The 72,089-nt window shown below is 40.5% G+C and overlaps 2 protein-coding genes across 4 annotated transcripts; one reads left to right on the top strand and one right to left on the bottom strand.

The window, feature by feature from the left end:
- Positions 1–36,043: 36,043 nt before the first annotated feature.
- On the top strand, positions 36,044–37,518 carry LOC150029594 (uncharacterized). The gene is made up of 4 exons (XM_090296261.1): positions 36,044–36,251; positions 36,368–36,492; positions 36,587–36,690; positions 36,834–37,518. The coding sequence occupies exons 1-4, from the start codon at positions 36,044–36,046 to the stop codon at positions 37,516–37,518; spliced, it is 1,122 nt and encodes a 373-aa protein (XP_090152387.1).
- Positions 37,519–60,129: 22,611 nt separating this feature from the next.
- Positions 60,130–63,633, bottom strand: LOC137813928 (uncharacterized). 3 transcript variants are annotated; one of them, XM_068616420.2, is made up of 10 exons: positions 63,450–63,633; positions 62,952–63,116; positions 62,671–62,875; positions 62,488–62,578; positions 62,268–62,413; positions 61,652–61,895; positions 61,450–61,554; positions 61,184–61,366; positions 60,859–61,063; positions 60,130–60,756 (listed from the first exon to the last, which is right to left on the bottom strand). In XM_068616420.2, the coding sequence occupies exons 2-10, from the start codon at positions 63,094–63,096 to the stop codon at positions 60,260–60,262; spliced, it is 1,821 nt and encodes a 606-aa protein (XP_068472521.1). In that variant the 5' UTR covers positions 63,097–63,116; positions 63,450–63,633; the 3' UTR covers positions 60,130–60,259. The 3 variants fall into 3 exon arrangements, with proteins under 3 accessions (XP_068472521.1, XP_068472522.1, XP_068472520.1); XM_068616421.2 differs by having other exon boundaries at positions 62,952–63,101; positions 63,450–63,595; XM_068616419.2 differs by lacking the exon at positions 63,450–63,633 and having other exon boundaries at positions 62,952–63,281.
- Between the last annotated feature and the right edge of the window lie 8,456 nt (positions 63,634–72,089).

Genomic DNA, 72,089 nt, shown 5'->3' on the forward strand with positions numbered 1-72,089 from the left:
AGAGCAAGAAGAGGTTGAGGCTCAAATGGAGGACGCCCATGGAGGTCAAAGCCCACCTCAAAGGCTTACAAGAAGCATGTTCAAAGCTTTAGGAGCTAATGGACGTTTATTTTCTCTTTTTGTAATTTCTTTGTTTGAAGGTGCTTAGAGGGAAACATTAGAAACCTCTTTTGTTAAAGCATCTTTAGGTCTTTAGATTAGGAGTCCTAGGGGGGGTGCGTTAGTAAATAGGTGTAGGAGTAATTAGGGAGAGAGAAGGTCACACCTTCCTCATGACTATAGTTGGCGCCACTTTCATTTGTTTTTAGGGGGAATTTTGAATTCATTTAGCTTTGCATTTCAGCACCTCTAGGCTATAAATTAAGGCGCTGCCTTTGTATTTTTCAGATTTGAAATTTGATTAGAGAAACTATACTCAATTTTTGAGAGAGCATTGGAGAGCTTTGTGCCTTCCTCACTAGTCTTATCTGGAGAATTCAATGGTTACCTCAAGTGGCGGCTTGCACACTCATCTTGGAGTCACCATCCTCTAAGTGGCGTGATCATCCAACCATTCCTCCATCTTCATGAGCTTTCTCTTCTCCTTCCTTCCTTCTCTTTGAATTGTTCATGTCTTAGCTTGCTTCTCTTGAATTTCTGTTCGGCATTTTCAGTTCTTATTAGTTTTGCTTCGGTTCATGTGTTTCTTTGCTGTTCTTCATCTTTTTTTCTTCATTTCTAGTCTTTTGTTCGGTGCATTTCTGTTTTTATGTTCTTTAATCGGTGCCTTTGCCTTTTCTTCCAATTCAATCGGTTCAATTTGACAATATGTGGAACTTCCATATGAGTTTGGTTTTTGGTACTAGTTTTGGTGAGTTCTTGATTATAGAACATTGATCCAATTCTATCTTAAAGTGCCTATCTCATATCCAACTCAAGATGATTCCTAAGAATGTCAAGAATCATTCAAAGTGTGCTAGTGGAATCACATCATGTGGTATCAAGAGTTTAGGTGTGTTCTTGTTTAATTTTTGAGTTGTGTTGCACTTTAATTTCAAGAGCTCTTTAATTTCTCGCAATTTACGGTTCTGTTTTTAGGCTTATTTGAGTTTTCTTGTTGTTTTCTTTATGTTGCCTGATCCGATCGGTAATCGGTAGTCGATGACGTCAGCAGCAGAGAACCACGTGGACCACTCGCAGGGTGACACGTGGACCAGGTGACAGAGAGATCAGTGAGGCGATCGCCAAGAGCGGTGATCGGGGGTCAGTAATCAAGTGACCACCGACAGATCAGGCGGCAGAGAGGTCAGGGGACAGATCACCCAGAACGGTGATCAGTGGTCAGTAGCCAAGTGGCCACCAACAGACCAGTTCCCAGACTAACGCCTGGGGGCAGAACGCGAGAAGCAAATAGAGCACTGATCAGTCATCGGGTGCATTGTCATCGGGGTCTCGTGTTACACGCAGTTAAACTGGGACTGAGGTTCCCAGCGAGAGCGTTACACATGGACCTCGCATGAGCACATCTCAGGGAATCACGCACGAGAGTGGCCTGAGGGAGCTAGTAAACCGATCAGTGATTGGTGACTCCCTCAACCCATTACGTGCGTGAAGGGTAAGCCGTCTACGCAGAGAGCAACGCTTGGTGAGTGTGCCTAGACCGGCCACACCTGGCGTTCTCCTGAGAGTATGCGATTTGCCCAGATGAAAGAAATATGCTAAGTTACTTCGCAAGGGAATAACTTAGCACACAAAGAGAAGCGCTAGAGCCCTTCCAGTAAGTGACACGTGTGTGGTTAGATGTGAGTCGCATGCCTCCACGTGTCACCATCTGAGAGGGGTGCGGTCCAGATAAAGGTGCACTCCGTACCGCTAAAGGTACAGACAAGCGCAGCCAAGCGCAGAGACGCGCGGACACGCACAGACACCCACACTCTACTGATTCTGGAGGTACATTGTCTCAGAAAAGCATAACAGGGTTCTGACACATGCCAGAAAAGCATAACAGAATTCTGTCAGGCCCAGAAGCAGAGAGAGAGACATAAAAGAGAATCAGGGAGAGATTGAGGGGGATACGAAAAATAGAGAGCAAGAGTTTTTCACACACACTACTAGTTTTCTCATTTGGTGGTTTTGTGGTCTAACTTGATCGTCGGAGTGCAAACGACCGCTAGAGGCGCCGTCTGTGTGTTTTGCAGATCACGTTTGGAGATTCAAGAGAAGGTTCTGAGGGTGATTTTGCAGAGAACGCAGTCGCGTAGACGGGACAGAGAGTGCTACAAAGCGATTCCTCCACGTTCGAGTTGCCGGCAGGATCATTGCCTATCATATGTTTGAGTATTTTCCTTTTTGAATCCACACAAGTTTTGTCTTAGTCTTGTTTTTCCATAATTGTCATCACTTCTTGTAGTACTTTTATTGATTTTGTTGTTTCTTGCTTTGGTGTCATATAATTTTCTGAGTTTGAAACTTGATCCTTTGTGCATTTTCTGTTTTAGATTGAGTTCATGCTTGTATTCTAGAGCTATAGAAGTTCCTATACATCGTTTTCCATTATGTCTTTGCTAGTTCATAATTTTATTTTTCATTCCTATTAGGATTCCTCTGTTTTCTGAAAACGTGCTTACTGTTTTTTCCTTATTGCAATTGATTTACTCACTGGAAAATTCTGAAATTCTGTATTTGTGTTCTTTAAAGTGTTATAAAAGAGTAGAAAAAAGAAGTACTCAAAAATTCAAAGTACACAAAAAATGATAAATAAAATACAAAAAGTGTACAATTCTGCCGAAAAAAATACGGTAATCTGGCAGCGATTTTGAAAAATTTATCTCAATTAATTGGCTTACTGTTTTTAAGTGATTCCAGTGCCATTTTTGAGCTAAGATCTTGAAGTTTGTGTAAAATTTCATAATCCAGTTCGCTTTATATCATTCCAGTTAAATCAGTGAACATCAAGCACAGTTTGCATAAAAAAATATTTTCCAGTAGCTAATTTTTGTTTTCTTCATCTACTCTAGTGCTTTTCTTTAAGTATTCTTTTGTGTGCCTACTTTCACATTGAGTTCCTTATTTTTCTTGCTTGTCTTTTGTTCATTAATCTTTGAGTTTGTCAAACATCTAGTATTCCTTTTGTTCTAGCCTTTCATTGCTTATACTTTTTCTTGTTTGTCTTTATTGCTTCATTGGTTTTGTTGTGGTTGGCTTTGAGATTGGTGTGCCTTGCTTTGACATCTTTCATTTGAGGATTCCAAGACCTCAAGATCAGATTGGTGCAGGGACATTATTTCTTTGAGAGTGACCTCTTTTCTGGCCAAATTCACTTCAGCAATTTGATTGCCAAACTCATTGTTTTTGCTAACTTTGTTTCTTGACTTGTTTGTTGTTTTTGTGTGTTTGCTGTTTTCATTTGCAAATGGCTGGATTTTCAAGTGATGCATCCTACAAACAACACTCTCCTTCCAAAGCTTCGGTCCATGGTGAAGAAGACCATAGGAGAAGGAGGACTCCACCCCATTTCCTTGGACATAGACATCACAACCGAGTGGAGAGACCTCACCATGGCAATGGCTACTACCAAGATGCAAAGGCTAGGCTACCTTCGGTTAAGCTTCTTTGTTTCAATGGATCTAGTGATCCTAATGTGTATTTAGATTGGGAGGCTAAGTGTGAACAAATATTTGAGATCCATGAGATCCAAGATGAACAACACAAGTATAAGCTAGCCACCTTAGAATTTGTAGATTATGCCATGAAATGGTGGCATGGTGTTGTAAAGGACATTATGTATCACAAGGGTCCTCCCTTGGACTCTTGGAACTCTTTAAGGGATCAAATGCGCGCTAGGTTTGTGCCCCCACATTTTAGGAAAGACCTCATGTTGAGACTCCAACGGTTTCAGCAAGGCACGCTAAATGTGGATGAATATTACAAAGAGTTAGAAACGCTTGTGCTTAAAATTGAATTAGAGGAAAGTGAGGAAGCTATGATTGCTAGGTTTGTGAGTGGTCTAAGGAAGGATATTCAAGATATTGTTGAGTTACAAGAGTATTCATCATTGGGTTCTTTAGTTCATCTTGCAATGAAGGTGGAAGCCCAACTTGCTAAGAAAAATTCTTTCAAAAATACTCCCAATGATGGTTACTACAACAAGTCTTGGAGGAATAAAAAGTCTTTTTCTAAATTTCCTTCCAAAGATTCTTCTTTCAAACCCAAGGAACCTAAGCCATCTACTTCTAGGCCTAAATCACCCACTAGAACGTCTAATACCAAATGTTTTAAATGTATGGGTTATGGTCACATAACTGCTAATTGCCCTTCTAAACGAAGTATGTACATGCATGATGGCATTGTAGTGAGTGAGCATGATTCGGATTCTCCTAAGCATTCTTTGCATTCTAGTGCATCTAGTGGGGATGAGAGTGAGTGTCCACTTGAAGGGGATTTGTTAGTTGTGAGAAGACTTCTTGGTCAAGTTTCACAACCTTTTGATGAAAGTCAAAGGGAAAATATTTTTCATACAAGATGTCGTATTCAAAACAACATTTGCTCTTTGATAGTGGATGGGGGTAGTTGTGCTAACGTGGCTAGTACAAGAGTAGTAGATAAGCTTGGATTGCCTACTATCTCTCATACAAAGCCCTATAAACTGCAATGGCTTAGTGAAGTAGGAGAAATTGTTGTGAATAAACAAGTCCTCATCCATTTCTCAATTGGAAAATACAAAGATGAGGTATTATGTGATGTTGTGCCCATGGAAGCTACTCATGTTCTTTTGGGAAGGCCTTGGAAATTTGATAGAAAAGTTTTTCATGATGGCTTTACCAACAAACTTTCTTTTGATTTCCATGGTCACAAGGTTACTTTAAAATCTCTCTCTCCTAGAGAGGTCCATGAGGACAAAATCATAATGAAGAAAAAGAGGGAGAGTGAAAAAGATAAAAAAGATAAAAAAAGATAAGAGTTCTAAGCCTACACTCCTTGTGTCTAGGCATGAGATTCAAAGGGAAATAGTGGCTCATCATCCTCTTTTCTTAGCCATCCCTAGAACTCTTAAAATAGAACCACTTGTTGATAGTACTCATTGTTTGGAAAATTTGGTAGAAGAGTTTCAAGATGTGTTTCAAGATCCTCCAAAAGGACTTCCACCTTTGAGAGGGATTGAGCACCAAATTGATTTGATACCAGGCTCTTCTTTACCAAACCGTCCAGCATATAGGACCAATCCAAGTGAAACCAAAGAAATTCGCCAACAAGTTGAGGCTTTGATTGAGAAAGGGTGGGTTCAAGATAGCATGAGTCCTTGTGCTATGCCTATCATCTTAGTGCCTAAAAAGGATGGCACATGGCGAATGTGTTCGGATTGTAGGGCCATCAATAACATTACAATTAAGTATAGGCATCCCATACCTAGACTAGATGATTTGTTGGATGAACTACATGGTTCAAAAATCTTTTCAAAGATTGATCTTAAAAGCGGCTACAATCAAATCCCTATCAAACCGGGTGATGAATGGAAGACGGCTTTTAAGACCAACTTTGGTTTATATGAGTGGTTAGTTATGCCCTTTGGTTTAACTAATGCACCAAGTACCTTCATGCGCCTCATGCATCATGTTCTTAGACCTTTCATTGGTAAGTTTGTTGTTGTTTACTTTGATGACATTCTCATTTATAGCTTATCTTTGGATGACCGTAGGTTGCATGTTAGGCAAGTTTTAGAAACCCTTAGAAAGGAACATTTGTATGCTAATCTTGCTAAATGTATGTTTGCTCTTGATCATATAGAATTCCTAGGGTTTGTTGAGAGTTGCAAAAGGGTCCATGTGGACAAAACAAAGGTGATGGCCATTCAAAATTGGCCTACACCGAAATCTTTGAATGAAGTCTGAAGTTTCCATGGACTTGCTTCTTTCTATAGAAGATTTGTACCAAACTTTGGTACCATTGCCGCACCTCTCAATGACATAGTGAAAAAGGATGTGGTTTTTCAATGGGGAGAAGCACAACGAAAAGCTTTTGAAACTTTGAAAGAAAAATTGACTAATGCTCCCATCTTGGCCCTTCCTAATTTCACTAAGACATTTGAGATTGAGTGTGATGCTTCTAGCATAGGCATTGGGGTTGTTCTCCTTCAAGAGGGCCACCCCATAACCTATTTTAGTGAGAAATTGAAGGCAAGTCATCTCAATTATTCCACTTATGATAAAGAATTATATGCACTTGTTAGGGCTTTGTTTACTTGGCAACACTATCTTTTTCCTAAAGAGTTTGTGATACATAGTGATCATGAATCTCTTAAGTATTTGAAAAGCCAAAACAAGCTTAACAAGAGGCATGCTAAGTGGGTGGAATTCATTGAGCAATTTCCTTATGTGATCAAACACAAGCAAGGCAAAGTAAACATTGTGACGAATGCACTTTCTAGAAGATACAGTTAACTAAATCTTTTAAGTTCTCAATATCTTGGCTTTGATCACATTAAGGAACTTTATCATGATGACCTTGATTTTTCTCTCATCTATCAAGAGTGTCTTAAGGGAGGACACAAAGATTTTTTTATACAAGATGGCTTTCTTTTTAAGGGAAAACGTCTTTGTGTTCCTCAATGCTCTATTAGATTATCTCTTGTTAGAGAAGCTCATGAGGGGGGTTTAATGGGTCACTTTGGGGTTGCTAAAACTTTGGATGTGTTGCATGAACATTTCTTTTGGCCTCATATGCATAAACATGTTCATAGTTTGTGTGATAAATGCATAGCTTGCCGCAAAGCTAAGTCTAAAATGCATCCCCATGGTTTATATACTCCTCTTCCTATCCCTTCAATGCCTTGGGTTGACATATCTATGGATTTCATCTTAGGATTACCCAAGACATCAGAGGGAAAGGACTCCATTTTTGTGGTAGTGGATCGTTTTTCAAAGATGGCTCACTTTATTCCTTGCCACAAAGTGGATGATGCATGTCACGTTGCAAACCTCTTCTTTCAAGAAGTGGTTCGCTTGCATGGGATCCCTAGATCTATTGTGTCCGATAGAGATCCCAAGTTCTTGAGTCACTTTTGGAAGACCTTGTGGGGCAAGCTTGGAACTAAGCTTTTATTTTCTACCACTTGCCACCCACAAACTGATGGTCAAACCGAGGTGATGAATAGAACTTTGGGACAACTATTGAGATGTTTTATTTTGGGGAATCCTAGAGTGTGGGAGAATTTACTACCTCATGTTGAGTTTGCATATAACCGTGTAGTAAATTCTACCACCTCACATTTTCCTTTCGAGGTTGTCTATGGGTTTAACCCCTTAACACCTCTTGATCTTCTTCCTATTCCCCTTCTTGGAGATGTCTTGTGCAAAGATGGGGATGAAAAGGCTTCTTTTGTGAAAACTTTGCATAAAGACATCAAGAAGAGAATTGAGAAGAAGGTTGGCAAGTATGCTGAACTTGCCAATAAAAGGAGAAAAGCATTGTTGTTTGATGCGGGTGATTGGGTTTGGCTTCACTTGAGGAAGGATCGTTTTCCTACTCAAAGGAAGTCTAAATTAATGCCTCGTGGAGATGGACCTTTCCAAGTCCTAAAGAGGATTAATGACAATGCTTATGAGTTAGATATGTCTGATACATCCTTAGGTAGTCATACTTTTAATATCAGTGATCTAACTCCTTTTTCTGTCGGTCTCCAGAATTCGTGGTCGAATTCTCTCCAACTCGGGGAGTATGATGGAGATCAAGCTCAAGTGGACATGGAGGCCAATCATCAAGAGCAAGAAGAGGTTGAGGCTCAAATGGAGGACGCCCATGGAGGTCAAAGCCCACCTCAAAGGCTTACAAGAAGCATGTTCAAAGCTTTAAGAGCTAATGGACGTTTATTTTCTCTTTTTGTAATTTCTTTGTTTGAAGGTGCTTAGAGGGAAACATTAGAAACCTCTTTTGTTAAAGCATCTTTAGGTCTTTAGATTAGGAGTCTTAGGGGGGTGCGTTAGTAAATAGGTGTAGGAGTAATTAGGGAGAGAGAAGGTCACACCTTCCTCATGACTATAGTCGGTGCCACTTTCATTTGTTTTTGGGGGGAATTTTGAATTCATTTAGCTTTGCATTTCAACACCTCTAGGCTATAAATTAAAGTGCTGCCTTTGTATTTTTCAGATTTGAAATTTGATTAGAGAAACTATACTCAATTTTTGAGAGAGCATTGGAGAGCTTTATGCCTTCCTCACTAGTCTTAACTTGAGAGTTCAATGTTTACCTCAAGTGGCGGCTTGCACACTCATCTTGGAGTCACCATCCTCTAAGTGGCGTGATCATCCAACCATTCCTCCATCTTCATGAGCTTTCTCTTCTCCTTCCTTCCTTCTCTTTGAATTGTTCATGTCTTAGCTTGCTTCTCTTGAATTTCTGTTCGGCATTTTCAGTTCTTATTAGTTCTGCTTCGGTTCATGTGTTTCTTTGATGTTCTTCATCTTTTCTTCTTCATTTCTAGTCTTTTGTTCGGTGCATTTCTGTTTTTATGTTGTTTAATCGGTGCCTTTGCCTTTTCTTCCAATTCAATCAGTTCAATTTGACAATATGTGGAACTTCCATATGAGTTTGGTGTTTGGTACTAGTTTTGGTGAGTTCTTGATTATAGAACATTGATCCAATTCTATCTTAAAGTGCCTATCTCATATCCAACTCAAGATGATTCATAAGAATGTCAAGAATCATTCAAAGTGTGCTAGTGGAATCACATCAATTAGAGTCTCAACAGGAACTTTGTTGGTGTTCCCGCCGGTTGACCAGGGTCGTCTTTATGCGTGGCTTATACTCACGAGCTAGGGCACCTTCATTTTGCTCCGTCTGTGAGTACCTGAAAAGAAGTGAACAAAGGGACAGTGTCCTTCACACGCCACATGAAGATGAAGTTACCAGACCTTACCGGTAAGGTGATAGTTATCAAGTCAGATCAGGAAGAGGCCCGAAAATGCTATGAAAATAGCCTGAAGACAAAGAGAGGCGTGGTCATGGGGATTGAACGACCACCCGTTTCAGATTCGCAGATGGAGTTAGAACCAGTGCAAGAGGCGACGCCCGCAGAGTCCATGCCTGCCGTGGCCACACCTGCAGGGGCGACGCCTATAGAAGATGCACGCACAGAAGGAAGATACGGTGACGCCTCGCCAATGGAAGAAGTATACGGAGAGGCCTCGCCCATGGAAGAAGAGTCAGAGGAGGCGATGCCCGATGCATCCGATAGGGCGACGCCTATAGAAGAGGACCCCATGAATGAGTCTCGCGCAGAGGACGTGCATAGTGAGCAACCCCAACCAGTAGACAACGTGGTGGGAAGACAGATAGGGGGTAAGGTGTTCAAATTAGGACGCTTCTTGAGCCAGGAAGAACGAGAAGAGGTAGCTGCAGTGATCTCGCGCCACCTAGACGCATTCGCGTGGACTGCGGCGGACATGCCAGGCATCAACCCAATTTTTTGTGCCACCATCTTACCATGGACGTCAAGGTTCACCCTATGCGATAGAGAAGGAGGAAGTTCAACGAGGAACGATGCCTCATCGTGAAGGAAGAGACGCAGAAGCTGCTAAGTGTCGGGCACATCAGGGAGATACAATACCCTGAGTGGCTGGCCAACATAGTTCTAGTGAAGAAGGCGAATGGGAAGTGGAGGACGTGTGTCGACTTCACAGATTTGAACAAGGCATGCCCAAAGGATTCATATCCGCTGCCCAACATCGATGCGTTAGTGGATAGCGCCTCGGGCTGCAAAATGCTGACTTTCTTGGATGCATTCTCAGGTTACAATCAGATCAAGATGCATCCAAGGGATGAGAGTAAAACGGCGTTCATGACGGAGACATGTAGTTACTGTTATAAAGTGATGTCATTTGTGTTGAAGAATGCAGGCGCCACATACCAAAGGCTAATGGACAAGGTCCTCGCACCTATGCTGGGAAGAAACATCCCGACCTACGTAGATGACATGGTGGTGACTTCACAGGAAAGAGGGCAGCACGCAGCGGATCTGGAAGAGCTGTTTGCTACCATATCAAAGTATCGCCTCAAATTAAACCCAGAAAAGTGTGTTTTTTGCATGGAGGCAGGGAAGTTCTTGGGATTTATGCTCACTGCAAGGGGGATAAAGGCGAACCCTGACAAGTGTGCAGCTATCCTCTCCATGAGGAGCCCAACCTCAGTTAAAGAAGTTCAGCAATTGACGGGGAGGATGGCGGCCCTGTCAAGATTCGTATCTGCTGGAGGGGAGAAGGGCCACCACTACTTCCAGTGCCTAAAGAGGAATAGCCGTTTTGCATGGACAAATGAGTGTGAAGCAGAATTCCTCAAGTTGAAGGAATACTTGGCGACGCCACCTATGCTTTGCAAGCCACGGGAAGATGCCCCCCTTCGATTGTACTTTGCAGTAACAGAGTGGGCCATCAGCTCTGTGCTGGTTCAGGAGCAAGACCAAGTGTAGAGGCCCATCTACTTCGTAAGCAAGGCCTTGCAAGACCTAGAATTGAGGTATCAGTCACTAGAGAAAGCGACACTAGCAGTGGTGTTCTCAGCTAGAAGGCTCCGCCACTATTTCCACAGTTTCACAGTGGTGGTGGTGACGAACCTCCCCATTAAGAAAGTACTTCAGAAGCCAGATGTAGCAAGGAGGATGGTTCACTGGGCGGTGGAGCTGTCGGAGTTTGATATCCAGTATGAACCCAAGGGATCCATAAAGGGGCAAGTCTATGCAGATTTTGTGGCAGAGCTCTCACCAGGAGGAGATCCTCAAGAGGTAGAGTTGGGGTCAAAGTGGATGCTCTCAGTGGATGGGTCCTCCAACCAGTAGGGAAGTGGCGCTGGAATAATCTTGGAGGGGCCTAACGGAGTGTTGATCGAGCAAGCTTTACGCTTCGCCTTCAAAGCGAGCAATAACCAAGCGAAGTACAAGGCGTTGATTGCTGGGATGCTTTTGGCTAAAGAAATGGGCGCTCAAAGCCTCTTGGCAAAGAGTGACTCACAATTGGTCACAGGGCAAGTAACAGGGGAGTATGAGGCAAAGGATCCACAGATGGCCGCATACTTGACGTACGTCGAGGTGTTAAAGGGAGCCTTCGCCGCGTTTGAGCTGGTGCTTGTCCCTAGGGAGCAAAATGCCAGAGCTGACCTGCTTGCCAAGCTGGCCAGCTTAGGTAAGGGGGGAAGGCAGAGGACTATCATCCAAGAGACCCTCAAAACGCCGCGAAAGTTTGTGGCGGGCAACAGGGTGGATATCCTTCACATTAGTACAGCAAGAGGAAAGCCAAGAAGCCATCACTCTTTGAGTCAAGATACGGCGAGGGCACCCTGCATCAGTACCTACGCAACCTCGCCGGAAGAAGAGAAGGGCGTACAGGTATGCGTCTTGGAGGAAGGCGACACCTGGATGACCCCTTACAGGCGGTACCTCGCGGATGGGATCCTCCCAGCAGAACCAGAAGAAGGCAAGAAGGTCAAGAGGAATGCCGCAAGGTACACCTTAGTAGATGGGATATTATTCAGACATGGGTTTACACACCCTATCTTGACGTGCGTAAGTGGCGACAAGTGCACCAGGATAATGGCTGAACTCCACGAAGGTATTTGTGGGAGCCACGTGGGAGGAAGATCCTTGGCATCCAAGGTGGTACGTGCAGGTTTTTACTGGCCGACGGTAAGGGAAGACTGTGTTCGATATGCCCAGCGTTGCAAGCAGTGTCAGATGCACGCTGATTGGCACAGGGCGCCGCCAGAGGAACTGAGGTCCATATACAGTCCATGGCCTTTCCATACTTGGGGGATTGATATCCTAGGCCCGTTCCCGCTGGCGATAAGGCAGATGAAGTACTTGATCGTCACCATCGAGTACTTCACCAAGTGGATAGAGGCAGAACCAGTGGCACAGATAACTGCGCACAAGGTACAACACTTTGTTTGGAAGAACATTGTGTGTCGTTTTGGAGATACTTGGCGCCTCATTTCAGATAATGGCACCCAGTTCGCGAGCCAATAGTTGGGGAAGTTGTGTACAAAAGTAGGAATCAAGCAGATGTTTGCATCAGTCGAACACCCCCAGACGAATGGGCAGGTCGAGTCAGCAAATAGAGTTTTGTTGAGAGGTTTGAAACGAAGATTAGAGAAAGCTAAAGGGGCGTGGGCAGAAGAAGTACCGAGGATTGTGTGGGCTTACCACACCACGCCTCAATCTTCCACCATGGAGACGCCTTTCAGCCTAGTGTATGGGTCGGACGCCATGACCCAGTGGAGATCCACGAGAGCTCGCCTCGTTTCCTAGGTTTCGTGGTAGAAGAATCCAACGAAGAAAGGAAAGTGAACCTGGATTTGATAGACGAGGCTAGAGAAGAGGCGAGAATAAAGGTTGAGGCTGTGAAGAGAAGAGTGGAGCGTCAGTACAACTCTAAGGTGAAGCTGCGACAATTCCAGGTTGGTGATCTGGTCATGAGGAAGGCTCACCCTTACGAGTTGGAAAACAAGTTGTCTCCCAAGTGGACTGGACCGTTCAGAGTAATCAAAGCCAAAGGGAATGGTTCATATAAGTTAGAGACTCTAGAAGGAGGCCCCATCCCACGTAGTTGGAATGCGGCGAATTTAAAGTTTTATTTCAGTTGAAATTTTGTAAAGGGGACACTCTTTTTCCCTCCCAGGGGTTTTTTAATGAGGTCACCCAAATAAAGAAAGAGAAGTTTAAGATATTTCTGCCTTATTTTTTTCCCTCTCATGTAAGATCAAAGAAACAAAAGACAAAGACTCAAGGCAACGCCAGGCGTCGCCAAGGTGAGGCGTCGCCAAGATGAGGCGTCGCCAAAATGAGGCGTCGCCAAGGTGAGGCATCGCCAAAATGAGGTGTCGTCAAGATGAAACATCACCAAATTAAGGAGCGAAGGTCAAGTGCAGAACGAGATGACAGGTATGTTGAGTAAAGGTTAAAATCCGGGTGCTTAGTCCTTGAGCAAGGGTTAAGGGATTCCTTCGGGACGCCCCCTCCTCAAGTATGAATAGCTAGCCCCGGTATCAAATGTTAGATATAAGTTCAAAATCTGGGCGTCTAGTCCTTGAGCAGGGGTTAAGGGATTCCTTCGGGATGCCCCCTCCTCAGGTATGAATAGCTAGCCTCGGTATCAGATGTTAGACGTAAGCTAAAAATCTGGGTGCCTAGTCCCTGAGCAGGGATTAAGGGATTCCTTCTGGACACGCCCTCCTCAGGTAGGAACAGCTAGCCCCAGCGTCTGATGTTTAGACACTTCGCCTTGGTGTTTTCAGACACCCTGAGGACGATACGACGCTGATGTAGTAGGCCTCTCCTCAGGCGTGGGCACCAAGCACAAAGAGGTAAGGGCTAAGTTGCCTTGGCGTTTTAGACACCCCATGGATGATACGACACTATGTATAGGCCTCTCCATGGGCATGGGCCCTAGAGCGCGACTTTTGTCCCAAGTGTTCAGACAACGTTGAGGACACCCAGAGCAGGTCTCTCCTCGAGCGTAGACACCCAGTACAGTTAAGATAAGTCCTCCTCGCCCTTGAGCGATGTGGAGGCCAGAAAAGGAGAGACTCCCATTTTTCATCCTAAAGTGATGAAAAAGTCGGCAATGCCTTTGGCTACAAGTGCCTCGGGCTCAAGAAAGGTGAGTAAAAAGCAGGTTGGAGATTTTATAAGTTCAGAGGGAAAAAGAAATTCGAAGAATAAGAGGGAGAAGCATAAAAGCACGAGTCAATGGAGACAACAGAAATACGCGAAGGTAAAATCCTCCTTTGCCTTTGGGCAATGACCAGGCAGGCGACGCCTTCGTGAGGAAGATTCCTCACAGATGCGAAGGCCAAACTAGGTTCTAAGCGAAAGGGCCAAGAGAAGGGTGTGCCTCGCGACTTAAGAAGAAAGAGTAAGAGGGAGAATCACGTGCTACCTAAAGAGTCAAAGGCGAAGCAACGAAGAAATGCATCGAAGGCAAGCACCAGTTGTGCCTTTGATACAGAAAAGAAAGCAAAAGCAGATAAAGCGCAAGAAGAGTTGAAAGCAGATAACATTTAAGCAAATTTAAAGGTTATAATTACAAATAGGGTTCATGACAATTACAAAATAAGCAGAAGGTAACTATATACACGTCAAATGTTTTGTTGAAGCGCAAAGTAAAGACTATTCCTCAGAGGCCTCCAAAGGCACAAGCTTGCCATCAACTACTTCGTTCAAGGGGCTACACCCAGAGACGTCGATGCCAGGGTTTGCATAGGCAGCTTGGACAAGAGCCTCTGCAAACCCATCGGCGAAACCGGTGGCAGCCTCCCCTATCAACTTCTCCTCAACAACCTTGAAGTTGGCAGCTTGAGTGGCCATCTCTTGGTCCTTGGAGGCCAAGGTAGAAATTAGCTCTTGGACTTTGGCTTGGAGGGTGGCGTTCTCGGCGGCTAGTCGGGAGCACTCACTAGTCTTCTCCTTGAGTGCAGCTTCAGTTTTCCCCAGTGTTTGCTCCCGATCAATACACTGGTTCTCAAGTTTTTTCTGCTGCGCCTCAGAGGTCTTGACTGCCTCCTCAAGATCGACGATCTTCACTCGGAGGGGCACCACCTGATTGAGGAGTTCGGCTTGGGCTTACGACACCTCATGCAGCCGTTTGTTAGCCTCCTCTTTTGCTTTTTGGGCCACCCTCAGAGAGGTTTTGTAGGCATCCTCTTGACGCCCTCAGTGAGTGGCTAGCCTCTCCTTCTCCTCTTTCAGAGAGGCAACTTCCTTCTCCAGCGCTTGGAAGGCAGAAGCTTTGACAGCCTTAGCCCTGGCCTGCGCATGCCAGGAGTGGGCGCAGGACATGAAGGCGCCCATATAGTAATAAAGGCTTTCCTTTTGGGGCCCTTTAGCCTGACCAAGTGGAGAGAGCCTACCCAAGAAGCCCCTCAGTGAATCTTGCATGGGGAGAGGGAGTTCTGGGACAGTTGGAGGAGCCATTGTGGGCCCAGCTTCGACCCCACCCTCCAAATTCGTTTGTTGAGGGGGGGAAGTGGCGCTTGGAGGGTCCTCCCTCAAGGATTCAGCCCCATGCGAAGAGGAAGTGGCAGAGGCAACTTGTTGAGGGGCATGGTGAGTTGTCCTTTTTCATTTGAGGACCTGCCACTCAGCAGATTCTTCATCATCAGAAACCACCTCCACAACCCTTTTTCCTTTGTCAAGGGGGGCTGAGGGGGCAGCAGATTCGGCCAGCGCGAGAGGCATGGCCGCGATGGGAGGTGGAGAGTGTGGAGGCTGATTGGGAGAAGGTTGGACTGATGGAGTTGATGGCGTCGTGGAAGGTTGAGGGCGAGAATTGGGAGAAGATGGAGAGGCGTTGGAGGTTGGAAGGGGGGACCCCCCAACTTCCTTCGTCGAAGCCCCATCTTTGGACTTCAGGACATGAGCCAGCCTCAACCTTCGTTGTCTATCCATCTTCGAATCTGCACCAAAAAGATAAATGCAATAGGGGTTAAGCACAGGCCAAACACTATGCAAAGAAAGCAGATAAGCCATACACTAAGTAAAAACAAGAAAGTGCAGTAAAGGAAGAGTTGTAGGGATGACTCTCATACTTATGTACTTCGCTAGAGCCTCAGCATTGTACTCTAGGCTTATCAGGGTGGCAGTGTCGAAGCCCCCCGCACTGGTCAGAATTTGACAAGCCTCTCGATCATTCGAAGGCAACTCGTCAAGGGATTTGGGCTTCATGGTCTACACCTCCTTCACCCAGTACAAGGGGAAGCCGTCAAGGGCGGAGGGGTCAAAGTCGGAGCAACAAACCTTGAAAAATTTGCCCTTCCACCCCTTGAAGGATTGTTGGAATAAGGTCATGAGGACCCTTCCAGGGATGTTGCTGAGGCTCACCCAGAGGCTCTTCCCCTGCTTCTTCACTTCGAAGAAATGAAGGAAGATGTCGACGGAGGGGGCGCGCCCGAAGAACCCGCACAAGATATCAAAGGCCTTGACAAAGGCCCAGCCGTTGGGGTGCAGCTGGGCTGGGGCAATGTTGATTTCAGTTAGTAGTTCCCTCTCGAACCTGGTGAAAGGCAAGCGCATCCCTATGCGCTTGAAAACCACCTGGTAGAAATAGAAGAAGGGGACCCCGTTGTTGGCCCGCTCATCCCCACATACAGGCTCCCCTAAGGTACAATGGAGCACTGCAATGTCGTCATCATGCCTTTTCGCGAAGGCACGATGGTCGTAGGCGCTCGACTCTCCTACGTGATCCCTCCAAGCCTTTGTGGAGACCAAGCTCGAGTACTCGTCGAGCAGTTCGTCTGGAGCCCATGGGTAAAGGGCCCTATGGTTGACTTTGGGGGGTGGAGGGTTGGCCGTTGTTTTAGTACGTGCCATTGATGAAGAAACTGAAGAATGAAGAAGAGAAAAGGTTCAGCAAATAAGGTCAGGAAGAAAAGGGGGAAGAAACCCTAAGAAAACCCCTACCCACGCGAGAAGCTCAGAAGGGGAGAAACAGAGAAATGAGGAAGAGAATACAGAAATACAAGAAAGATAAACAGTCCCAGGCAGTTATATCAGGCACGATAAGCAGAAAGAGGGTCATCGAATGCGAAAGTTCATACCTTTAAGTGTTCTGAGTTGGTGAAGATCGAAAATGCGAAGAGAAAACAGAGAGCGCAGAAGGAGCTTTGAGAAGATGAACAATAAGGAATGTGAAGAGAGCGAATGGAACAGTGCCTTGAGTGCGCGATTTCGAAAGGTTATAACGTTAACTTGGAAGCGCCAACGACACTCATCCTCAGCCGTTGGATCGCGCCACGTGTCGAAAGATTAAAGCGCAACTTAAGGCATCACATCTCTGGCGTAGAGAATGTCGCGTCAGACGCTCAGAGAGCGTCACGTCAACTGATCAAAGGAATGTCACGTCAACAGGAATGCCACGTGGATGCTAAGGTGAGGCCGTAGTATTTTTGTTGAAACAAGTGTCAGCTCAAGACTGGGGGGCTTGTGTACTGTCCCGTCCCCGGGCGTTGACCAAAGTCAAAGCGGGGATGGGATGGTACAGTTGGTAACATTTCTAATCAATAGAGACAATTGCAAAGTCTATCATAGTTTCATTGTCACAGATTCTCCAATTTGTGTTAACTTGATGTTCATCTCCTTTCTACTGTTAGAGTTATGTTTACTTCCTCTGCGGTTTTTGGGCCAATGATGATAATGTTCGCACTGCATTGCATATCTGTCATGTGTAGTTGATATAAATGATAGTAACTTTTTCAAATATAATTGGATATACAACTTAATATAACATAAGGTTGCATGTGCTGCAGGGAAGTATAGGACAATGGTGCCGGTGTTCGTTGGATATACCTCACAAGAGGGATATCCCAAGCAGTTTTGAGTATCATGTAAATCTCAGTAGAATGGGCTATCGATCGCTGATATACAGGTCAATATTCTTTCTCTATGTTAATATGTTGAATAAGGTCACACGGTTGAACTAATTTGAATTTCAGATACCAAATAAATTTTCTATATAACAGTGGTGATCATGATCTTTTGGTTCCTTTCTTGGAAACTCAAGCATGGATAAGATCTTAAACTACTCCATTGTGGATGATTGGAGATAATGACAAAGTTGCAGGGTATTCCACTAACTATAGTTATGTAATCACCAGGCTTAATTTATCTAAAGCTGATTAAATTTTTGTTTCCCTACAAATAGATACACAAGGACTTACTCCAATCGAATGACATTTTCAACTGTGAAGGTAAGTCTTTTGTATTCTCCTTGTTGCTCTTGTGGGTCAAATATAGATTCCATTTGATACTGTAACAAACAATGATGCAATGAGAATGAGGTATGTAGCATATTTGCTAGTTTTAGATTCCATTATTTTGTACTGGTATATTTTCAGGGTGGAGGCCACCCAACTCCAGAGTACAAGCCTGAAGCATGCTTTGCCATGTACAGTAGATGGCTATCTTGTTGAACCAAGTGGTGTTCAAGCTTTGAAGAATCCAAATCCTTTGAAGGATGTTGAAGCCTCTATTGTGCTTGATGTTGTTGTGCTGGTTTAAGCTTTGTTTTGGGGTAGTTTATATGCTGTAATCCACCCTATGATTAAATCTAAAGCATTAGCATTCTCAATCTTTGTGAAAACAAAATGATTTCAAACTAAGTAAAAACAACCGATTGTTTTGTCAAAACAACCGATTGTTTGTACTTAGGTGTTTTGAGAAAAAGATTGAAAACTGTTTTGAATGGTTGAACTGTTAAGTACCAAAACAACCGATTGATTCGAGAAAACAACCGATTGTTTGTTTTGGGACCATAACAGAAAAACTATTTTCTTTGACTGAGCTTTAAATGATTTAACTGTTTACGCTCCAGTCATTAAATGCTTTGACCAATCTTTTAATGCAATTTAAGAGTTTGTTAAGATTTGATAACAAACACATCTTTGAATATATTCAGAAAAACAGATTTAAGAATTAAGAATCTTTGACAAAGTTTTTCTAAGAGAGTTTGTGATTGACCAAAGTGCTGGAATAGGATTCTGCTTGTATTGATTTCAGATTATCTTCTGTAACAAGTGTAATCCTTGTACTCTGTTGAACAATTTCGTTTCTGTGTTTGCTGAGATTGGCTGTGTGTTCTTGAGGTGTTCAAGATCAGCAATCTTAGTGTTGGCCAAGGAGAGTGTGTTTCTTGAGGTGTTCAAGGTCATTCTCTTGGTTGTTGTGTAAGTAATCAAGTGGTGATTGCTTAGTGGATATCCACAGGGTTTCTGAGAAGACTGGATGTAGCTCTGGTTTAGAGTGAACCAGTATAAACAACTGTGTACAATCTCTCTATCTCTAACTCTTTAAATTCAGTTTGTTTGTTGTTTACTGGTATAAACAACTGATTGTTTCTACGAAACAACCGATTGTTTTTCTGGGCTATAGCTTTTGCTTGCTATTTTGGCTAACTGAATTGCTGAATCATTTGGTTCGTGGGATAAATTCATTTTAGTTTTTGAAATATTTGCGAAAACCTTTTTAAACAATTCACCCGCCCTCTAGTTTAAAGCCATCTTTTCTAACATATCTAAGAGAGCTTTGTAGGAGCAACCAAATAAGGTCATTCATTTGCTCTGTTAGCTAAGACTAAACTTGGGATCCTATTTATAGCAAAGTTTGAGGGTCGATTTTGTTCACCAATAAAGTTTACGTTCATTCTTCGAACATATACCTTATCATTAATACTATATTGAAGTTAATACAAGAGTTTTGTTTGGATCAAAATAAATGGAATCTTTCAGTTCTAGCTTCCAAAACCGTCCTTGATTTGTTCTAGCCAAAAAGTTTGTAAACAGTTTGATGGATAGAGAAGAACACTCGCACTTCCTAGGTCCCGCTCTGACTTTTTTTCAACAGCTCAGTGAGTGGCAAGTAGGCAGAAAAAATTTAATAGGAATAGATTAAACTTTATTTTAAATATAACTCATGGATATTAACATAAGTTGAAAGTAGATTTCAAACAACTACGCAATATAATAATTTCAACTTGAGTTTATGTAATTATCTTCTAGTTTCTACGACAATCTTAGTTCACATTCATTATTCATAATTTTTTTTTGTAAAATTTGAAAAAAAATGCCTACTTATAACCATATTTGGATTCTAAACATTATTGCCTTGAGTTGACAAACTTTATGAATTTATTTTAAAATTAATGAACTTAAATCTACAAATAAATATAAAATATGAAAGAGTTAAGTAGGCAAATAAATAAAGAAAAAACAAAAATCCAAAAAAAGTAGGTAAATAAAATAATATTTTATAATAAATTATATTATTTAGAAACCAATATAGTGACCATTTTTTGGTATTTATATATTTGGTCACTAAATGAGTTTCTATATATTTTGGTCTCTAAATTGGTTTCAATGAAATTGGTTGTTAATTTGGTTTTTATATAATTTTTCACTAAATTAGTTTCTATATATTTGATCACTAAGTTCATTTTTATTTAATGGTAACTAAATTGGTTTCTAAATTAGAATCGAAATTGATATCTAAAATTAGCGACCATGATTTTAGTCACTTAATACTATTAGTTTCTAAATTAGTCTCTAATTAAGTTAGTGGCTAATTTTAACATTTTAGAAACCAAAAATTTAGTTTTTAAAAGCACTTTTTCTTGTAGTGAGAAAAGAAGTTGGGAGGCCTAATAAGGGAAAGGAAAGGAGGGAATGGAGAGAGGTTAATGTACCGTCCCGTATCTGGGCGTTGACTAAGTCATAGTCAAAGTCAACGGCTGGAGAGTCAAAGTCAACGCAAGGCGTTGCCTAGGTGGAGAGACGCCAAGAGGAAGCGTCGCCAAGGCAAGGCGTCGCCTAGGTAAAGACGTCGCCCAACCAGGGCGTCGCCAGATCAAACATTGCTAAAGCAAGGCAATCACGGTGTGGTTCCCCGATACCCATGGGTAGGAAAGACCATGGAGGGAGCGACGTCGTGGGAAGGCCTCAGGTCCTGATAACCCGGGGCAGTGATAAAGAGAAGGAAAAGGTGGCTTCAAGGCCATAGTAATAGTATCAGTGTAGGGCAGCCTGACTCGTGAAGTGCTCCTCCCGCCCCAGAGACGCCTGTGGGGCAGATACGACTCAAGAGGAAAGTCACGCCCAGGGCAACCGGGTGCAGAGTACAAAAGGAAGGCAGATACGCTCTCAAAGTAAGTGACTAGATACTTGGGGGCATGAGTTGGCACCCAAAAAGTCACCCCTAGCGCAGTAGCACTCCCAAGCAGGAGGACTAACACACAGAAACATCCCTAGATGGGCAGAAACGCCCCCAGATGGGGTCACGGCGTCGTGAGGCCCTCCACGTGTACAACAGCCATGTCAGAATGGAAACACCCTTTAGTCAGGTGCCAGGTAATTAAATCATTCAATACAATTCCCCTTTCGAGCATTCAGGTACTATAATGACTCCCAAGCGTTTCAACGTCTTAAATGCGCTACGTTTTCTAATTAAACGCTTTAATGGGTGCGTTACGTTTGTTATTAAAAGCGCTTTAAGGCGCTTTAAATGCTTGGGTAGTTTAAATAGCGCGGAGAATGTTGGAAAGAGGGTTGGAACTTTTGGCAAATTTACCAGAGAACTCTCTAGTTGCTTGCTCGTGCTTCAAGGTTACGTACAAGTGACTGGGGAATATTTTTGCCTGAAAGAGACAACATACACATAGATACACAGTTCTTTTACCACCTTCAGAGTGCCATACGCGGTGCTCAGAGACGTAGGTGGACAGTTTGGTGTTTCTTGCTGGCTGACTTGAGCGTCGGAGTGCACACGGCCGCTAGGGCGCCTCTTTGTCCTCTTTTTTGCAAGAATCCACAGGTAACCAGTGGGAAGGAGTCCCTAGCTGACGGTTGAGGTCGCGCACGAAGACGTCCCGGTCAACCGAACGGAACAGTTAACAAAAAGCAAACCTATGCGGGTGTTGTGAAAAACGATTTATCAAATACATGGAAGGACCCTATTATTGTAACTAAACAACAAACCCTCCCATGGATGAATAATAATGTTGTAGGATTCTTTTCAACAGAGTTGAGCTACAACCAGTTATGTGAAGAGTTCATTTTGGGAGTAATGAATATGGTAAAGTTAGTTGATCAAGAGTGATCAAGTGCTTTGAAGAATTCAAATCCAAATTGTTAGATGAAAGGCTTGTGTTGCTGCTGTGCTTGGGTGGATCTGGGTAGAATAGAATGTGATTCACTCATTTGTTGAATCTAAAACTGATGTGATTTAAAACTGATCCTGCCTGTTGACCAAAACGCTGGAGCCTTGCCTCGTCAGACCTGGATCGACTTCTGCGCCGTGTTAGCCTCCGTCCTTCACCGCGATCCACCTCAAGAACCTGCAAAAGACAGAACGGCGCCGCTGCGGCCGATCACGCTCCGATGCCCAAGTCAGCGACTGAACCACCAATTACTAAGAGAAACTCAAGAACTCTAAGGAACCGTGCAAAGTTCTCTCTCAGCGTACTCAAAACTCGCAAGCGTAAAGAAGTAATCTGAACGTGCGTACCTCAGAAGTTCGTTAGAAACTCTTATATACCTGCGCACTTTCTCTCTCCAGACAGTTACACTTCTGGACACGTGGCTCGCATCCAGCTGTACACGTGTCACCATCTGGAGCATCCTTGACTTGGGCGCCACTTCTTACTCTTCAGGTTTTTTGGCTAAGTTACTTATGCATGACACAACTCAGTGCATAGTTGCCTTGGAGCGTGATCTCTTCTGAGTGGCGAGTTCGGGTGCCTTCGTATACACCTTCCCTGTGGTCTCGCCGGCCGCCTTCACGATCTACTCTTCCTACTTCACCGTGTATGTTCAGATAAGCTGTCCCCCGACCTTATCCTCTGGCTAGCTTAGGAAATGACTATCTGACTTTATCTTCGGCGATGTCCCTGTTTCGGCGATTTCTAATCACTTGGTCGCCTAGGTTCACATCTGGCGACTTCATCTTCAACCCGGTGACCGCCGGTTTAGGTATGCTAGAGATCGGAGCACGCCAACTTAACAACCTGCGACTACACGAGCCCCCCGACTTCCTTCCCTTTTGCCAGCCAGGTGTCCCGTCCAACACGCCTATATAATAGCTTGATGCCACGTCATCACTTCCGACTACCAGGGCGGTACACAAGCCCCCCAGTCTTAAGCGAAGACTTGTCCAGCGAAAAGACTAAAGGAGTCACGTCACTACCGATCTACGTGGCGCTGGCGCAGAATTCCAAACGTTCGTACTTTCTGCTTTCCTGACGCTCCACCAAACACCTTCCCAATCGCCCGACACGTGGCTTCATCAACGGTCATCTTTAGTTGTCGTTTACGCTTCCAAAAATCATTTGAAAAACCCTTAAACCCATTTCACTTTTACTGTTCCATCATCTCTTTGCCTTCTCAAACGCTCTGAGTTTCCTCTGCGAAAACCCACGACGCTCTTCAACCTTCTGAATCCTCAACTTCCTTCAGCGTTCGTCTGATCATCGAAAGGTACTCCCTTTACTTCTTCTGTCGATATTTGCTGCATTTTAACCGATTCGCATCATCCATTAACTGCCTGGTGCATACGCTGTGGGTTGTTTGTTCTTCTTCTCCTTTTTCGCACTTAAGGCTTCGTCTTCCATTTCTCCCATCATAACGAACTTTCATTCGTTCGTCTTTTTCATCCTTCGTTCACAATCAAGTCGACCTTTGCAACCTTCGCTCACTTTTTTTTTTTTTTTTTCTCTTTGTTCCTTTGCAGTTCCTGCGATGGCTCGAACAAAGACCACCGCGAATCCTCCTCCCTCGTCACGAAACCCTCCATCCCAAGCTCATAACCCACCGCGAGCACCTGGTGCTTCCTCCTCCCAGGCTGAGAGGCCTGCAACCTCTCGCCCCAACCTTGCTCAGGCAACCCCACCCATCGCCGGAGGTGCCTCCATTCCTTCCCCAGACTATAAGAAGTTATACCCATGGGCCACTTCAACTTTACTGAAGGAGACTTCTTTAGTAAACTCCGTTGTGGCAGTGCTTCGATTGAAGAAAGGGGACGAGCCCAACCTTTCGTTCCACAAGGAGCACGATGACAAACTGACGATGCTGCCTTGCCCCCCGACGTGCCATTCTGCGCAGATGACAAAGGGAACAACAGCGAGTTATTCTGCTTTGTGTACACCACCTTATTCAAGAAGGTGAAACTTAGGTTCCCCCTTACCCGTTTCGAGCGGGAATGACTAACCGAGCTCGACATCGCCGCCGCCCAGCTCCATCCCAACAGCTGGGCATTCGTGCGGGCGTTTCAGATTATATGAGCACATTTGGGACTACCGGCCTCGGTAGACGTGTTCCTCTTCCTGTTCGAGGCCAAGAACCCTGGAGATCGCCTTTGGGTGAGCCTGAACAGGATTGCTGGGAGGTCGATCCTCTCTATCTTCCAGCAATCTTACAAGGATTGGAAAGGTAAATTCGTCCAAGTGTGCCAGAATGATCGGGACACTTCGCTGCTCGACGGCTTTCCCTTGTACTGGGTAAACAAGGGAAATAAAGACTCCAAGGGAAGCTTTAGAAAGCCAAGAAGCCCCGATAACATGGGCGCTTTGGACAAGGACCTGTGCCTCTTCTGGAAGAGCGTGGCAACTGCGAACATTACCTTTCTTACTTCTGCAATCATCTCCTTCGAGTTCTTCGAGGGCCAACTCGAGGCTCGCATAGGTTAGTGCTTACCTTAACACCTAAGTTATTGCCCTGTGCTGCACCTCTGTTATCTGTTACTGGGCGTCTTGTCCGTTGCGCGCTATACTTGGTCTTTATTTTCTGCACCACTTGTTTGTCTCATTTGCATACTTACCCATGTGTTTATCTTTGCCTTTGAGCTGACCTGTATACCTTCGCATTATGCAGATCTCATGTTGGGTAAAGGCAAACTAGCTGAATTGAGGGCGCTCGCCCGAGCTCATGGGTTGGCGTCGGGCTCCCAGACTGTGCCCAACTCAGTGGTGGAGATCGCTGCTGCTCAGGGCAGATCGCCCCCTCAAGGCCCAGCTCCTTCAGAAGCCTTGCCCGCCCAACAACGCAAAAAACTCATCCTCAGGAAGCCAAAGAGGAAAACTCCTCAGGTGGTGAGTGATGAAGAAGAAGACGACGAGGCAACTGAGGATGGCCTCATCACTAAAAGGAAGAGGGTGGCACCTTCTTTACCACCTGCTCCACCTCCTCTTCCAACACCAGCACCGCCTTCTCCGCCAGCTCCAACTCCAACACCACCTTCTCCCCCGGCTCCAACATCGCCAGTCCAAGCAGTGCCTTTGGCGGCTGCATTTCCGGCGGTTGAGGCTACTGAGCCCAACTTCATGGAGAACCCTCCGAGCGCCTCTACGCCGTTTGTATCTGCTGGAGGGGGTCCTCCTTCAACAGCCTCAATTGCGGAAGCTGCACCAGGCGGGGATGAAGGTGCTCACAACTCACCCATCATCATCACTAAGTCCCCCACGTCACCACCACGCCAAGAAGCTCCAATTCAACAACCAGTCCAAGAGGGCGGTGGCGAGAGCCAGCACCCAGCTCCTTCAGCGCCTCCACCACCAGCGGTTGCCAACCTTCCCCTTGCGGTTAAAGGGATGTGGGAACCCTTCTTAGCGAAACTCAAAATGATGGCAGAGGACCTCCCCTCCATCATATCAAAAGTTGTGGAGAGTTCCAGCAAGAAACTTCAGGACGACATCTCCGTGCTCCAAGAGGAGAATCGCCTAATAAGGATCGAGGCGGAGAAGTTGTCCTGCAACCTTATGCTGGCAGAGATCGACCACTCGCGAGTGGAGGACGCCATGAGCACCGAACTGAGGGTGGCGTGCAAGGAAGCCATCGATCTACGCCATAGGGTGCACCTCTTAGCTCAAGAGAAAATTGAGCTGGAGAGCAAACTGGTCCCCTACCGTCTCAAGGTGGCTGACCTGGAGCAAAACGGGCCTTAACTCTTGCCATCGCTTGAATTTCTTCTGATCGCCAAAGATTCTTGGCGATGCCAGCTTCCTCTTGCCTTCATAGTTTGGCCATTGTTCCCTCATCTGGGGGTAGAGGCGCCTTTCGGATCCTTCTCTACCTTCCCTGACTTTCGGGACAGTAAGTTGGATAGCTAAGTGTTCTCTTCGAACCTACCTTAGCTATCCTTTAAACTTCTTCCACCCTCCACACCGTACCTGAACTCGTTCGAGACGAGAAGGATTTTATCTTGCCTGAACTCGATCGACGGCGAGAAGGTCTTTAACTCGCCTGAACTTGCTCATCAGTGAGAAGGTCTTTAACTCGCCTGAACTCGCTCATCGGCGAAAAGGTCTTTAACTCGTGCCTCTACATTGCCCCAGGGGCTACATCTTCTCTCCCCTGGAAGCACTGAGGACTTTTTACTCTTTCTCGCCTGCACTCGCTCGACGGCGAGGAGGTCTTTATCTCTTTCTCGCCTCAGGACGCGCGAGGGCGTTGAGGTCTTTTAACTGGTGCCTCCGATCGCCGAAAGACGACGAGGACTTTAAACTTTAACTGATGCCGCTGCCGAAAAACGATGGGGACTTAGAATCTTTTTTAGAAAGCATGCGACATAACTTCAAAACTCGCCTTAAATCACATATAAGCGACAAGGTCTTTCTTCAAAACTTTCGAAAAAACAACAAGCATGCAATCTAAAATACTTCAAACTTTGAAAACTCTTCTTTATTGGGTGGCCTCATTAAAAACCCTCCTTAGGGAAAAAAGAGTGCCCCCTTCAAACTGTTTCAACAGAAAGCTTGCAAACTCTTTGTGTTTGTCTTTACTTACAAAGCTTTTAACTGTAATATAATTTCAGGTGCGTGGCGTTCCAGGTGCGAGGAATCGCCCCTCCTTCCAACGTTTCTAAGCGGTAGGCGCCGTTCCCGAGCGCCTCGGTTATCCTGAACGGTCCCGTCCACTTAGGCGACAGCTTGTTCTCCATCTCGTACTGGTGGGCCTTCCTCATCACCAGGTCGCCTTCTCTGAACTGCCTTGGCATCACCTTCGAGTTATACCTCCGTTTAATCCTTCTTTTTACTGCCTCAGCCTTCACTCTTGCCTCCTCCCTGACCTCATCCAGCAAATCCAGATTCAGCCTTCTTTCCTCATTCGAGTCTTCCGCTACAAAGTTCTGGAATCTCGGCGAGCTCTCCTAGATTTCTACTGGAATCATTGCGTCGCATCCATAGACCAGGCTAAACGGGGTCTCATGGGTTCCTGACTGCTCGGTGGTGTGGTACGCCCAAACTATACGGGGTACCTCCTCAGCCCAACTTCCTTTGGCTTTCTCTAGCCTTCTCTTCAAACCTCTTAGCAACACCCGATTGGCTGACTCTACTTGGCCATTCGTCTGAGGGTGCTCGACAGATGCAAATACTTGTTGAATTCCCACCCCTTCGCACAGCTTCTTCAACAGGTGACTTGCAAACTGAGTTTCGTTATCTGACACCAGGCGCTTGGGCACACCAAACCAGCACACGATGTTCTTCCACACAAAGCTCTCGATCATGTGCGCGGTGATCTGGGCCACTGGTTCTGCTTCGATCCACTTGGTGAAATATTCAATCGCCACCACCAAGTACTTCATCTGCCTGATCGCCAATGGAAAGGGTCCCAGAATGTCGATCCCCCATGTATGAAACGGCCAAGGGCTGTAAATCGACTTCAACTCCTCGGGAGGCGCCTTGTGCCAATCGGCGTGCTGCTGACATTGCTTGCAACACTGTGCATACTTCTTGCAGTCTTCTCTCATTGTTGGCCAGTAGTAACCTACACGGAGAGTCCTTGCGGCCAGAGCTCGACCCCCGACGTGGCTTCCACAAATCCCTTCATGGAGCTCGGCCATGATTCTTGTACATTTCTCTCCGTGCACACATTTCAGGAGTGGGTGTGTGAACCCAAACCTATACAACTCGCCATCAATCATTGTGAACTTGCTAGAATTCTTCTTTATCTTCCTAGCCTCCGTCGGATCCAGCGGAAGAAGGCCATCCGCCAGGCATCGCTTGTACTGTGTTACCCAGGTGTCTGGCTCATGGGTCGTGCAGACCTGCGTCATGTTCACCTTCTCTCCCCGACATGCTCTTATTCTTGGCGACCTCAAGGTCTCCTGAGTCAAAGACCTGTGACTCCTCACCGCTCTCTCCGTCGATTTGCTTATCTGAAGAACCAGGTGATCTGCCACAAATGCTCTGGGTGTCTTCAGAGTTTCTTGGATCACCGTCCTCTGCCTACCCCCCTTGCCTGAACTGGCGAGCTTGGCTAGCAAGTCAGCTCGGGCATTCTGCTCTCTGGGCACATGCACCACTTCAAAGGAGACAAAGGAACTCTTCAACTCTTGTACATACTCCAGGTAAGCCGCCATTTGTGGATCCTTGGCCTGGAACTCGCCTGTTACTTGCCCCGTGACTAACAGCGAGTCACTCTTAGCCATTAGCACCCTAGCCCCCATTTCCTTGGCCAACAAGATTCCGGCGATCAGTGCTTCACACTCTGCTTGGTTGTTGCTGGCTTTGAAGGCAAACCTCAGGGACTGTTCAATCAGCACGCCGTTGGGCCCTTCCAAGATGACCCCAGCACCGCTACCCTGCTGGTTCGACGATCCGTCCACCGAAAGCACCCAACGAAAGTCATCCCCCTCAACTCGTGTTGCTCCTGACGAGAGCTCGACCACGAAATCTGCGAAAATCTGCCCCTTAATCGAACCTCGGGGCTCATACTTAATATCGAATTCCGACAGCTCCACCGCCCACTTCACCATCCTCCCAGCAACGTCGGGCTTCTTCAGGACCTTCTGGATGGGCAAGTCGGTCATCACCAGGATCGTGAAACTGTGGAAATAGTGGCGTAACCTTCTCGCCGAAAAAACCACTGCCAGTGCAGCTTTCTCCAAGGCCTGATATCTCACTTCGGGGCCCTGCAGCACCTTGCTGACAAAATAAATAGGCTTTTGAGCCTGATCTTGGTCTTGGGCGAGCACCGCACTCACCGCCCTCTCAGTCACAGCAAAGTACAGCCTGAGAGGGGTTCCCACCAGCGGTTTGCACAAAACCGGCGGGCTCGCCAGGTACTCTTTAAGCTTGACGAAGGCATCTTCACACTCCTTCGTCCAGGCAAATTTGTTGTTTCGCCTTAAACATTGAAAATACGGATGGCCCTTCTCCCCGCTGGCTGACACGAAACGAGACAGGGCGGCCATCCGACCTGTAAGTTGCTGCACTTCCGTCATGGTAGCCGGGCTTCTCATCGCCAAGATGGCAGCACACTTATCAGGATTGGCTTCTATTCCTCTTTCAGTCAAGAGAAACCCCAAGAACTTTCCCGCCTCCACGCCAAAGATGCACTTCTCAGGATTCAGCTTTAACCTAAACTTGGCGATCGTAGTGAACAACTCCTCTAAGTCTGCAACGTGCTTGCTCTTCTCCGGCGAGGTCACGACCATGTCATCCATGTACGCTTGCACGTTCCTTCCCAGCATTGGTGCAAGTACCCGATCCATCAACCTCTGGTACGTGGCCCCCGTGTTCTTCAGCCCAAATGGCATCACCTTGTAGCAGTAGCACGACCTCTCGGTCATGAAGGCAGTATTCTCTTCATCCGTGGGATGCATCTTGATCTGGTTATACCCCGAGAAGGCATCCAGGAAGCTCAACAGCTTACACCCTGCAACACTGTCCACCAGGCCGTCTATGCTTGGCAAAGGATACGAATCCTTTGGGCAAGCCTTGTTCAGATTGGTGAAATCGACGCACATGCGCCATTTCCCATTGCTCTTCTTCACCAGCATGACATTAGCTAGCCACTCAGGGTACTGGACTTCCCTGATATGGCCTGCAGCGAGGAGCTTCTGGGTTTCATCCCTGATCGCCTGCCTTCTCTCCTCGTTGAATTTCCTTCTCCTCTGTCGCACTAGCCTGACCTGGCTGTCCATTGCTAGATGATGGCACAAGAAGTCGGGGTCAAATCCCGGCATGTCTGAAGCAGACCATGCGAAAGCGTCCAGATGCCGCTCTATCACCTTGGCAATCTGGTCTTGGAGCTCAGTCTCCAAGGATCTTCCCAACTTGAAGACCTTTCCCCCGATCTCCCTTTCGAGCCATTCCTCGACGGGTTTGGGTTTAGCTTCCCTGGCGATCACCGCCCTGGCGATTCCCAGCTCCCTCGCTTCCTCAGGGCGATTCCTCGCCTCTTCTTCCCGCTCGGCGTTCTCTCCCTCATCCTCAGCATCCATCATGGCGACGTCTTGCCCAGCGGCCACCTCCATCGCTGCACCACCAACCCGCCACTCTGTTGGCTTGGGCTTCACGCTGGGAGGCGGCGTCGTTGTGATGTAACTCACTGACCTCTTGTTTTTCAGGCTATTCTCATAGCACTTCTTCGCTTCTTTCTGGTCAGATTTGATGGTGATCACCACCCCTTCCATCGATGGCAACTTCACCTTCATGTGCCTGGTTGAAGGCACAGCTCCTGTTCTGTTGAGTGTTGGTCTTCCCAACAGAATGTTATATGCTGAGGGAGCGTTCACGACGAGGTACTTGATTTTCTCCGTTCTCGAGCCCGCCTCATCCGTGAAAGTAGTTCTCAACTCTATATACCCCCTGACCTCCACCTGATCGCCAGCGAAGCCATACAAGCACCCTCCATAGGGCCTCAGCTAGTCAAGGGGCAACTGCAACTGTGTGAAAGTCGGCCAGAACATGACATCTGCCGAGCTTCCTTGGTCCACTAGTACTCTGTGGACCTTCCTTCTGGTCGTAACAAGCGAGATGACTATCGGATCGTTGTCGTGAGGCACAACGTCCCTGAGATCTTCCCTCGTGAACGTGATGTCCACGTCTGGTGAGTGGTCCTCAAACATGTCCACCGTCATCACAGACCTCGCATACTTCTTCCTCTGTGACGCGGTGCATCCACCACCCGAGAAACCTCCTGCAATGGTGTGGATCTCTCCGTGGGTAGGCATCTCGTGCTGCTGAGCCTCACCACCTGTTGGCTGGGAGCTCGACGCGCCCCCCGTCCTTCTATCCAGCAAGTAATCGTTTAGGAACCCGCTCTTGACCAGATCGTCGAGCTGGTATCCTAAGGCCAAACATGAGTCCACGGTGTGGCCAAAGCCCTGGTGGAATTCGCACCAGGCGTCTGGCTTTGGTCCCAACACCTTGTCGCCCACCTTCTCGGGCGCCTTCAGCCTAGCTGATATATTGGGAATGGCGATCAGGTCCGCCAACCCCATGACAAACTTATGCTTTGGCGGGCGATTGTACTCCCGACGTGCCGGTTGAGGGCGCCCTGGGCCCCTGCCCTTGTTCTTCCTTGGATCATAAGGATGGCGAGTCCTCTGATCCCTCTTGGCCGCCGCTGTCTCCAGCACCCTCTGTGGCTGGATCCTGGTCTGGGCGCGTGGCCTAGCGGGGGCCACGCTTCCCCTCTTCTCGGCGACCTCACTTTCATCGGCGATGTGGGCCACCGCAAGTCGCCTAACCTCAGCAAACGTCGCGGGGTGAGCCCTGATCAACGCCTCGCAGAAGGGTCCCGGCAGCACGCCCTTCTTGAACGCGTAGACCAACATCTCTTCGTCCTTGGCCGGCGAGCGGACCATCTGCGCCCCAAAACGATTCAAGTAGTCCCTGAGGGACTCTCCCTGGTACTGCCTTATGTCGAACAGATCATAAGACACCCTAGGCGGCGCCTTGTTCACTATGTACTGCTCGACGAAGATCTTCGAAAACTGTTGGAAGTTGGTTATGTGGCCTGTAGGCAGGCTCACAAACCATTCCAGCGCTGTTCCCTGGAGTGTGCTCACAAACATCTTGCAGTACACAGCATCCGATCCTCCTGACAGCATCATCTGCGTGTGAAACGTGGTGAGATGTGCCTCAGGATCCTCCACGCCGGTAAAAACAGCTTTCACGGGTACTACACTCGCAGGGATAGGCGTGTCTGTAATCGCCTGAGCGAAAGGCATGGGAAAAACGCGAGGCGGCGTTGACGGGGCGACCTCTTCAGCGACTGGGCGCCCTCGCTGCTCCTGAAGAGCTTGGCGCAATTCCTCAGTAACTCTGCTAAGCTCTTCATTCCTGGCCTGAGAGGCGACCAGGTCCTCGTGCATTTTTGCCTGCTCTATGCGCGAGGCTTCCACATTCGCCTGCAGGGAACGCATGATTTCCACCATCTGCGCCATAGTCATGGCGCCTTCAGCAGCAACGGGCGCAACTGGACTTGAACGGTTGCTTCTCATCTTTCTCATGAAAACTTGACAGATCACAAAGAGCGACAAACAACACCTTCTTCAGCGACGATCGATTCAGCGATCACTAGGTCAGAACTTCACAAAACTCCAAAGAGCTTCAAGAACGCAACCTCAACAGCAAACCTTCACAGAAACTCACGACTCCACCACAAACCACCGTTTCCTCCACGAAAACCCAAACGAGCGGCGAAACTCAGATCTTACCGATTAAAACACGCGTAAGCAGCGAAAAACCTCACCTCACCGAACAAGAACTCAAACGAACGGTGGAAAACGCGAAACTACCGAACAAAACTTAGATGAACGGCGGAATATGGTTGCACCAGCACACAACCACAAAGAAACTGCAGAAACTTCCAAGAACTCACGTTGTGGATGGGAACAGGTTTTACACGGCCCCACGGTGGGCGCCTGATGATCCTGCCTATTGACCAAAACACTAGAGCCTTGCCTCGTCAGTCCTGGATCGACTTCTGCGCCGTGTTAGCCTCTGTCCTTCACCGCGATCCACCTCAAGAACCTGCAAAAGACAGAACAGCGCCGCTGCGGCCGATCACGCTCCGACGCCCAAGTCAGCGACTGAACCACCAATTACTAAGAGAAACTCAAGAACTCTAAGGAACCGTGCAAAGTTCTCTCTCAGCGTACTCAAAACTCACAAGCGTAAAGAAGTAATCTAAATGTGCGTACCTCAGAAGTTCATTAGAAACTCTTATATACCTGCGCACTTTCTCTCTCCAGACAGTTACACTTCTGGACACGTGGCTCGCATCCAGCTCTACACGTGTCACCATCTGGAGCATCCTTGACTTGGGCGCCACTTCTTACTCTTCAGGTTTTTTGGCTAAGTTACTTATGCATGACACAACTCAGTGCATAGTTGCCTTGGAGCGTGATCTCTTCTGAGTGGCGAGTTCGGGTGCCTTCGTACACACATTCCCTGTGGTCTCGCCGGCCGCCTTCACGATCTACTCTTCCTACTTCACCGTGTATGTTCAGATAAGCTGTCCCCCGACCTTATCCTCTGGCTAGCTTAGGAAATGACTATCTGACTTTATCTTCGGCGATGTCCCTGTTTCGGCGATTTCTAATCACTTGGTCGCCTGGGTTCACATCTGGCGACTTCATCTTCAACCCGGTGACCGCCGGTTTAGGTATGCTGGAGATCGGAGCACGCCAACTTAACAACCGGCGACTACACGAGCCCCCCGACTTCCTTCCCTTCTGCCAGCCAGGTGTCCCGTCCAACACGCCTATATAATAGCTTGATGCCTCGTCATCACTTCCGACTACTAGGGCGATACAAAAACCTTTTTGAAATCAAGTGTTTTTCCAACTAAGTGAAAAACAACTTGTTATTTTGTCGAATCAACTGGTTGTTTTACTCTTAGGAGTTTTGAAAAGGTTGAAAACTATTTTAGTTTGGTTGACTTAACTGTCAAGCCAAACAATCGGTTGTTTCGTGGTTTCAACCGATTGTTTCTTTGAAAAGCCTAACAAAATTATGTTTTGAATGTTGAATCTGCTTTAAATGTTTTTCAACTGAATACGCTCCTTCATTAACCAATGTGTTGAAAGTATAAATGGTTTGTTTATGTTTTCAAACAAAAAGAAGAAAACAAATTTGATTTTTCAGTTTGAGAAATTTTGTTTCTAAGATTTGAACATTCACATCAAGCTTTGGTTCCCCCACACCCCCCCCCCCCTCTCATTTAAGGCCATATATTCTAACAAAGAAAGGTGAGATACTTGGGGAATAATATGGCACTCATGACACCCAACCAGGGAGATAGGATGGAGGATATTATCAGAATCAATAAATAGTGGTTCGAAAGTGTTTTCGAGGTTATAGAGCCATGGTCTGATGCACATGTAACAGGTCACAAAGTCATATGGGTTAGATGTTATGGCCTCCCTATATCTTTATGGAATAGGGACTGTTTTTCTAAAGTGGTAGGGGAGGTAACCTCCTCGGTGGATGTCGATAAAGCAACGGAAGAGGGGGATAACCTTGAGTATGCCAGACTCCAGGTGCGCACCCTTAAATCGTGCAATGTGAGATTAAAAAAGGGGATGAAGATCAATGGTCAAATCTTAAATATATACATGGAAGAAGAGCAACCTAATTTCTTAGAAGGTAAATGCAAGTTCACGTATAATCACTATGCATCCTCAAACAGCGTAACCTCATCAGAATCCTTCGTGGAGGGAACTAACTTATCGGAGAAGAGTGTTGATGAAGAGGGCAAGCTAGGGGAGGAGGAGCTGCGATGGCCGGAGGAATTAAAGGAAGGTGGGAAAGGTAACACACCAAATAAGACAAAATTTTCGAATGAGAAGGAAGGGGAAATGCAAGATAATCAGGGGCAGGAGAAAGGTGTCAGTGCTTACATGAATAAGGCAAAGGAGTTGAAGGAAAATTTGCAGGGGTTGCTGCAGGGGAATCAGCTTTGTCCGTATCCCATATGGTCAACATTGCATGCAAAAGTAATTTTGTTCAAGAAGCGTTAACCAACCTACTTGTAGCTTTGGAGGCATCAAATTGTAGCAAAGCTAAAAAGTGTGTGGGCCACGAGGGGTATGGGATGATGGCCCATCAGGAGAGAGGGGTAGAGCCCATACGGGAAGAAGATAGCCCACACTATGTATCCAATGCCTCCGCCCATTCGACGTCTGGTACAAATCGAAGGGAGGCAGAAGGGGACATGGAGTGCGACATGCATCTATCAACGTTGTGTGAAGATGGGGCTGACAAAGAGAATTTGCATGGGGAGGATTCCGAAGAAAATTCTAGATGGGAAAAAAGGTGTGTAGAAAATAGATAGTCTGGGAGGAGAGAGGTTGCTATCGGCCGATTAGAAGGGGACTCGGTGCAAGGGGAGAAGTGCGTTACAGATTCCAACAGCGACGACAGATCTAACCAAAGGGGCGGTGACAACCAGGATGAACAAATTGCGACTCTTGGTGAAGAAGAAGGCGCAAAGGAGGCCAGCTATGTAATACCAATTAGGCATAGAAGGCGTAAAGGGCTGTGGGAGTTGGGAAAATCCAGTAGGAGGTCGCAGGGAAAAATCCGACTTGAAGCAGTAAACATATCCGATGAAAGTTGTAGAGATTCAAGGGTCAATAAAATCTCTAATATTGTGTCTGATGGAGATATTGCTAAAGGAAATAGCAGATGTAGGAAGGATGGAAAAGACGAAGAACCACTTGATCTTTGGGTGGCTGGAAAATGGCTCGGGGTTGCTTGTCAAGAGGATGAGGATGATGTGGTTAAGGAAATAGAAAAATGGAAGCAAGAGATCTTGAGGTTTTGAAGAAGCATGAGGAGGGAAATAAGGGGAGTTTTATATGATCATAGCAAACTTGAATATAAGAGGAGCGAGAGGGGGAACCAAGGCTAAATACTTGAAAAACATTATTTTTAAGGAGTGGGTGGAAGTGGTGTGTCTACAAGAAACCCAAATAACTGAGTTTTCGAATGCGCGTTGCTTTGCTTTGTGGGGGAATAATGAGATGGGTTGGATACACAACGAAGGTATAAGCGGGGCTGGAAGCATGTTAGTAATGTGGCACAAACAAGCATTCATATGTGAAAGGCATGTGGAGGGTAGGGGGTTTATTGCAATATTCGGCCAGCATACTAGCACAAAGCTAAAATGCGTGGTGGTTAATGTGTATGCGGCTTGCAATATGACTGACAAGGTGGCCTTGTGGGAGGAACTAACAAATATGAAAAATACCAATCTGATCTGAGCATGGTGTTTTTGTGGAGATTTTAATGCGGTTAGATGTGCAGACGAAAGAAAAGGTGTAGGAGAAAGGGGTAGCCAAAAGAGTGAGATCAAAGATTTTAATAATTTCATTAAAAGGAACCTTCTGGTGGAACTGTCGGTAGTGGGCAAGAAGTATACATGGTTCAAGGCGAATGGTACAATAAAAAGTAGACTAGATAGAGTGTTGGTGTGTGATGATTGGCTACACAAATGGCCTATGGAAAAACAATACATCCAACCAAGAGAGGTGTCGGACCATTGTGCAATAGTGGTGAAATGTGTCTCAAAAGATTGGGGACCCAGACCCTTCAGGACAATAGATTCTTGGCAAATGGAGCCCAAATTCAAGGACATGGTAAAAGCTAAGTGGAGTTCGTATGCAGTTCAAGGAGACAACATAACAAAGCTAAAAAACAAGTTGAAATGTCTTAAGTGGGACCTCAAAGTATGGAATAGAGACGTTTCTGGACATTTAGCACTGAGAAGAAAAGGGTTTTGAAGGAAATTGAGGTTCTCGATAACCAAGATGATGGTTAAGGAAGTTGTGTGGATGTGTGAGGGGTCAAAAAGCCCAGGCCCAGATGGCTATAACTTCAACTTTATTAAACACAATTGGGAGGCTCTAAAGCAGGACATCTTAGATGCAGTACACTTCTTTCAAGACTCTGGACGCATGCCAAAGGGGAGTAATGCATCGTTCATAGCACTTGTGCCCAAAGTGAAGGATCCTCAATGTTAGATCATCACAGATCCATATCTTTTGTGGGTTCTCTCTATAAAATTATATCCAAAGTGTTGTCCTGTCGTATGAAGAAAGTGCTAGCCTCGGTCATTGATGAATGTCAATCAGCCTTTCTGAAGGATAGAGGGCTTCTTGATAGTGTATTAGTACCTAATGAGGTTATTGATGAGCTAAGGAGGTGTGGTAGCAGAGGTTTGTGTCTAAAAATTGACTATGAGAAGGCGTACGATTCAGTGAGTTGGGCTTTCCTATTTGAGATGTTGCAGAGGCTGGGTTTCCATACGAAATGGATCTTGTGGATTAGAGGTTGTTTGGAATCTGCAACAGTGTCAATCTTGGTTAATGGAAGTCCTACTTCAAAGTTCAAAGTCTCTACTCCTAGCACATTTCCTGTTTATTGTGGTTGCTGAAGGGTTAACTGGGCTTGTTAGGTAGGCACTGAGAGCCAATGTGCTTGTAGGAATCTAGGTGGGTAGGAAGGAGGTCGATGACAGCATACTACAATTCGCTGATGATACCTCTTCCTATGTGAAGACTCATACTCTAACGTATTCACTATAAAAGCAATACTCAGGTGCTATGAATTGGCCTCGGGATTGAAGATCAACTTCCATAAGTCAAAGCTTGTAGGAATCAATGTTGGAATTCAGACCCTTGAGGTTTATGCAAAGAGCTTACATTGTACTATAATGAGGGTACCCTTTAAATACTTGGGGCTGGAAATAAGAGGAAATCCCAAGAAGAAAAAGCATTGGGAGCTGATTATAGAAAAGATAAACACAAAGCTTAATGGTTGGAAGGGGAGTTTTTTGTCTATGGCTGGCAGAATATGCCTAATTAAATCAGTATTTACATCTCTAACGTTATATTACTTTTCCTTCTTCAAGGCGCCTAAAACGGTGTGTGATAGAATTATCAGTATTCAAAGAAGATTCATGTGGGGCTGGGGAAGGGAGAACAGGTCGATACCATGGGTGAGCTGGGAGAAAATATGCAGTCCTTTGGAGAAGGGAGGGCTGTTAGTTAAAGATGTTAAGAAATTCAATGGTTCTCTTTTAGCGAAGTGGAAGTGGAGGCTTATGAGAGGAGAAAAGGGATTGTGGAAAGAAGTCTTGTTGTCTGAGTATGGTATGGACCTAGAACAAAGTCGTAGCAATGAGAAGAAATACTCTTGGTGGTGGAGAGACCTATGTAAGAGTTGTGGTGAGGGAGAAGATGTATGTTGGTTTCATAGTGCAATTGGTTGGAAGTGGGGATAAGGTGAGATTTTGGGAGGATGCATGGGCTGGCAGTAGATCTCTACGAAATATTTTCCCTATGCTCTTTTCGTTATCGGTCAAAACTGTAAGAAAGTATGGCTTTAAACTAGAGGGGGGTGAATGGTTTAAAGAGGGTTTTCGCAAACTTTTAAGTCTAGAATGAAATTACTTTGAGAAAACTTGATTCAGAATTCAGTTTTCCAAAAACACAAAGCAATTTAGCACAGCACCAGAGAAACAATCGGTTGTTTCGCAGAAACAATCGGTTGTTTATACCAGTTCACAATATAAACTGAAATTAAACAGTTCAAGGGATAGAAAGATTGAACGCACAGGTTTACACTGGTTCACTCTTAACCAAGAGCTACATCCAGTCTTCCCAGAAACCACTGGGGAATCCACTAAGCAATCAACCCTAAATTACTTACAACACCACCAAAGAAGTGACCTTGATCCCCTCAAGACACACACTTCCTTTGGCTCAGCACAAACACCACTAAGAATGTTGATCTTGACAACCTCAAGAACACACAGCACTTCTCAGCTTCACACACAGTTTCTTCAAAGTACAAAAGGATTACACTTGTTACAGAAAGATTTGAAATCAATACAAGATGAAAATCCTATTCCACACTCTCTTGATCCAAGCAAACTTCAACTCTTCAAAAGCAAAATCAGTGAAAAACTCAAATCTGTTTTTCTTTGATTAAATCCCAATTCTTGTTTGTTACACAAACATAACAAACTATTTATTGCTTTCAAAGACTGGTCAAAGCATTTAAAACTGGAGCGTTATCAGTTATAAAATCATTTAATGCTCAGTCAAAGCACAAAACAGTTTTCTGTTATGGTCCCAAAACAAACAATCGGCTGAATACTTGAATCAATTGGTTGTTTTGGTTTGACAGCAAGTCAACCATCAAAAACAGTTTTCAACCTTTCTAAAAACACCTAAGTATAAAACAATCGGTTGTTTCGACAAAACAACATGTTGTTTTTCACTTAGTTTGGAAAACACTTTCAATTAAAAGGTTTAAGAATGCTTAAGCTTTGGATTCAATCAAGAGTGGATTTACACAGAAAATCTACCCCGGATCCTATTCTAAAACACCTTTGCAACAGCAAGCACAACCAGCCTCCCATCAAACTTCAAAGGGGTTTGGATTCTTCAAAGCTTGAACACACTTGATTCTACAATCTCCCCCTATTTGATGAAGACAAATCCTTGGTTGCTTGTGTTGGATTTGATTGAATCTGAAGCAGTTCCTGCAAAAATAGCATATATACAATCCATTGCTTCCTACAACAGCAGGTTAGATTTTCACATGTTCAAAACAATATTCCAGACAAACAATCGGTTGTTTCTATCAGCATAAGCAAAAATAGTTTTAATATCAGAGATTTCAGCAGTTTTAAACACTTCCAGAGAAAAATACACAAGAACCAATCAATTCTCCCCCTATTTGTCTTCACAAATAGACTCTAACAGGTATTAAAACCGATTTAGGAAAGATTTTGAAGGTCAAGGATACCTAACTCATTTCTCAAAAAGAAGAACCTCTCTTTTGGTAAAGGTTTTGTGAAGATATCTGCTAGCTGCAGTTTTGTCTTGAAAAACTTCACTGCAAGTCCCCATTGCTCACATGATCCCTGATGAAATGATGGCGTATCTCAATATGCTTAGTTCTTGAGTGCTGAATCTGATTTTTGGTAAGATTGATAGCACTTGTATTGTCACACATCAAAGGGACCTTGCTGATTTGAAATCCAAAGTCTGCAAGTTGTTGTTTGAGCCATAGAATCTGTGCACAAAAGCTTCCAACAGCTATGTACTCAGCCTCAGCAGTAGAGAGAGCCACAGATGCTTGTTTCTTGCTATGCCATGAGATGAGGCTTGAACCAAGAAGGTGGCAAGTGCCACTTGTGCTTTTCCTATCTAGCTTGCATCCTGCAAAATCAGAATCTGAATAGCCAATTAAATGAATGGGAGAGTGAGAAGGATACCATAACCCAACAATTGATGTTCCTTTGAGATATTTCAAAATTCTCTTTGCAGCTTTGAAGTGTGACTCCTTCGGATTTGCTTGATATCTTGCACAAAGACATACCGCAAACATAATGTCCGGTCTACTTGTTGTTAGATAGAGCAAAGAGTCAATCAAACCTCTGTATTTAGTTTGATCTACCCCTTTTCCAACAGCATTTGCATCCATGTAGTAGCTTGATGGCATTGGTGTGCTTGCTTCCTTGCAACTCTCCATTTCAAATTTCTTGAGAATCTCTTTACAATACTTTGATTGGCATAGAAAGATTCCATCCTTTGTTTGCTTAACCTGCAATCCAAGAAAGAAAGACAATTCTCCCATCATAGACATTTCAAACTCACCTTTCATAGCAGCCACAAATTCTTCACACAAACTATCTTGTGTAGCACCAAAGATGATGTCATCAACATAGATTTGCACAAGGATAATTTCAGAATTTGACTTTTTGATTAAGAGATTCTTGTCAATCATTCCCCTTTCATAGCCATGAGACAAAAGAAAGTTGCTAAGCCTTTCATACCACTGCCTAGGAGCTTGCTTCAGCCCAAACAAAAACCTTTTTCAGCTTGAAGATATGATTGGGATATTGGTGATCTTCAAAGCCCGGTGGTTGATCCACATACACTTCCTCATTGATGTATCCATTTAAAAAGGCACTTTTGACCTCCATTTGAAAGAGTTTAAAGCCACTCATACATGCAAAAGCCAGCGGCAACCTCAAAGCTTCCAATCTTGCAACAGGAGCAAAGGTTTCACCATAATCAATTCCCCCCTCTTGATTGTAGCCTTTGGCAACTAGCCTTGCTTTGTTCCTTGTGATCACACCATCCTCATCCAGTTTGTTTCTAAACACCCACTTCGAACCAATGATGTTCATCTCAGCTGTTTTAGGGACAAGAAACCATACCTCATTCCTTGCAAACTGATTCAGCTCTTCATGCATAGCTTCAACCCACTTTTCATCCTTGAGAGCTTCATCAATTGACTTTGGTTCAATTTAAGAGACAAAAGCAGTGTGCCTGCAGAACTTTGAGATGGAGCTACGTGTTGAGACACCTTCCTTTATTTGCCCAATGATGTTCTCCACTGACAGATCTCTAAGAATCCTCCATTCTTGGGGCAACTCACTCTGCTGCAGAATTTCAATCGGTTGTTTGAAGGAATCAACCGGTTGTTTTTCTGCACAGATGTCTAGCTTCTCCATACTTGTGTTCTGCTCATCCTCTTCAGCACTATTCTTCTATATTTGAATGCTTTTGTGATCCACTTCATCAAAGACAACATGAACAAACTCTTCTACAGTCATTAGCCTCTTATTGTAGATTCTGTATGCATGACTAGTTAGAGAATAGCCTATGAAGATACCATGGTCAGCTTTTTCATCAAACTTCCCTAGGTTTTCCTTTCCATTGTTGAGAACAAAATAGTTGCAACCGAAAACTATGAGGTGATTGATGTTTGGCTTCCTTCCATTGAAGAGTTCATAAGGAGTCTTTTTCAGAATTGGCCTAATTAGCACTTTATTCATCACATAGCAAGAGGTGTTAACTACATCAGCCCAAAAATACTTAGGAAGAGAATATTCACTTAGCATTGTTCTAACTAGTTCTTCAAGGGACCTGTTCTTCCTCTCCACCACACCATTCTGTTGTGGAGTTCTTGGAGCTGAAAAATTGTGCAGAATTCCCATCTTTTCACAGAACTTGCTGAACTTTTCATTTTGGAATTCACCTCCATGATCACTTCTTATTGAGCCTATGTTATTGTTCTTTGTATTTTGCAAGCTTCTTGAATACAGAGAAGGCATCACTTTTTTATTCCAATAAGAGAGTCCAAGTGAACCTAGAAAAATCATCCACAATAATAAGAGCATAATAGTTTCCACCAAGGCTCATGGTTCTTGAAGGTTCAAAACAATCCATGTGAAGTAGCTCAAAAGGTTTTCAAGAAGAAACAACATTTTTTATTTTAAAAGAATTTTTCACTTGTTTCCCCTTTTGGAAAGCTTCACAAATGTGGTCCTTCTCAAACTTGAGCTTTGGCAGCCCTATCACAAGATCTTTAGAAATCAACTTGTTCAAGTGGTTCATGTGAATGTGAGCAATTCTTCTATGCCAAAGCCAAGACTCATCATGCTTGGATATAAGACAACCAATTGAACAAGGTGAAGAGATATCTAGAAGATAAATTATTGATTCTCTTACCAATCAACATTACCTCTTTTGTGTTAGGAAGACAGATTTTACAGGAGTTTATTTTGAAGATAACCTGATCTCCTTTGTCACACAATTGACTAATGCTCAGCAGATTGTGCTTTAATCCTTCTACATAGAGAACATCATGAATGACCAAGATATTTTTGTCTCCTATGGATCCTCTCCCAAGAATCCTCCCCTTATTGTTGTGCTCATAGGTAACGTGCCCTTCTGGCTTAAAGGAGATGCTTAGAAACTTTGATTTGTCCCCAGTCATGTGCTTGGAGCACCCACTATCTAGGTACCATTGTTGCATGCTCTCCTCCAAGGTTTCCTACAAAGAAGATTTTCAAGTACAAAGATTTGGTCCCCTTATGAAATGTGGGTCCATTTGGTTTACATTTATCATTTGAACCGTTACTACACTTGGGAATCCACTTCATAAAGCCCCTAGGAACAACATATTTTCTGATTTTACAGAATCTGACAGAATGGCCTTTTTTCGTGCAGTAGAAGCATGTAACAATTGGTTGTTTCGACAGATCAATCAGTTGTTTTTCAGGCAGTTTCGAAAATGACTTTGAAAATCTATCTTGCTTGTTCTATGGGTTAAAACCCAATCCAGCTTTTCCAAAAACACAGTTTTGAGATGTCAAGACATTCTCAAAGTTGGATTGACCTTTAGAAAGCTTATCCACAATTTTAACAAGATAATGAATGAACTTTCTTTTCAAGATTTTCGCAATTTTCACAAATAAGAGTATCACTCTTGCAAGAGGAGCTTTTGTAAACTATTTCAAGGTTTTCAAAATTTGTTTTTTAATTTTCCAATTCCTCTTCCAGTGTTTTGACTTTGTTTTCAAGCCAGCTATTCATTCCCTTTAACTGGTTTTTCAAGAAGGCCAATCGGTTAGCTTCTTCATGTGTTTCTTGAAAAGCTTGAAGCAATTGACTGTAATTTTCAGAGTTTGAGGAGTTAGAAGAACTTACACTACTTGATTCATCTTCCTTTTTGGCCATGAAGCAGAGGTTGAGGCTTTTTCTGTTTTTCCTCCTTTTCCTTCGTGCTTGACTTCTTGATCTTACTTCCTTTGATTCATTGATGTTCCCATGAGTAGCTTTGAGTGTGTCCCACATCTCTTTAGCAGATATGCATTTTGATATCCTGAAAAACTCATTAGTATCTAGTGCATAAGCTATTATGTTTTGAGCAACACAATCAAGCTTGGCCATCTTACATTCTTCATTGGTCCATTGGGACCAAGGTTTTGCAATAAAAGATCCATTCTTTTTAAGCTTTGGAATGAAAGGGCCATTTTCGATTGAATCCCAAATTCCTTGATCAATAGATTCAACAAAGATTTTCATTCTAGCCTCCCAATACTTATAATTCAAACCACAGAATAAAGGTGGTTTGTGGATTGAAGCACCTTCCTCAAAAGATAGTTTTCCAGCCATAGAAAAAGATTTTCGGATCAAACTTGATTATCTTTCAAGTACCAAGCTCTGATACCAATTGTAAGAAAGTATGGCTTTAAACTAGAGGGGTGAATGGTTTAAAAAGGGTTTTCTTAAACTTTTAAGTCTAGAATGGAATTACTTCGAAAAAACTTGATTCAGAATTCAGTTTGCCAAAAACACAAAGCAATTTAGCACAACACCAGAAAAACAATCAGTTGTTTATACCAGTTCACAATATAAACTGAAATTAAAGAGTTCAAGGGATAAAGAGATTGAACACACAGGTTTATACTGGTTCACTCTTAACAAAGAGCTACATCCAGTCTTCCCAGAAACCACTGGGGATTCCACTAAGCAATCAACCCTAAATTACTTACAACACCACCAAAGAAGTGACCTTGATCCCCTCAAGACACACACTTCCTTTGGCTCAGCACAAACACCACTAAGAATGCTGATCTTGACAACCTCAAGAACACACAACACTTCTCAGCTTCACACACAGAGTGATAGAGATCAAATAAGGGAGGATTTTACTAATGGAGGAAGAGGTCATTCACCCAAACATTTGAAGTTCTTCCTTCTAGTCTTCTCAAAAATTAAAGAAGAATTAAAATAAAGAGAGGACCAAACCTAAAGCCAAAAGAAGACTCAAGAATGGGCTTCAATTAATATCTCTCTTTATAGTTTCTTTTGTATAAATTTGTTAATAATATAGAATAGTGTTTAGGTAGGTGCTAAGAGGGAAACCTAAAGATACCTCTTGTGTAAAGCATCTTTAGATATTAGCTTTAGAAAATTCTAGAAAGATATCCCTTCCTCCTTCACTTTAGGCGCTAGAAGTGGAAGAGTTACAAGGGAACTTTAGTTAGCTTCTTTTGTAAGCCTCTTGTACTTTCATGACTGGTCCTTCTCCTATATAAGGAGGACTTGAGTCTTTCTAATACAGATTTGATATTTTGAGTAAAGAAATTCTCCCAAATTGGTGAGTGATAGAGAGACTTGTGTCTTTTCTTCTTCTAGTCTCATCTTGAGTGCATCTTGGAACCTCAAGTGGCGGCATCTACACTCATCTTGGAGCCTTACATCCTTCAAGTGGCATGTTCATCTCCAAGAACTCCAACCACATAAGTTCCCTATTTCATTTCATCTTCTTCATCCATTTTCCCTTCATTCCAAATTACCCATTTTTGTTCTACTTGTTTGTTTTCACTTTCAATCGGTGCAATCTCTTCCTTATGATGTCCTCTTTCATTTGCTGTACTTTACATTCTTGTAGTTACCTTTCTGTTTTAGGTTTATTTTTGGGTATTTCTTGTTGTTTTCTTGTTGTTCTTACATTGTGTTTGTGTCATTTTGATTTGTGAATCCTTATTAGTTTTGTCAAAGTCATGTTTCTCCCAAAATGTTATCAATTCCATGTGGTCCTTTTGTTGTAATTTTTGTTTCTTGATTTTGTGTTCAGTACAGTTTTATGTGTTTGTTTCTTGATCCTTTGGTGCATTTTCTTGTGGTTGGGTAACCAATTCTGGTAGGGTGGGTGTCCAGTTTTGCCACAGGTGTAATATATGGCCCATATTACACCGATTAAGCCATCTAACTGGTGTAATATAGGGCCTATATTCAAAAACATTTTGATTTTTTTTTCATGAAGAGTGGGTGGCCATAAACGTCACAGAAGTGACAATTTACAGGCACACGGGTAACCAGTTTTGCGTGTGCCAGTACATGTGGAGGAACTTGTGGTTGGGTAACTAGTTCGAGTAGAGTGGGTGTCCAATTCTACCATGGGTGTAATATATGACCCATATTACACCAGTTAAGCCATCTAACCGGTGTAATATATGCCCCATATTAAAAAACTTTATAAAAAAATTTTCATGAAGAGTGGGTGGCCATAAACGTCACACAAGTGACCACTTACAGACACACACATAACTAGTTTTTCGTGTGCCAGTACATGTGGAGGAACCTCTGGCTAGGAAACTAGTTCTGGTAGGGTGGGTGTCCAGTTCTACCATGGGTAACCACGTGGTTAGCCCAAAGGGTAGTAATGGCGAAATTGAAAGTGATTGAGGAGTAAGGGTGAGTTTTTAATGTTGTGGGGGTGATGCAAAAGCAATTTCTGACTCATTTGAGACAGTTGATGCTGTGAAAAGTTGGTGGTCATAAACATAACACAGGTGGCTAGTTACACAAACACAAGAGTAACCACTTTGATTGTGACAATAGGTCTGCAAGAAGCTATGTCGTATATTACACCGGTTGGCTCGAGTAACCGGTGTAATATAGGTCCAGTTCTGATAGGTGAGTGAAGCCAATGACATTGAACACTTGAACAACAAACAAAAGAAGCATCGGTGACCGCACAAGAAAGACGTTTATGGTTTGTGTTTCGCTTGCTCTACTGCTTGGTTTGTGCTTTCCGCTACTTCTTTCTCTCTCCCTCCGACGAGGCCGCTGCTTCTTTCTCCCTTTCGTTCGAAACTTTTATGCTTCCGTACCTGCACTCCAACGCTAAACCCTTACACTCTTACAAAATTGCTCTCAGTGTCACATCACTCCCATAAGAATTACAAAAAGTCCAACTGCCACATCCTCATCTAATGCCATGTCTACGGCGTCAAGTGTGTGTTAGTAGACAGAGGGTATTAACAAAACATTTTCGTAAAAAAAATTAAAATTGTTAGTGAATATTGAAATGCATTTTTGGTACAGGTAAAAGAAATTGGTATTGGTAATTCTTTGAACATGTTTTTGATGCCCTCCTAGTACAATGACTATTTTTTTTTCTGAAATCTCTTAATTAATCCATTTATTACCACTTTTTTCAGGATAAATCTAATTTTTTAAAAATTCCATATTTAAACCAAGTCTCAATTTATTTAGAGTCTTAAAATTGTTAATTGATTTCTGAATTCAATGATGAATTTACTATTAAATTTGCATGCCGATTTCTATGCATGTATTTAATATAATTAATATGAAAATATAAATTTTTAAATTAAATATATTTAAAAAATAATTTTAAAAACATATTTAAATTTTAAAAATATTAATATTTTCAATGTTATAAAACCTTTTAAATTTATGAATACTATAAAAAAATGATAATAAAAGACGATTAATAATAACCATTTCAAAATTAATTTAATGTAAATGAATATAATATTTAAAATATTTAAGTTTATAGTTAATGAGAACTTTTGTCTCACATAAATCCTTTTCCAAAAATATTTCTCAAATAATTTAAATAGATAACAAAATAATTGATAAAAAAATATACTTTTTACATTTTATTTATCATCTTTTAAGTAATTAATTATATTAAAATTCGTTTGAATTAGAAAATAAAAATACTTAATATAAATTAATATTAAATGGATTTTTTAATTTAATTTTAATATAAATTTTTATTATTTTTTATAATGATTAATATAAAAAGTTAATGAAACAAAAAGATAAGCAAACATAAAAACAAACATAATATAAACCAGATGTTATGTTTATTTAACCGATTGAGTTATTATAAAAATAAACTAGAAGATAATAGTACAGTTTAAAAGATAGAGGTAGAGAGAATCACACAAAAAATTTATATTGGTTCACTTTTAACCAAGAGCTATATTTAGTTTCTAATGAGATACTGAGATTTTACTAAATCAAAATCAAAAATTACATAAGAACTACGCACAATAGCTTTGGTCCTTGAACCTTTCAAGAAAAACAAACTCTCATAGACATAACAGAAAAATCAAAAACCCTATCTGGATTTGCCCTAAGAACATAATATAAGAAAATATGAAACGAAAGCACCTGAGTCTTTTATAGAATATGAAAACAGAGAATTACAAACATAGGAAACATTTCTTCAGACAACATGATAATCCAAGATTAAAAATAACCTCAAAGACTTTTTTTTGCAATTTGTTTTCTCAAGAAATTCATTACTTTAAAATGTTCAGAAAACACCTTTTATAGGTTATAATGATTGTCAAAATCAGTTTTTCCATTAATGAAAATAGTTGTGTCAATTAAACCCAGATTGGAAATCATAACAAAATTTGTTAAAACATTTAGTTGATTCTTTAAAATAATTGACTGATTTCATTTAGAAGAATAAATTAAGTTTAAAACACTTGATTTATTTATCGAAATAACTAGTTCATTTCATTAAACTGAAAATAAAAAAAGATTTAATATTAAAGTCTTAAGGTCAAGTATACAAATATTTCTTTTAAATCATTAAAAAAAATTAGTATTTTCAATCAGTTGATACGATAAATCAATCTGTCAAAATACTTTACTAAAGTCACAAGGCTTCAATGTAAGTGATTTTAACCGATTAAAAACTTGAATCAACTTATTTAAAAACATAACAAATTTTAAAACATTTTCTTAGAGATGTCTTGAAGCATAATGCATAGTGATGAATATACTGCAAAATCTACCTAAGCACACACATGCACAACTTTGCAGACCATGGTTGAGCTTTGAGCACATCAAATCCATCCACTTTAGTGAACAATCTCCCCCTATTTGTTGAAGACAAAACATTGATGTTGTGTAGATTTTGCAAAAGATGAAGTCCTGCAAAACAAGGAAATACCAAGCAATCCAAACAACATACGCAGATAACACAAAATATTTAAAATATAAAACAAAATCCAACAACAGTGTTTTAACAACAACCATTTTTTTCTCCTCCATTTGTCTTCAACAAATAGACAAACTATGGAGAGACTAAAATAACAACAAAGAAAATTTAATCACCATGATGGTAGAGAATTGACAGTTGCTCCTACATTGCTTCAATTTGCTGATCAAGGTGTTCAAACCTTGCTTCAACCCTTTCATAATGTTCCTTCTGTGTTACAGAGATAAAATCAAGCTTGTTCACCATGAATCTTTTGAAACTTGAAAGCATTTTACTTCTTTCAAATGGAGGAACATATGGTATCAAGGCTTGCAAGTTGTAATCTTTAGCAACTCCACTTTTTCCACTGGATCCAACACCATGACTTGATCCAGCCATAGGGTTGTCATTTTCTTTGCTTACCCACCTGTCATTCATTTTCACAGGTCTTTCCTTACTTCCTTTAAGTTCTTCTCTTTCAACCAGTTGAAAGATAGCATCTTAGGAGTGTTTATTATTTTCTTACTCATCTCATGGAGGAAAACTTCAATTTGTTCATTATCATCAGAGAACCAAGTCTCCAGGTCACCAGCCCTTGTTGTGCCATTTGAAGCTCATGTCTTCTTTTGTTTTGAAGGGTGAGAGGATGCCATTTATGATCTTTGATGAAATGATGTCTAATTTCAATGTGCTTTGTCCTTGAGTGTTGTATTTGATTCTTAGTAAGATTAATTGCATTAGTATTGTCACACAATAAAGCACATTGCTTAGCTTTAATTTAAAGTCTTCAAGTTGTTGCTTAATCCATAATATTTAAGCATAGCAGCTGCAAGCAACAATATACTCAGCCTTTGCAGTGGAAAGAACAACACAGGCTTGTTTCTTGTTGTGCCAAAAGGGTGGAACCTATAAGATGGCATGTACCACTTGTACTCTTCCTATCTAGTTTGCATCTTGCAAAATCCGAATTAGAATATCTAATGAAATTTATAGTAGAGTTAGAAGGATAACATAGACATACTGATAAGTGTCATATTTCAGTAATATTACATATTAAATTACGGACACTTATGTGTATTTATTGATAAAATAACTATAATTTAACCCTTAATTTATGAATTTAAACATTTTTATACATTTTGTGATTATAATATGAATAAGGACGATTTATTTTCAAATTTGTGTTAATTTCATAATTTTATGGAAAAATGGAAATGTAAGGGCTAAAGGATAATAGACAAGATAAAAAGGGAAGGTTGGAACGCTCAAAACTCGCCCAAAAACTCGCCTAAGTCAGAAGCACTCTAGAGTAACTCACCCAAGCGAGATCACTCTAGAGAAGTTGGGTTTTTTCTCGTCCAACTCGCCCAGACGAACCCAATCATGCCCAGGCGAGAAGTCACTTAGACCAAACCCAACTAGGTAAAATATGAGGCATAAGGCACAACCCTAGACATCATTGGGAAAATAGAATGTGAAAAAAACCTTAGAGGAGGCAACCGTCAAGGAGAAATATCATGGATATTATTTTCTTGCTTTTCATGCTTGTAATGGCCAACATGAGTCATTGTGGTTCTTGAACCCTTCAAGAACAAGGCACACACAATGCTGAAAAAAACTCTATTTCAGAAGCAAAAACACTCCAAGAAACCCTATCAAGAAGTGTCCATACAACCACCTTTACACAAGAATGAATGAGGAAAGAAAAGACTTGAAAAGAGTGTACAAGAACCCAAAACAACAACACTTTTCTGCAACACAGTAATGATAGAACCTCAAACCTTGACCAAGGCACAGAATGAACAAGCATACTTGAATTCCTTTAAGAGAACCTTTTAAGAAAACATTCAAAGCTTTTATCTCTTAATAAAAACTCTTTGATCTGTGGTAAAAAAACGTGATCACCCAGTCATTTTTCATGTGAGATGTGCCTCTCTTTATATAGAAAACAATTTATAACAATTTTTCAAAAACAGTTGAAAGTTGTTATAATAAGAATAGGTTGAAGTTAAAATAAACGGTTGTTTTTTTTAAAGCAAAAAATGATTTTTAAACCACTTCCAACTCATCTTACTGTAATAAAGGGATAAAACAAACTATTTGGTGCCCTAACAGAATTTTGAAAAAAAACTTTAACAAAAGAGCACCAATTCATAAATAAATCTATTATTTTACAAATTAACAGATTTATTTTTATGCAGTAACCTGATTTTTTAGAGAACTTAAGGTAGTTGATAGAAGAACTTAGAAAAACATTTTGTGCTTGATCTTACCACCTTGGTTAGGGACATGAAGTAGGCCACGCAGCAACAGATCACCTTAAACTAACTCTAACCTATTATGACCACTAATAACATCATCACTAATCTTCAAAGTAAACAATACAATTTTCTACATCAAACACACTAGCACTTGCAGAGAAGAAGCTTCATCCATCTTCAACATATTCATCCAGTTATTTTTCTAGACTAAGTTCCAGCTTTTGCAAAATGGTGCTTTGATCGTTTTCTTCTACACATTTCTTTAAAGAATCTTGTTCTGCATGGTTAGTCTCATCAAATACAACATGAACAAATTTTTCAATAGTCATCAATATTTTGTTATAGACTCTATATGCATGACTACTTCAAGAATATCCAAGAAAGATGTTATTTTTAGCTTTTTCATAAAACTTGCCAAAGTTTTCCTTTTCATTATTTCAAATGAAACATTTGCAGCCAAATACCCTTAAGTGACCAATGTTGGGTTTTCTTCCATTGTACAATTCATAAGGTTTTTTTTTCAAAATAAGTTTCATAAGGACTTATTCATTACATAACAAGTTGTGCTAACAGTATCAACCCAAAAATACTTTTGGTAGTGAAGATTCATTTAAAATAGTTATAGCAAGTTTTTTAAGAGACTATTTTTCCTTTCAACAACCTCATTTTGTTGGGGAGTTCTAGGAGAGGAAAAATTGTGAAGAATAACCACTTTCACAAAAACAACTAAATTTTTCATTTTGATATTCTCCATCATGGTCACTACGGATGACACATAGGTTACTGTAGTTTTTATTTTGTAACATCTTGGCAAGCTTTTTGAATGCAAAGAAAGTATCACTCTTGGATTCAAGAAATAAAGTACGTGTAAACCTTGAGACATCATCAAAAATTACAAGATCATAGTAATTTCCACTAAGACTCCTGGTTCTTGAATGACCAAATAAATCCATGTGAAATAACCCAAGGGATCTAGTTACTTAAACAACATTTTTTATTTAAAACAAATCTTTTTTCTTGTTTTCTCTTTTGACATGCTTCACATATATGGTTTTTCTCAAACTCGAGTTTAGGTAGACCATCAACTAGTTATTTTGAAATCAACTTGTTTAAATGATGCATAGTTATATGAGTTATCCTCTTATGCCATAACCATGATTTTTTATGTTTGGTTAGGAGGCAATCTATATCAGATGCAGAAACAGAAATGTCAAGCAAGTAAACATTGTTGATTCTTTTACTAATCAACAATACTTCTTGTGTGTTAGGCAAGTTGATTTCACATGTATTGGGTTTTGAAGATGATTTGATAGTCCTTGTCAAACAACTGATTTATGCTTAGGAGGTTGTGCTTTAATCTTTTCTATGAACAACACTACATTGATCAGAAACGTATTTTTATCACTTACGGTGTCTTTGTCGAGAACTCTTTCTCGGTTATTGTCTCCATATGTGACTTGTCCTTCTTGCTTGAGATGGAACTTCACAAACTTGCTCTTGCCTCCTATCATATGTTTTGAGCAGCCACTGTCCAAATACCAGAGATGTTTATTGGCTTGGTCATTTTATTGAAGTCAAAATGAAGTCTTTACTCCAAACAAAGGTTCTGAGAATGCCCGGTAACAAATCACATAAACCAATAGTTATAATCCTACGCATATTCTCTAAAGAAGAGAAAACAAATTTATAGAAACTTTTATCTAGAGGAATTGTTTGCCAAGTAGCCAAAGATCCATGTGGAGAACCTAATATACAAAACTCAAGGTGCGTTAAGACTTATGTCCCTTTTAGAATAACTCTTCCATGAAAATATTCTTGCAATCTTCCAAGCTAGCCAAGTAAACCTCTTTATGAATCTGTACTGAAACCATGTCACCCTTAATGCATGACATGAAAAGTTGAGTTAAAGAGATATTACACGCATTGTTAAAGACTTGAGCGAAAGTCTTTCTCTAAACCCATGCGGATTGTTAAGGAAAAGGCTTAGGACCTTCTTGATCTTTTAGACAACCCGATGATACTTGAAACCTAGTAGAATCCTGGCTTATTATGCCGAAAAGCAAAAAGAATAGCCAAGAAAACTAGGATCACCAAAATGCAGAAAAAAATATCAAATAGGTTAAAACGTTTAACGTGCAACAAATAACCTTGCAACAAAGAAACCAACAAACGTGGATTCAACAAGAAACATAAGCAAATGCGAGGTAGAAGAAAGAGGAACCAAAAAATCCTAGAAAACCGAGAAGAGGAATGAGAAAGGGAGAAAATCTTAGGTAGATACTTAGAGAATTTTGTTTCAAACTCTTATCAGTCCAAACTTTTTTTTTTTTATCGGCAAAAAAAATTAGTTAAAAGAGATATTTCAAGGGTATCTCAATTCGTATACAGAAACCTGCCAAACACACAGGCCAACTGCTCCTCTCAAGTAGAGGAATTCTTAGAAAATATAACAGACCTCATATATACCATTGACTCAAGATCAATCCAAACTATTATCATAATTATTCCAAATATTTTGAGATTTCGTATCACTTCTTTTAAAAAGATTTGAGAAAATATGTCTGAAAAATTATAAAACCTAGAAATATTTGTATTTCTTTCGAATGTTGTAACCGTCTTTATTCAAGGAATATGTAATATGGTATTTTATATATGTTATATTTAGTTGTGATGCTGTATGTATAAAGTGCATGAAATTTGTTGTTTTTTCAAGTGATACGTTTCCAAAACAAGTAGCTCATTTAAAAAAAAAAGTATAATTTCAACATTTATTGCTACTTTAACTAGTCTTGAAAAAGTTGAAAGTAACCCTTTCAACATTTGTTGTGCTGTTAATCAATGTTGAAAAATGCAACTTTTAACACCTATTGATATTGAACATATATTTTAATGTTGGATATTGAAGTGATATTAAAATTTCATAATTTTAAGTATGTAGTGTGTGTGTGTATATATATATATATAACACCAATTCTAAAATTGAATTTAAAAGGTTCACAAAAAATTAAAATTTTAACACCTATTGATATTGAACATGTATTTTAACGTTGGATATTGAAGTGATATTAAAATTTCATAATTTTAAGTATGTGGTGTATATATATATATATATATATATATATATATATATATATATATATAATATAAATATATATATAATATATATATATATAATATATATAACACCAATTCTAAAATTGAATTTAAAAGGTTCACAAAAATTAAACATTACTGTAATATTGATATATCAAATCAATTTATTCATCTCTTTTTTTAATCTCCGCAATGGTCGGTTAGAAATTTTAATATTAATAGTATGAAATGTATAGACATACACGTAAATATTGTTTCTTCCTTTTATTCCTACCTTTTTCTCTACTGACGTGTATCTTTTTGTACTATTATTTATTTTTCTCCACTTTTTTCTTTTTGAACTACTTAACCTTTTTGTACCGACATAAGTCATTTCTTAATCATTAAATATTTTATTATTAAAGTATGAACATGGTGAGTGGTAGGTAAGGTCACATGTTGATGTCTGTTTGTCTTTGGCAAGTGAATCGGTAATGATGAAACTCTCGTTAATAAATATAATCTTATCGGTTAGATAAAAAAATAATTAAAATAATAATGCAATCAGAAAACAATGCAAAGTTAAATATATTTAAAAATAAAGATATTACTTTAAATGATATTCATTCAATTTATAACAAAAGCATTATATATACTAAAAAAGAATCATTAGATAAAAATAAATTTTAAGGATAAAAAAATAATAAATCCTATATTAATTAAATTATATACTATTTTTTAAAAAAAGTTACTAGTATATAAAATAGTTTTTATTATTAATAAATAGTGTTTAAATGTGTATCTAATTAATTACAAATTTAGAAACTTTTTATTAATAATAGAAACTATTTTAGATAGAAGTAATTTTTTAAGTTTCTACAATATTATCTAATTTAGTTAATATAGTGATTAATTATTTTTTGCCTCTAAAGTTAGTTTTTATCTAATTATTTTCTTGTAGTTAACCTTGGAAACTGCAAATTGTTGAAAGTATTGTATACATCAACACAACTAAGATTTTGTGGGAAGGTCTAACAGGAGATTTTCATAAAGGGATTATTTAGAATCTCCAATATGTTGATTAGTAGGTGCGACATACCATGTAGTTGCGCGTTGTCCAAAATCATCGTAAATTATGAGAATGAGGATATATTTTATTCTTCTTCAAAATTATTAATCTTTAATCTTTAATCTTGTGAAGACTTAGGTGCTTTTAATGGAACCACTTCTGAATATCAACAAACTATTTTCCTTGGTCATACATCAAGAAAGAAATTGACTGGGAATTTTCTTCATGAAACCAAGGTTTTTATGAATACTATTGAGAAACAACGGATTTGGAATACTATTGAGAAATTGAATTGTAAGGCTTAAGGACATGAGGGAGGGAGGATGGATAAATCATGACAGAGGCAGAGGACAAGACCTTGCTTAGGGATCGAAATGCACTTATTATTGATGATTGTTATTCCAAACACAAGTACCCACATAGGTTCAAATAGAGGCAAGATTGTGATGTTAGGAACAATTTAGACAAGAAAAACGAACTTTCAGGATAGTTCTATGTAAGGGAAAGTCAAGAATCTACGCAAGCTAGTAATTTCAATCCTTTTACTCTTAACATTAATCAATTACATGGGGTGCACTCTTCCGCTAAAGATTCAAAATCATATAGGAATCTTTGGATACTTGACACGGGAGCTTCTAACCATGTCACACATGATAAAACTAAAATTATTTTCTTTTATAAGATATAACAAATTCAAATAAGATTGCTCAATAACACCTTTATTATAGTAGAATACGCTAGCACACTTAAATTTTTTGAAGTCTTTGTTATTTATAATGTGCTATACTTACCTTATTTTGCCTCTAATTTGATATTTGTGCAAAGATTAATTGAAGTTATGAATTTCAAACTAATATTTTTTACAAGGTTTGACAGATATAGGACAATTCTACATCCAAAACGATTAAGCTAACTTAGATAGATGATTATACTATCTTTAGAATTTTACATCTGTTTTTACAAATTTACAATCTTGTACTAATATTATTTTGAGTTGTACTGATATTGATATTTAAAATTTTAGGTTAAGACATCCTTCCAATAGAATTGTTGAACAAATGTGCACAAAATTTCCTTTTCGTTCTAATTGTAGATTTGTGTGTGATACATGCCATTTTGCAAAGAATCATAGATTACATTTCCAACAAAGTGATTTTATTTATTTATTTTAAGAGCTTTTAAACTCACTCATATTGATGTATGGAGATTGGTTGCTAATACATCTATTCATGGACATAGATTCTGTTTTACTATTGATGATGATTATACTAGGCATACTTGGGTTTATCTCATGAAATCCAAGGGTGAAACCAGGTTTCTTTTGTCTAATTTTGTCTTATATGTTAAAACCTAGTTCAATCTTAATATTAAAAGTGTTAGGACTGATAATGGGAAGTAACTTGACTATGATGAGTTGTATAATAGATACATGTATTGTGCATAAAAAATCATGTGTTAAAACTCCTCAACAAAATTTTGTTATAGAGCGTAAACACCAACATATCTTGAACGTTGCTCATAGTTTAATTTTTCAATCCAATTTAACTATAATCTATTGGTCTTATGTTATTTTTCATGTTGTTGATAAGTGTCATAATTCAGTAATGTTTCATACAAAAAGATAAACATTTATGGACTTTAATTGATAAAATAGTTATAATTCAACCTTTAATTTGTGAATTTAAATCTTTTTACATATTTTTGGATTATAAGATGAATGTGAACAATTTATTCCCAAATTTGTGTTAATTTCAAGAATCTAGGAAAAAATAGAGATAAAAGGGCTAAAGAAAAATTGACAAGTTAAAGACAAGTTGAAAAAGACAAAGTTGGAACATTGAAAACTCGCCCAAGTAAGATCACTCCATAGGAACTCGCCCAAGACTCATCCAAGGCTCGCTTAAGCGAGTTCACTCCAGTGAAGTTAGGTTTAGGGTAATATCTCGCTTAAGTAAGTAATATCTCGCTTAAGCAAGATGTCACTCAACCCAAGCCCAATTAGGTTAAACAGAAGGCGTGAGACATATGGATTTGTTTCCTACCATTGGGCCCAATCCGTCTCCTGCCATTATGCTGCTAGCAATTAGATCTATGACTTCTTTCTATCTATACTAATTATTTCAATGTTCATCTTTATATTGATAAATTGGATGAAATTAATTAAGACACTTGGGCCTCAGATATTAAATTATGGCTTAAGAGTCAAGCATATGTTGATCATCTTACCCAATGTGTTCGCAATGTTGTTGCAGATGAGACTTCCCATTGGTTGAAAATTGATGCTCCATTATGCATTGTTGTTAAATCTATTATTCACTCATCTTTAAAAAAAAATAGTGTTTTTGAGACGTGTTTAGAAGTTTGGGAATAGGCGAAATTATTATACACCAATGATACTCAACGTCTTTATGGTGTGTGTCAAAATCTCCTTACCGTTGTTGCTCCTAAACATCTTGATGGTACAATGGCTAAATATTTGGGTAAACTACATGCTCTTCTTCATGATTTTAATGAATTATTGCCTCCTACCTCCACTCCTTCTCAAGAACTAGAGCAACGGTCCAAGTTCTTCATGTTATTGGGCTTACATGGCCTTCCTGATGATTATTTTCATGTCCGTGATCAGATTTTGGGATCTTCTATTGTTCCCAATTTTACTTTCACTTGTTCTACCATTCTGTGTGTGTCAGGTAAACACATCACTGATATACCTCTTCCAGTTGATAACTCTTCTTTTGCTTTAATCTCTCAGAATTGTGATCGCACTCGCCTTTCCAAGCCGGGCAAAGGGCGTAACAAGTGTGGCCATTATGGTAAAATTGGCCACAAAATTGATCAGTTATGCCTTACATGGTCGTCCTCCTAGATCTATTACGGTTGCCCAAAATGTTCTTGTTCAACCTTCTACCATGGACCTTACTTCATTTGATATCTCAAGCCAACTTGTAGTTTCAATTAATTTCTTAAGCGGTATGAGGATCGTCAGAACTCTGGTTCCCCTACTTCTGTTACATATTCAGATACACCTTTCGATGGCCTTACTCACTCCAATTATCTTGGTCCTTAGGTTCTCGACTCAGGTGCTAGCGATCATATTATTGGTAATAAATCTTTTTTCTCTTCTTTTTCTACTGCCGGTTATTTACCATCCATTACGATGGCCAATGGCTCTAGGGTCTCATCCCATGGTGTTGGTACTATTCATCTTCTTCCTTCTTTATCTATTGATAATGTTCTTTATGTTCCTAGGTCTCCTTTTAACTTATTATCCATTAGTCATCTAACTCGTTCCCTTGATTATTTAATTTCTTTTACCAAAGATTCTATTTGTTTACAGGACTGGAGTTTAGGATGGATGATTGGCATTAGATGTGAGTCTCATGGTCTTTACCACCTACGAACATATGCACATGTTAGCACGGTTATGGACTCCCCATCTCTCCTTCATGCTCAGCTAGGTCATCCTAGTCTTGCCAAGATGCAACACCTTGTTCCAAGTTTGTCCAAAGTGTCTAGTTTGTCTCGTGAGTCGTGTCATTTAGCTAAACAAAGTTGCAATTCTTTTCCTAGTGTCTCACAATGTGCTTCATCCCCTTTTTCCTTAGTTCACTACGACATTTGGGGACCAAGTCGTGTTAAGTCTAATTTAGGGTTTCAGTATTTTGTTACTTTTGTTGATGATTATTCAAGATGTACTTGGTTGTTTTTAATGAAATCTTGTTCTAAGTAGTTTTCTATATTTCAATTCGAACCTTATGCAGTGATAATGCTTGTGAGTATCTTTCTCATTCTTCTACCACTTTTATGAAATCTCATGGCATTCTTCATCAAACCTCATGTGCATATACCCCTCAACAAAATGGGGTGGTTGAGCGCAAGAATAAACACTTTGTTGAAAATACTTGTACTATGTTAGTTCATGGTGATGTTACTCAACTTTTTGAGCTGATGTTGTTCTTAGTGCATGTTATGTAATTAATTGTATGTCATCTTCGATTTTAGAGAATAAAAATCCTCATTCTATTTTATTTCCTCATGAACCTCTTCATCCCTTACCACCTAAAGTTTTTGAGTCTACATGTTATGTTCACAGTTTTTTTCCTGGTCCAGATAAATTATTTGCAAGGTCACACAAATGTGTTTTTTTAGGGTTTACAAGATCTCTAAAAGGATATAAATGTTTCACTCTCTCTTAACCATTATTTCATTTCTGCAGATGCCACTTTCATTTCTTTTATTTGAAGTCTTTATCTTCTCCACTTGTGTCTCCATTTGAACAAGTACATATTCCAGTTGTCTTTGATCCTCCTGTTATGCCTAGTGTACCTGAAGATTTTCCTCCTCCACCACCTTTTCAAGTTTATAATTGTCATCAGTCTTCCCATCGTCCACATGATGACTCTCTTCTAGTGTCAGATCCTGTCTCTTCTGGCTCTGATAGTTGAACCTAATATTCCCATTACCATTTGTAAAGGTATATGTTCTACCTGTAATCCCTCTCCACATTATAATGCTTTAAGCTACCATCGACTATCTCAACCTTTTTATACTTGTCTTTCGTTTATTTTTTCATGTCCATTCCAAAGTCTATAGTTGATGCCTTAGCTCATCTTGGTTGGCGTTAGGCCATGCTTGATGAAATTAGTGTGCTTAAGAATAATGGAACTCGGGACCTCATTTCTTTTCCTTTTGGGAAATCTGTTGTTGGTTGTAGATGGGTCTTTGCTATTAAAATTGGTCCTTATGGTACTATTGATTGTCTCAAAGCTCGTCTTGTGGCTAAATGTTATACCCAAATTTTTGGTTTAGACTATGGTGATACTTTTTCTCCAGTAGTAAAGAGGGGTTCAATTCGCTTATTCATAGTCATGACTGCTCTTTAACAATGATCTCTTTATCAAATGGATGCCAAAAGTATCTTTCTTAATGGGGATTTCTAGGAAGAAATTTATATGGAGCAACCGTCCGACTTTGTTGCTTAGGGAGAGTCTTCTAGATTGGTATTAGGGATGACAAAGTGGGGCGGGTCGTACGGGTCGGCCCGCGGCCCACTCAGAAAAACGCGGGGCGGGCTACCTATTCTAACCCGCTAACCCACTTAGGCCCGACCCGCATAAACCGCAACCTGCGTGGGTCAAGTGTGAGGCGGGGCAGGTTGTCCCGCATAACCCACATAATTTAAAAATGTAAATTTTTTTTTTCTGCAGCCCCATATTTTATTAATGTAGACTCATATTTCACATTCTAAATTTTTTAATAACATCTTACTACCCTTGTCTCATGAGAACAATATTATGAGACTATTTACCTAATGCATCTAAATAAAAAAAGAATTAAATTTATTCAAAATTTATATTTAAAAAATTATTTTTTATTAACTTTTTTTAAAATTAGTATTTCTTTTGCAGGCTGGCCCGCGGGACGGACTAGAAAAATCAACCTGCATATTCCATGCCGGGCAAACCAACTCGAACTGCATTTTGTGGACCTAGGGGCGGGCCTATGCAGGGCGAGCTAGTCCGCATTGTCATCCCTAATTGGCATGTCATCTCCATAAATCTTTATATGGTCTCAAGCAGTCTCCGAGGTCTTGGTTTGAAAAATTTAGCAAAATTGTTCAACAATTTGGTATGACACGCAATGAAAAACATTCTGTTTTTTATCGTCACTCGAGTGTTGGGTGTATCTATCTTGTAGTATATGTTGATGACGTTGTTCTTACAGGTAGTGATCATCATGGCATCTCACCGGTGAAACAACACCTTATCAACACTTTCTGACCAAAGATCTTGACAAACTCATATTTTTTGGAGATTAAGGTAGCACAATCAAACAATGGTATTGTTACGCTTCCTCGAACTAAAGTGAAGGGTTAAAACATAATAATACTTGGATTATTTGTTATATCAGCTTAAGGGCCAAGAAAACCAAACAAAATGTAGGTTCAAAACAGATACAACCATTAAAACTGATGCAGATAAAAAATGTACATACAATGAAAACTACTCAGAGAACAAGGCCTTAGTTGGCTGGGTAGAAAGGCCAAATCCAAATGGGAAGAGGGGATCATAGTGAGGATCTCCAACATTCATTGGAAGTTGATCAACAGATTTGAACCATGTTCTTGGAAGCCTTCCTGTGAAACCATAGTCACCATATAAAACATCAGCCACACCTTGGCCTTCGCTACCTGGAAGCCATGCAGCAACTAGTGCATCTATTATACCGACATATGGTTCAATCACTAAAGGACGACCAGAAATTACGATAACCACACATTTTGTTACTCCACAGATGTTTCTTATGATCTCAGGGCCAGGGTCTGGGATAGCCAAGTTCATGTTGTCACCATGCGTTTCAGCATAAGGATGCTCTCCTAGTACAACAATGGCATAGGAAAATCCATTGGATTTAACAAATTCTGCATCAGGGTTCTCCTTGTAGACCACTTTGGTTTCAGGATCAACAGTGTTTTTCACAGCCTTGAGAATTGTAGTCCCTGGTCATATAAGGTTGACAAGAATAATAAGAAACAAGAGTTGCATTATGTAATTGATAGTGATGATATAATTAAAACAAAACAAAATACATATATTTTAACCTTCGAGAAGATTGTTCCCACTGACCCCTTGCCATCCTATAGTCCAGCCACCACACTGGTATCCTAGATTATCTGCATGGCTTCCAGCCACAAGTATTTTTGGTACCTTTTTAGGAAGAGGTAGTAAAGGCTTATCAGCAGATTCACCATTTTTCAGAAGGACCATTGATTTCCTCACAGCTTCTCTAGCCAAATTTCTGTGCTCCTGTTGAGAATTTTGGTAAACATTCATTAGTTACAAGGTGATTATTAATAGTGATCCCTATATCTAATTGTGAACTTGGGGATGTTAAAGGAAGTGCTTGAGGAAAACAAAATAGTTAACCTGGATTCCTAAATATTTGGCCAAACTGTAATCGGCAAAAGGGTTCTCAAAAATACCCATCATGAACTTCACCCACAAAATTCTTCTCACCGCATCATCAATTCGACTCATGGGAATGCGGTTATTTTTCACCAACATGGATAGACCATCTATGAATTCTGTGTAAAGCTTTGGAAACATGAACTGCAAAACCAAGCATAGTATGTGACAATATTAAACGAAACCAGTTAAGGTTATATCATATACTTTTGTCCTAAAGAAACTACCATGTCAATGCCAGCAGAAACTCCTGCTTCGATTGAATAAGTGATGTTTGCACGATGTGGAGATGTGATCCTATCAATACCCTCAAAATCTGAAATGACAAAGCCCTGATGTAATCCAAGAAAAGACAATGGGTTATATGAAAAATGTGCACATAGTAAACAGGTTTCAGCTAATGTTAATTCAACAAACAAATTATTTTACCTTGAAATGGAGAGTATTCTTGAGGAAGGCAGTAATAAGATCATGGTGAGCATGCATTTTTACACCATTCCAACTGGAGTAAGAGACCATAATGGTTGCCACTCCTTTACTGATCGAGGTCAAGTAGGCTGGCATGTGAATTTTCATTAATCCATCTCTATCTATAACAGTGTCGTGCTCATTAATCCCGTCGATTGTTCCACCGTCACCCACATAGTGCTTTGCACAACCTAAAACCTTTTCTCTGTCCAGCAATATATGGGTATTTCAGAAACTAAATAATAACTCCAAAATCAGCATATTGCTTTGACCATGTGGTCTATTTCATCCTAGTGACTGGTATAAACGGAGGGAGTGAAACAAAATGAATAGGGGTCTGAAGCATGGTAACTAATTCTCTGAAGGCTGAACTTCATTGTTAGAACAGGAACAGCATTAGTACATGGAGAAGATTTGTAAATCCGCTTTACATATATTTATCCAAGACAAAATGAATGACTTTTCCTTTGGATCGTGTAACAAACAATTCAACATGATGAAGAACAAGAATATCAACTACCAAGGTTCACAAGTAATCATACCAAAATTAAGTTTTTTTTGTTTGTAAAATTCTTACTTTCCAGCGATAAAAGGGACACCCTTTGGTAAATTATGAGGGATGTCCCCTTGCAATCCTGGTATGATTTCGGTCATAGCTTGAACTAGTTCAGTATCTTCACCGTAGCTTTCATAACACCGACCCCATCTTGGATCTCTACAGACCTACAGAGAGTATAAGCTTGTGCAAAACGATATCTATACGTTGAGAGCATAAAAAGTTGATTGTAATTACTCACTGCTATACAGGGTGCATAAGCATATTGAATTCCTGTTGCTCTAACTTCAAGGGCAGTTGCAGCTCCAATTCTCTTAACTAGTTCAGGCTCCCTAACCAGCAAAATCAAAATATCTACAATTACCTTTTATAACAATAAACGTATTGACATAAGAATAGAACAATTATCCTGGTATCAATATACCTGGTAGCTCCAAGACCAATATTGTGAGGAAAAATAGTTGCATTGTGAACAGTATTGTGGCCATGAACAGCATCAACACCATAAAACATTGGAATTCCAAGCCGGGTTGACACAGCACCCTTCTGAAATTCATTCACCATGTCAACCCAGGTTTCAGCAGATGCCTGTGGAGCCGGAATACTCCCTCCCTCACTCATTACACTCCCTACTCAAAACACCAAAAAAATGGAGTGAGTATACCACAGAGAAAACAAAAAATCAAGAAAAGGTAAAGTGGTTACCAATGAAATACTTATTAACCAAATCAGCAGATGCATGCTTGCGCTCAACCTGTAACATTTGACCAATTTTCTCCTCGAGAGTCATCCTGCTAACAAGATCCTCAACCCGAGTATCTATTGGCTGGTTAGGGTCCTTGTACTTCATTTGATCTACACTCAACAACCCTGCCCAGTTAAGTAGTAAACAAAGCCCCACCAACAACATAGAGATTTTAGCCATTCCATCCAGATCATGGTAAGTACTAAGATAAATTCAACAGGATATGTAAAACTCAGTCTCCATAAAAACTAAGTCCTCTTAGCAAATAACTTAAATGCGCCATATTAACCCTTCAACAATGAAAAAGGCAATCTCTAGCACAGAAAATATGTGGTGCTCACTAAGTAAAGAACGGCGGCAATTAGTACACTGAGCCTCAGAGTCAAAGCCTTATATATAGAACGAGCAGCATGTACAAGAGAAAATATTGTATGGCTAAGTTAACAGAGAAACATTACCTCTTGTGTGTATGGAGGATTCTCTCAGATGATGTTTGTCACTGCAGAAAATGAAGCATCATCCGGAACTGTGAATGGTGACATATGTGAAAACAGGGAAAAAGGAGTCACATGAAATCAATAATAAAAAAATGTTTGGTTTGGCTGCATGATTGGTTCTACGGCCAATTATAATATACGTGATGGTGAGATGTAGCATGGGAGGGAGTTTCATAAATATTTTAAGCTTAAAGTCATTATTCAAATATATTTTAGAAATATATGTAAGAACTAAAACAAGGTAAAGTGATTTTAGACAAACATTTGTATGCTGGAATGTGTATTAAAAAAAAACTTTATGTTGAAGTAATTTTGATCATTTTTACATCAAATAAAAAAAATATACTTAGGTATGTTTTTTTTTTTAATCAGCAAAAAATAAATAAAATTTATGTAACTCTTCAAGTGTCACAATCCTTATAAAAGAACCAACGCTCTTCCCTAATAATAACATAGCATGATACGCATAATACAGGTTTGCTTCCCTAATCCTAAATAGACATGAGCTTCAAAACTGAGAATACCTGACAAAAAACCAACAAAACTACACCTTCAAGTCATGCACACCATCTGCTCTTGAAAAACCTGTGATAGCAGACAAAAAAAGACCTAACCTGCACCTACTAAAAGGGTACATCACACCACACTGCAGATCTTTAGAATAAAAATATTTAAACATAGATTATGTCAATTTAAAAATTATTCTTAACTGAAAACTAATTGTAAAAATGATCCCATTCAATTTTGACACCTTTTATAAAAGAGAAAATCTTTGAACAGATAGCCCCACGTGACATGGGATTCTGAAAAAAAAAATATGCACGTGAGCATGAAAGTGTACAAGCATCTAATAATATTAACTCAGTATTTATTGAAATACATCGTGGAAATTATGACATATTTATGGTAAATTTGGATTTTTTTTCTCACCTTAGTTAATGTGAATTCCGACATATGGAAGGGAGGAAAAGAAAAACTGAGAGATAGTTTTTAATAAATTAAAGTTAATTTATATGTGAAATAAAAGTTATTTTTTACATAAATTAATAGAAGAAGGATTTTATAAATTTCCTTATAAAAAGTTTTTTTTTACTTAAAGTATTTATAAAAATGTTTATTGAAGTATATTTGTGATATCAATAACGAATTTAAACACGCGAGTTTACAATATTATTATAAAATTAATATATTCATTTCAATAGTTAAAATGACATATAATGAAAATGTGTAGATGTGAACTTAGGCTGTGTTATAATCCATTTAATCCGCAATAGATTGGGGGTTTTAAATAAGTAATCTTGTTGATGTGAAATCGTTTTAAAACTATTACTTCTATTAAGAAAACAAATCTGTCATTAATAAAAAACACTTTGGACTCAGTTTTTCTTTCTCATTATTACTAACATACCCATTTCTATTACATTAATATTGAGATTGTATCTACTACATTGAGTATTTTAATATATGATGAGTAAGAAACAATGAAGATAAAGTTTAACATTTCCTTGACTGTTTCAATGAATATAATATTAATTATAATATTGATGTCAATGCATCAATAATTTTTATCGTCTGTTCCATATCAACAATCATTGTCTGTTCCATATCAACAATCATCATTATGCCACTAACTGGAGCGTCTAGTAGCATTTTTGTATCAAATTTGAAGTCATTACGAAAGATACTCAATTTTACAATGTCTTTAAACCTATGATTTTTGCATTTTCTTAGCATCACTTTCAATCTCTCTCATGTTTCACAAAAGGCTTCATTTGATCCTTGTCTGAACATAGAAATATTATACTTTTCTTTGATGTAGCGGGATGGTGGAAAAAATCTTTGTAAAAATATTTCCTCTACATCTTTCCAATTGATGAAACTCTGATTTGGATGTGATTTAAGCCATTTTTTAGCTTTTCCTGCCAATGAGAAAGGAAACAAGCATAGAAAAACAATTTCAATATCACCTAATTGAAAGCTTATTGTTCCCACCAATTCATAGAACATAACAAATGTGTATATGGATCCTCATCGTCCATTTCTGTAAATTAATGGGTACTGATCAAACTGAAAAATGCAGGTTTCATCTCCAAGGCCTTAGTGGTATCAGGTATTGCAATATTAGAAAAAAAATCTTTGGTCATTGCTGCATAGCATAATCTCCAAGTGTTCTTCTAGGTTGTGGTGGTTGCTATAGTGTTTTTTTTTATGAAAAATTTCAATGGGAATGGGAGAAGTAGTTGAGGATTCTTCTTTAATATCTCTTTGTTTTCTTTTCTCTTCTTAACTTGTTCTTTCAAGCTATGTTTTCAATCTATAATTGGAATTAGTATCTAGAAACTTGTCCTCTTAATATCATATAAGACAACTCTCTCAAGGATTAGCACACATTACAAGAAAATCATGAAATAGAAACCAATTTTAGAGACAAAAAATAATTAGTTGCTATAGTGACTAAATTAGAGACCATTTTAGAGACTAAAATAATTTTTGGTTTCTAAATTATTTTCTATTATTGTTAAATAGTTTCTAAATTGGTATCTAATTAGCTACCAAGGTTTTAACTACCAATTGTTTAGATTCTAAATTTGGTAGCAAAAGTCTTGGTAATTAATTAGATACCAATTTAGAAACTATTTAACAATAATAGAAACTAATTTAGAAACAAAAGTTTTTTTTTTAGTTTCTAAAATAGTCTCTAATTTAGTCATTATAGCAACTAATTATTTTTTGTCTCTAAAACTAGTTTATAATTCATTATTTTCTTGTAGTGACAAGGAGTAACTAGGAAATAAAAAAATTCAAAATTACAAAATTTAACACAAATATGAAAATAAAATAAAATATAATAAAACATAATAAACAATTAATAAAATATTCACAATATTTAGGAATTTGTACTCTAAAATTAAAATAATTCTGCGACAACGGCGCCAATTTTGTTGATTTGGATACTAGTTTTTTATGTAAACTATTTTTCCAGAGGTCTCATGCGACACAATTTCTTAGGGAGTTTTGATACTTTATTTCATAAGTCACTCATTTTGTTGTTGAATATTGCTCCCCAATGATAATTATTAAGTAGTTTATTTTTTTTCATTTGGTTATTTATTACTTTCCCTTTTATGAATTTGGTTTGTTATTCAGGACCTTCAAATATGTATGTTTTTTATTGTTTCATTATTGATTATAGTGTCTTTTATAATTATATATTTTTTTCTTTTATTTTACAATTATAAACATTCAAAATCATTAACTTAAAATTATTTATTTCAGGCATCAGATACTCGAAGTGGTGCTCCATCACCTAATCAAGTAATAATAGGATCAAGTGTAGGAAGCAAAACTGATTAGGGATGAGCAATGTGTGTTTTAATTTTAAATTATGTACCAACTTTTAAACAATTATGTGTGTTTTAATTGTAAGTTATGTATCAACTTTTGCATAATTATTTGTGTTTTGATTTTCAATTATAAACTTTTGAACATTATTATGTGTGTTTTAATTTTCAATGCAATGAATGGATGCTTATAACTTTATACATTATTTCATTTTATTAGTATTTTATTTTTTTATTATGAAAATATATTATGTTTAGTTTAATTGTGCAAACCAGATTATAAAAAAATGGTGGTTAAATTTCATTTATTTAGAATTAAAATTACCTCAGTTGAAACCGATGTATTATTTTTACAATTTGATTATAATACTGAAATTTTTTTCAATGAATTAAATTCCGACAATTATAACCGACATTATTTACATATATAAACTGTCACTTTAAACATAGTGTTAAAGTGACGGGTGTTGCGGCGGGTAGCGTAAAACCGCCACATTAAACTTTGTGGCAGCTAATTGTATGGCGGTTTGGAAAACCGCCACACGCGTATATTGTGGCAGTTATAAACGCCAGTTTATACGAAAATAACTATCACATTATACACGATTTTTTGTAGTGAAACTTGATGACTATTTTACGATAAGTGTACCATGTCAAAAGTAATAAATTGTTCCTAAGAACGAATATCAAACCCACATGGAACAGTTAATTTCTCAAGTACAATATTCACTAAACATAAAACAATATGTAAAAGTTTGTTGAAAGGTTTTGTGTATGATGAATTTGTAAGAAATCAAATAAAACAAAGTAAATGATTTGGATGATTTAGTTGGGAAAATTGGGATTGGGGTTCATCCTTCTCACTCGTTATGTATTTTTCAAAAAATATATAATATTTCATCATGATTGATATTGGTGCACATATAAAAATCCTTCATATCGATTCTTCGCCTACTTATAAAAATTTCTTATCATTATGAACAAATGTTATAACGCAATTAACATTTTAAATATATTCCTAGCATTTAAATATGTTAAACATTATCCAATCAAATCTAAGGATCAAAATCATGAATAGTTCAAGCTTTGAAAATAAAATGACAATACCAATCATCAATCAAGAACAAAATATTATAGATCAATATCATCTCAATACATAAGAGTTTGAACTTATTACTCCCAATCCCAAAGGGAATAATTAACCACTCATGTTGTTCATTACAAGCATGGAAACAAGAAAAGAAGATTCAAGATGTTTCTCTTTTATGATTGCCTCCTCTAAGGTTTTCTATCTCTCTCTATTCTCCCATTGATGTCTAGGGTTATGCTCTCTTCTTCTATTTAACCTAATTAGGCTTAGGCTAAGTGACATCTCGCTTAAGTGAGTTATTACTTTCTTAAGCAAGTTTGACGAGAAAAAGTCCAACTTTACTGGAGTGAACTCGCTTGGGCGAGCCTTGGGTGAGTCTTGGACTCTCTTTTCATCTTGTATATTCTTTTTTAGCCCTTTTATCTCCATTTCTCCCTAGAATCCTGAAATTAACACAAATTTGGGAATAAATTGTTCACATTCATCTTATAATAAAAAATATGTAGAGGGTTCAATTTCCTAAATTAGGGATTGAATTATAACTATGTTATCAATTAAAATCCATAAGTATCTATCTTTTTATATGAAATATTAATGAATTATGATACTTATTAGTTACTTCCTTTTCCATTTTTCAATAACTTGGCAAGTCTTTTAAAAACTTTAAGTACATCACTTTTTGTAGCTAAGAACAAATTTCCTTGTATATCTTAAAAAATCATCAACGATCACTATGGCATAATAATTAACACCAAGACTCGTAATTCTTGAAGGAACAAATGAATCAATATGTACAAGCTCCAATAGTCTTAAAGTAGAAAAAATATTTTTCATATTAAAGGAGACTTTTATAATTTCCTTTTTTACAATTTTCACATTTTTTTCTTTTTCAAGCACTTAGGTTTTGGCAAGCCAATTACTAAATCTTTAGAAATCAAATTTCTTATAAGATGTATCTGAATGTGTGCAGCTCTCCTATGCCAAAGCAAAAAATCTTATTTTTTTTATTAGGCATGTTAGATTCTTGATTATTTTACCAATTAGATTTTTTTATTAGTTTTAGAATCACAAAACAAGTAATGGTTTGGTTCAAATATAATCTTCTATCCTTTATCATAGAGTTGATTTATTCTTAGCAGATTATGTGATGGAAGAGTGCCTTCATCCGAATTGCAATTTCTTGGAGTAGTGGCGGAAGCTTCAATGGATGAGAATGAGCAAGGAACTCACGTAGAGTTGTGAACTCCTTGAAGGTGCATGTTAGGTGTGGAGAGTGAGTGGTGAGGCCACCTCACTTGGCAATGGTGAAGAATGAAGATTAAAATGTCTATCCCAGAGAGGTAGGAGACAAGGGGCAAAATTGGCACAATTTTGATAGAAATTTGCTCTAGAATAATCTTGCTATTTCATGAGCCAATCACCTCCTTTTATAGAAAAGGAGGGCTGAAATTTGAAGAGCCAAATACAAATGAAATGAAAGCTAAATTCAAATGTAAAGTTTTTGAAGTTGGCGCCTAAAAGAGAAGCACATGGGAGGTGTGATTAGCATTTCTTATTCCCTCCTCCATGGGCCTTCTCATGACCGACCTAGATTAAATTAGGTGTTTTTAGAAACCCTAATTTAATCTAGGTTGGTAATCAGGTGCCAAAATTATCTCTAAGAAAATTACAAGTATGTTTCTGTACCGCCCTGGTAGTCAGAAGTGATGACGTGGCACCAAGCTACAGTATAGGCGTGTTGATGAGACGCCAGGTTGGCAGAAGGGAAGGAGGTCGGGGGGCTCGTGAAGTCGCCAGTTATTATGTTGGCGTGCTCCGATCTCCAGCACACCAGAATTGTCGTGCTGGTGAAGAAGAGTAATGAGAAATGGCGCATGTGCGTCGATTTCACTGATTTGAATAAGGCCTGCCCAAAGGATTCATATCCTTTACCAAGCATAGACGTCCTGGTGGATAGTGTTGCAGGGTGTAAGTTGTTGAGCTTCCTGGATGCCTTCTCGGGGTATAATCAGATCAAGATGCATCCCATGGATGAAGAGAAGACTGCCTTCATGACCGAGAGATCGTGCTACTGCTACAAGGTGATGCCGTTTGGGCTGAAGAACGCGGGAGCCACGTACCAGAGGTTGATGGATCGAGTACTTGCACCGATGCTGGGAAGGAATGTGCAAGCGTACGTCGATGACATGGTCGTGACCTCGCCAGAAAAAAGCAAGCACGTTGCAGACTTGGAGGAATTGTTCACGACGATCGCCAAGTTCAAGTTGAAGCTGAATCTAGAGAAATGCATCTTTGGCGTGGAGGCTGGAAAGTTTTTGGGTTTCCTCTTAACCGAAAGAGGAATAGAGGCCAACCCGGATAAGTGTGCCGCCATCTTGGCAATGAGGAGCCCAGCTACCGTGAAGGAAGTGCAACAACTAACAGGTCGGATGGCCGCCCTGTCTCGCTTCGTGTCAGCTAGCGGAGAGAAGGGCCATCCCTACTTCCAGTGCCTAAGACGCAATAACAAGTTTGCTTGGACGAAGGAGTGCGAGGAAGCCTTCGTCAAGCTGAAAGAGTATCTGGCGAGCCCGCCGGTTTTGTGTAAACCGCTGGTGGGAACCCCTCTCAGGTTGTATTTTGCTGTAACTGAGAGGGCGGTGAGTGCGGTGCTCGCCCAGGACCAAGATCAGGCTCAAAAGCCTATTTATTTTGTTAGTAAGGTGCTGCAGGGCCCCGAAACGAGGTATCAGGCCCTGGAAAAGGCTGCGCTGGCTGTGGTATTTTCGGCGAGGAGGTTGCGCCACTATTTCCATAGCTTCACGATACTGGTGATGACCGACCTGCCCATCCAGAAGGTCTTGAAGAAGCCTGACGTTGCGGGAAGGATGGTGAAGTGGGCAGTAGAGTTGTCAGAGTTTGATATTAAGTATGAGCCCCGAGGCCCGATTAAGGGGCAAATCTTCGCAGATTTCGTGGTCGAGCTCTCATCTGAGGCGACACGAGTTGAAGGGGACGATTTCCGTTGGGTGCTCTCGGTGGATGGATCGTCGAACCAGCAGGGTAGCGGCGCTGGAGTCATTTTGGAAGGACCCAACGGCGTGCTGATCGAACAATCTTTGAGGTTTGCCTTCAAAGCCAGTAACAATCAAGCAGAATATAAGGCGTTGATCGCCGGGATTTTGCTGGCCAAAGAGATGGGAGCCAGGGTGTTGATGGCTAAGAGTGACTCGCTGCTAGTCACGGGGCAAGTAACAGGCGAGTTCCAGGCTAAAGATCCACAAATGGCGGCTTACCTGGAGTATGTGCAGGAATTGAAGAGTTCCTTTGCCTCCTTTGAAGTGGTGCATGTGCCCAGAGAGCAGAATGCCCGAGCTGACTTGCTAGCTAAGCTCGCCAGTTCAGGCAAGGGCGGTAGGCAGAGGACGGTGATTCAAGAAACTCTGAAGACGCCGAGAGCATTTGTAGCAGATCACCTGGTTCTTCAGATAAGCAAGTCGACGCAGAAAGCAGCGAGAAGTCATAAGTCCCTGACGCAAGAGACTTTGAGATCGCCGAGAATTAGAGCATGTCGAGGAGAGAAGGTGAACATGACGCAGGTCTACGCTATCCATGAGCCAAACACCTGGATAACACAGTACAAGCGGTGCCTGGCAGATGGCCTTCTCCCACTGGATCCGACAGAGGCTAGGAAGGTAAAGAAAAATTCTAGCAAGTACACAATGATCGATGGCGAGTTGTACAGGTTTGGGTTCACTCACCCACTCCTGGAATGTGTGTATGGCGAGAAATGCACGAGGATTATGGCAGAGCTCCATGAAGGGATATGCGGAAGCCACGTCGAGGGTCGAGCTCTGGCCGCAAGGACTCTCCGTGCAGGCTACTACTGGCCAACGATGAGAGAAAACTGCAAGAGGTATGCGCAGTGTTGCAAACAATGCCAACAGCACGCCAATTGGCACAAGGCGCCTCCCGAGGAGTTGAAGTCGATTTACAGCCCTTGGCCGTTTCATACTTGGGGAATCGACATCCTGGGACCATTCCCGCTGGCGATCAGGCAGATGAAGTACTTGGTGGTGGCGATTGAGTATTTCACCAAATGGATCGAAGCAGAACCAGTGGCCCAGATCACCGCACACAAGATCGAAGGTTTTGTATGGAAGAACATTGTGTGTCGGTTTGGTGTGCCCA

The sequence above is a fragment of the Phaseolus vulgaris genome, chromosome 1, assembly GCF_051622355.1.
Source record: "Phaseolus vulgaris cultivar YP4 chromosome 1, ASM5162235v1, whole genome shotgun sequence".
In the NCBI taxonomy this organism is placed as follows: Eukaryota; Viridiplantae; Streptophyta; class Magnoliopsida; order Fabales; family Fabaceae; genus Phaseolus; species Phaseolus vulgaris.

Bases quoted from the DNA above. Each gene is read 5' to 3' on its own strand.
- LOC150029594 (XM_090296261.1), top strand. From the start codon at position 36,044: ATGATGGTTAAGGAAGTTGTGTGGATGTGTGAGGGGTCAAAAAGCCCA. The intron at 36,252-36,367 runs GTTAGATCATCA...AATGTCAATCAG, and splicing joins CAAAGTGAAGGATCCTCAAT to CCTTTCTGAAGGATAGAGGG. The intron at 36,493-36,586 runs GTGAGTTGGGCT...AATCTGCAACAG, and splicing joins ATGAGAAGGCGTACGATTCA to TGTCAATCTTGGTTAATGGA.
- LOC137813928 (XM_068616419.2), bottom strand. From the start codon at position 63,171: ATGGCTAAAATCTCTATGTTGTTGGTGGGGCTTTGTTTACTACTTAAC. The intron at 62,414-62,487 runs GTGAGTAATTAC...TACTCTCTGTAG, and splicing joins CTTATGCACCCTGTATAGCA to GTCTGTAGAGATCCAAGATG. The intron at 61,555-61,651 runs GTAAAATAATTT...GGATTACATCAG, and splicing joins AGAATACTCTCCATTTCAAG to GGCTTTGTCATTTCAGATTT.